The 72089-nt window shown below is 37.8% G+C and overlaps 5 long non-coding RNA genes across 7 annotated transcripts; all 5 read left to right on the top strand.

The window, feature by feature from the left end:
- Positions 1-20597: 20597 nt before the first annotated feature.
- On the top strand, positions 20598-21407 carry LOC124172215. Its single transcript, XR_006868084.1, has 5 exons — positions 20598-20664; positions 20769-20804; positions 20945-20989; positions 21130-21223; positions 21316-21407. It is a non-coding gene; the product is annotated as an uncharacterized LOC124172215 (long non-coding RNA).
- Positions 21408-22870: 1463 nt separating this feature from the next.
- On the top strand, positions 22871-24233 carry LOC124172438. Of its 3 annotated transcripts, none has more exons than XR_006868168.1 (5): positions 22871-23141; positions 23234-23660; positions 23799-23849; positions 23977-24051; positions 24189-24233. It is a non-coding gene; the product is annotated as an uncharacterized LOC124172438 (long non-coding RNA). The 3 variants fall into 3 exon arrangements; XR_006868169.1 differs by lacking the exon at positions 24189-24233 and having other exon boundaries at positions 23234-23458; positions 23584-23660; positions 23977-24157; XR_006868167.1 differs by lacking the exon at positions 24189-24233 and having other exon boundaries at positions 23977-24157.
- A 1085-nt stretch (positions 24234-25318) lies between these two features.
- On the top strand, positions 25319-34313 carry LOC124172426. The gene is made up of 3 exons (XR_006868164.1): positions 25319-25735; positions 34009-34108; positions 34191-34313. It is a non-coding gene; the product is annotated as an uncharacterized LOC124172426 (long non-coding RNA).
- A 113-nt stretch (positions 34314-34426) lies between these two features.
- Positions 34427-44242, top strand: LOC124172424. The gene is made up of 4 exons (XR_006868163.1): positions 34427-34590; positions 34670-34745; positions 34823-35000; positions 44140-44242. It is a non-coding gene; the product is annotated as an uncharacterized LOC124172424 (long non-coding RNA).
- A 2347-nt stretch (positions 44243-46589) lies between these two features.
- On the top strand, positions 46590-50234 carry LOC124172352. The gene is made up of 3 exons (XR_006868134.1): positions 46590-46628; positions 47300-47371; positions 50194-50234. It is a non-coding gene; the product is annotated as an uncharacterized LOC124172352 (long non-coding RNA).
- Positions 50235-72089: the final 21855 nt, after the last annotated feature.

Genomic DNA, 72089 nt, shown 5'->3' with positions numbered 1-72089 from the left:
CTGCGCCTCATGCATGCAATGGTAACCTCAGAAGACGTATAACTCCTATCTTCTCGTATAGAAACTAGGTCCCTGTGACGTCACGTGGAGTGGCATCGCATGGGCGCCAATCTGGCCCTTTTCAAATGAGGATAAAAATGGACCATTGCCATTCGTCTAACCCGGTATTTCTAAAACAAAATAATTTGTATACTATGAATACACTAATGGTGGGTAACGAATCGCAATCAATGCCTTTCGTTTTCTTTGATGAAGGAAACCACCCTATTGTTGCTTGCACGTAAATTACAGACTTTGAATTGAATTCCTCATTTTTTGTTTATACATAACTTGAGATATAAGTTAATATCGTTAATATAGTTAAGTCGTAGAATTTCATTTAAAAATTGTAACCGCTGCTCAAAAGACAAATAATTCAATTCTTAGTGTATATTTCTTGAGAAATGAACGAATATTTATTTTGAAAATTGACTGTATAAACAATTGAATGACCACTGTCCCATACGGCTGAGAGGGGTTCTATAAGACGAAGAGTCCGGGTACCTGAAGACGTTGTAAACCCGCGACCGTCCTAAGAGGGGGAGAACTAGAAAACGTATATATATGGCTTTCGATCTCCTGGCCGGGTAAATCTCACATGTATATATACGCCCGTCGTCTCCCGGGTCAGGAAACGTCCACACGTATTTATACGTGTACAGTAGGGAAAAGGTTAAATAAGCGTATACACTAGGGTGGGCCGAAGAAATGTTTTTTTTTCCTGAACAAATTTGCCCTATGCGGGAAAGTTACGAAATAATATAAGGATCTCGCATACAAAATTTTTTCAAATCGGATAATATTAACCACTGCCGCCCGAGCTCTAAAGTTTAAAATTTTGCAAAAAATCAGGCTGATTTTAGGATCAAACAGCTATGAAGACGAATTTTATGAAAACATGGGATAATTGATAATGTCTAAGAGATGTTTATAGTTTGAAAATGTAATTTTAAGTTTTTTGACAAAATGTATGGTTAAAAAAAAGTCTATGAATTAACAACAAAATAATAGTATAGACCACCCACTCAACACAACTCATTTATGCCTACATTTATAAAACTCAATTTTGGGGGCTAAATTACAGGTAAAATAATATTTATTTCGATTGAATTTCATTTCTTATATATATTCAATTCTTGAGGCTACCATCGAGCTCCACCCGTTACCCCCCAACCAACCTTCCAAAGGACACGATTGTGAAAGCACATCAATTACTCTGACGAAATTATTTTTTGATTTTTTTCGAATTTTGGCTGAATTTCTCCATCTCATTTGCATGATATTGCCCATCCATGCCTGCGTTCTATACTGCACATGGATTTTGATGCTACAATTATCGTTTGTACCATCCTTTTATCTGCTTGTGTGTGGCAGGGAATAGGTACTTCTAATACAGATCTATCCGTAACAAGTTCTTCCAAGTTTTTGTTTGTCATCCCAGCTACTATTGGTGTTTGATTTGCCTCAATTGGTTCCCAGTCAACCAAGTCAATATAATTTTGAGCATCGAAGTTTAGAAAGATTTTGTGCTTCCCGGCGAATGGACTGAGTGAAGAGTTCTCGGGATCGCCACCGGGTCAGGAACTCCATACCTGCCGATGTTTTGATGTCCGACTTGGTTATCGTCCGCAGGGCTGTGAAGTGTTCATTCACAGCCCTGAGGAGGATGACCGAGTCGGACATCAAAACGTCGGCAGATATGGAGTTCCTGACCCGGTGGCGATCATGAGAACTCTTCACTCCATCGAAGGTTAGCTTTGGAAAATTCGAATTTCCTCAATTCCTCCTGCTGAGTTTCTCTCGATTTCAATGTATTTGTGATGGCCATTGCATGAATTTGTCTGCATTCATCAGCTATTGTTGCAAGCAGAATATTCTCTAGGAGAGCAAAATTACATTTCCCTGAATCATAGAGTAGCGGTGTATTAGATGTCTCTATCTATATATTTCATAAGAAGAATCATCTTAAAAATATACTTCGGGCCTTCTGTTCAATATTGTCTCAACTTTACTGAAAACCGCATTGGGACGTAAACTTCGATAACAAATTTGCCAGGATCATCAGATCTTTAGACGATGCTGAATGATAGTTCAGTGCAATGAAGCAGGCAAACAAACCAATGCAAAGGTCTTCTTCGGGCCATTTCCATTCTATTGATTACTCCAGCATGGCTTCCGGTGTTAACCTCAGTTCCATTGCACACAATTGCTTGGGGTCCATCGATAATGATCATCTCCTCCCCTAGAAAATTTGTTATGAAATCTTAGAGGCCAATAGCTTTGCTGACACATGGGCTGACATGCCATAAGTAGCGTAAACCGGGCTCTTGAACGAGAGTTACATGCTCCTCACCTATTGTTTTTCACTTTGATTGACTATAAACGAAAGCAGAGTCTTTCCTCTTGTCGAAGTAAAGTGCTTGCAGTTAAACAGTTCCCACATTCCTCCGAAGAGACGTGCGCAATCTTTCTCTTTTCCTTCTAACTTTGTTCTTGTCAACAAAAAGTACATTGACTCCGTGAGTAACCTTCCCGATATCTATTAGCTGCGCAGATGCAATTGCTGCAGAGGTATGGTTTGATATGCAGAATTATTCACAGGATGATGCAAATCTTGGCAATTTCAAATTACTTACACTAACGTTTTTCCATGAAATCCTCTCCTTCACTTGCATTACATAACTCTCCATTCAATGTCATTTCATCACCTGAGTCTTCCGAACAGAAGTGTTACGACAAAATAGGGTGGAACATTCGGGTGTTCCTTTTCTCCCTCCAACCTGCAAAGCCTCGTCTTCCTATTTTTGGTCTCCTGCCCATCAATTGCGCCTATCTTCATTTTCCTGCCACTTCTCTGACCTTAGGGAATTCCCATTCTAAACAAGGCATTTTCGAAAGAATATCAAAAACGAAATCAGTCTCACTAAAGCAATTTACATGCTGCAACTTCAAAAAGCTAACTTGCTTGACGAAGAAAGTCTTGCTTCAGATCAATGAAAGCATTCTTGTTGACAGATCGAAGAGCATTGCAATTATTTCCATGATATTGAATAATTTGTCAAACAATTTGCCTTAATCCAACGACCGGGTTGAAGGATCTATGCCAAATGCCTTCAATGGCATTAGCTGTCTCCGCGATTCCCGGCAGAGAAATAATGGTATTTTAACTTTCTTCTTCAATGTACCAAGAGTGCAAAAACATGTTCGTCATCTCATCAGATCATTACCCATGAAATTTTCGGGTACAAAAAATATCACGCACTCCACTCCACACCCGGTACGCTTTCCCTCTATTCTAACGATTGCTTCAATCCTCCCGTAATCCTTTGGAAGGTTGGTTGGGGGGATACCGGTGGAACTCGATGGTAGCCTCTTCCTCGTTGTGAGTTCTGGGTAGTTTCTTCACAAAACTAGCAGAGAGCTACTCAGTGAAATGCTTGGTGTTCAGGTTGTTTTTTCTCAGCCTTGGCTGAATTTCTTGTTGAAAATAGCCACACAAGTACGTTATTCGTCATTATGATTGATGTTAATTTCAAATAATTTACCTTATTATTACTATTGCGGGATTATTTACTACCACATGATGACTTATTTGATAAGAAATGAAATTCAATCGAAATAAATATTATTTTACCTGCAATTTAGCCCCCAAAATGGAGTTTTGGAAATGTAGGCAAAAATGAGTTGTGTTGTGCGGGAGGTCTATACTCTAATTTTGCATTTTTTTTTTTTAACCATTGATTTTGTCAAAAAATCTTCAATTTTCACTTTCATAAACTATAAACATGTATCCACTATCATTTCGCAACTTTCCCGCACAGGGCAAATTTGTTCAGGAAAAAAAAACTTTTTTTGGCCTACCCTAGTATAAACGCCTTAAAAACACCTTTTTTTCCCAGAAATTGCATTGATTGATTTTCAAGATGCACAGTCAGAGCGGTCACTTTTGGGAGGGAGGCCCCCCGCTCGGAGGGTCTGAGAGAGGGTGAGCTCAGAGACCAGTGGGGGTGGGCTCATTGAGGAAAGGGTTTTGGATGAGCGTCCTTTTGCAGTGCTTTGGTGAAAGTGCTGAGCGTGTGGCAGGGAGGAAGAAAAGGTATGCTCACAGCAGCCTGCCGTGTGTACGTACCAGGTACGTTCACGGTAGTGAAAGTGTTAAGCTATGAGGGATACTTGTTGTCAATGGCAATCACCCATATTTTACCCATAGCTTCCTTGAACTTCTGTCTGCAAACATATGATTTTGCGGTTTTTTTATACTTTCTTAGGTTTTGTTTGATGGCCTCATGGCATTACTTGTAATTGGGGCTACTGTTGCGAATGTAAATTTGGTATTCTTTGGAAGGAGTGAAACGGAAGTGTGCGGAGAGCAAGCGACAACATTTGGGGAAACGTGCTTGAGGAGAATTTGAATGCAGTCAAATATCTTGAAAGCTTATACCATTGATTTTTAATCAGGTAAAATATTAGAATGTGTCGAAATCTTAACCCTTTCCTACCAGCACCTGCAATTTGAACAAGTATTCAGTGCTATGAGTAGCATGAGAATATTTTAAACCTCTCAGTAGGCAGCTTTTTTTGTGTAGATCCCCTGGTATTTTTGTCCCTCAGATTTGATACCCAACGCAAGGGGGCTGAGGCTGCAAATTGCCCATCCCATACCCCACTTTCTTGTCTCGACCCTCTCACTCCATCTTAGCTCGAATACATGGTCAACTTATCGCATTACCAGTGTTTTCTTTCAACCATATGTTGTATTTGATTTTCAACAATATACATCAGAGGAATTACGTACATTTTTTTAAGCTTGTGGGGTTTTAAATAGGTTTCTACCATTAATAATGACAAAAGTTAGTGAACATTACATTCTTAGTCTGTTAGTCCAATAGTCAGCTGTTTTTAATGCTAACATTTTGTTTAAAAATTGCTGATGCCCAGATCAAAAGGAGCAATTCATTTGAAAGTATAAAAAAATTGTTATTTGCCACAAGATTTATCCTTGAAAAAACTATTGATAATATGCAGTGCAACCTTGATGAAAGAGACTCTACGGTGCTCAAAGTAACACTCGCGTGTACACGTACATGTTATTTGGATGTCAACAAGGCCGGCCTCGGTGGCGGTGGGGTAAATTCCTCGCCTGACAAACCGTAGGTTGCGGGTTCGAATCCTGCCTGGGTAGGTGTTCCCTTTCCAGGGCATGGATGTTTGTGTTGTACTTTGTTAATATTGGAAACCCTCGTTGTAAAAGGCCGTTATGTCCTGTTGTGCTGTTTTAAGTGTTTTCTCTCCCCCCTTCCAAGTACATGGAAACAAAATTTATTTACAAAAAAATACCATCTAATCCAATATGGTTTTTAAAATATGTTTTCTCTCCCCCCTTACAAGTACATGGAAACAAAATTTATTTACAATATTATTTATAATATTAGTACCTGAGTAAGGGCATAAAATATGAAACTGGAGCAGTTAAACCAAAAATTTTATAATACCTAAATAACATCGTTGTAGGAGTCTGAGCCACGGCCATTGGAAGGGGGATACGTTAATTGTAAGTTGATGTTATCGACGACATATCATTCATTTAAGTATGTAATTAGAACGATTTTGATGTTTACTAATGTCCGCTTAGCTTTTATACGTATACAATAACTTCATCCGTTTATTCGTAGCTACCGGAGAATTTGTCGTTTAGGACTGTCTGTGCTTGTATTATGGGGTGAATTCCAGTCAATGCAACTTTTGCTCCCTGAACTCGGAACATTTTTGTGCCAATATAGTGTTATTTTCAACGTGACGTCTCCCGTTAAGCTACTGCTAATAATCACAGTGCCAGTGGTTGTAATGCACAAGGTTTGACATGGTTGAAAAATATCGGCCAAGAGTTATCAGTGTTCCATCGTGATTGAATTGTAAAAAGTGCTATTACGCTATCGATAAATGTCTAACAGTGGTGTAAAAATTGTCAGTGGCATGCTAATCTCCGTTGTTCACCGTAGATATAACATTTCACGATCACGCTATTGGAACAAAAACTTGTGTGTGAAGTTTGTTATTCCATTATTTCAACGAATAGTAGTGAGAAAAGTCACCTGTGTCACTTGTGTGGGCTAATTTAAGGGTTTAAATCAGTGAATAAATAGTTGTATTCATCATAACGAGTTCTGTTATTGTAAGTTGTACGTAATGAATATAAGAATGTGACAGTGACATCCAGTTTTTGATAAGAGTATTTACCTATTTCCCACTATATTTTTATGGTATATGCTAGTATATTGTTTATGGATTTACCTATATTATTGAAATAGGTTGTAGCTTGTGTGTGTGTTGGCAGCGGAACCGATTCGCGATCTCGCATGTGGATTGTATGCAGACTGTTTTGCTGTGAATTCGTACCGTAGGACGGATAGGACTACCTCCACTAATCCGGCGTTACCAAATTCAACAGCACAGCTTACTCTAATGTCAACAGCACAGCTTACGATCGTTATCCTCCAGTATTACATGTTTCTTTTTCAACTCTATTTGCCGCCGACGTATAGCAATAATTTGTCTTAACAAATTCCATGAGGGTCGTGGCATCAATTTTTGGTGTCCTAAAAAAAGGCTGGTGTCCTAACACCCCATGCCACACGCCTTTTAGGCGGCTTGCGGGGTATTATGTACACGTAGATGAATTTCAGGTGTACTATTCGAACGATCATCCATTTTTCTGATAACTAAAACACACGAAGTGAAACGCTTGTACTTCATCATCCCGATGCCGCATTATTAATATCCCAAGTAATAATCTAGGCACAATAGCAATAGGAAAACTTGCCCAAGAATAACAGAACAAAATAAAGTGACGATGAGCGGCTAAATACTCCCTCAAAACAAATTTTACACCATGCGCTCAGCGTATTTCCCTACTCCCTACGGTTGTTTAGGCACCTATGACGTCACGCCTGGCCTCGGCAACGCTCGGGTGTCTTCGCGCAGTGGTCGGCTCTGAGATATTTTTTTTGATTTTAAATGCAATTTTTTTTATTTCTTTTGATGTTGAATGGAGAAACTGAAGGTATTTTTGCGAGCTAATGTATCCGTTTGACTTATTCAAAATAGTTTTTAGAGCAATCTACGACCCATGCAAGTTCCTCATTGCGTTGTTTTTTTCTTGGTTTTTTTGATTATGTGCTGGGTTTGAACTTAATTTCTCATATCATGCAAACAGCCGTTGCAAATTTGTTACTTCATGCTTCCTTCATATCTTAGGACACAGTGAAGGTTACAGAGGTGAAAGCCCATGGAAAAGAATGTGTGAGTTAATACAATATTGATACTTATTACTTAGACTAGAAAAATGCCTATTGCATATCATGGAAGTCGTCCGAATTCAACCTTTGACTTTCCCGAACCAATATTAACAAATATGTGACTTTGGGTCTCTTTATCCTCTGTTGGGGAAAAATGGGTGATATGATCTTGTTAAACACAGGTGGAACCACATCGGAGGATTGTACATGGAGTCTCCCTGAGATTACGGATATTTATCAATGGCCTCCCAAGCCATGAAGCGTGTTGAAAAATAGTAAGTAAAGGAATAACTGTTTCAAATTGGGACATTAAATGTTCAAGTGCTGATGAAAGTTTCTTACATCGATTTTTCGTAATTTCAGGGAGGGATAGATCTTAGGGAGTTCATAATATTTCCTCATAAAAATTATGTAAGTAAATGCTGTATTTAATTTTAAATGTATCAAAGTATTTTTTTAAATATTTATTGCATTTATACTATATATTATTCAAATATTTGTATGGTATAAATTTTTTCATACAAAATCAGACTATTAAATTCATTCAATTGGCAACTGCGTTTTCAAAATTTCAACTCTGACCCCAGGTCAGGGGTTCCCAAACTGGGAGGCGCCTGTTTGGTAACCCCTGCCCTAGTAGACCAAAAAATCGGATATATCTCAAAGTAGATTACAGAGGCCTATTTGGTTGATTAAAAATGAGTTATGAGTTGCATAAAAATGGGGAACTTGCATGAATTTTTTTTATTTCACAGGCGGACAGAAAATTATTTTCTGAATATGACAAAGAAAACCGCATGTAAATCTGAGTGTTCCTTCGCGAGATATTTATTGATAAATATTACGAATTTTTAAGTGCGGGAAAAACACCCTCACCCCCCAAGCCACTGCCGACGAAGCCTCGATGACGTCAAAGGTGCCTAAACATCACGCGAAGCTATTGTTGTGATTGTTTGTAATAGTTGCCAGCAGTTGTGAGAGCTTCGTTTGTTAGAGGTGTTGACTATTTTATAATTAAAGATAAATATCCGACGATAGAGGCTTGGAAGCCCTCATATTTTGCATTATTTATAATATTAATATCTGAGTAAGGGCATAAAATATAAAACTGGAGCAGTTAAAAATTTTTTATTTGTTTTGATGTTGAATGGAGAAACTGAAGGTATTTTTGCGAGCTAATGTATCCATTTGACTTATTCAAAATAGTTTTTAGAGTAATCTACGACCCATGCAAGTTCCTCATTAAGAAATGTGTGAAAATAATTTTCTGATTTTTTTGTTGTCTTAGATTTTGGCTCTCTATATTATACAAAGGAAGGCTATTTTCAAATACAGGCATCCCCCAAGTTACGTATGTATCGACTTACGTTAATCCGTACTTATGTAAGTGATAACTGTGTTTCAAGTGGTTAAGTTAATTTTCGAATGCGAGCGCAATTAAGTAAGTATTCGTTCGTATACTCAATGCCAGAAAAAATATCGAATAATTATCAAGTTTTTTACATAATAAAACAATGTGACCCATGGCCATTTTACCCTAGATAGTGTTTAGCCTTGCCAACTGTCTGCCTCCAACTCTTTCTAACTTCTATATCCGCCCCACTGACTCACGTTCTCCCCGTATCAATCAGCAAGTGTCCTTCCATCTTTTTCTCAGTCTTCCTGGGGGTCGTCTTCCATCAGGGTTTTCTGTCCAGACTTGTTTCAATATTGCCTCTTGCTCTCTTCATATTATGTACTCTGCCCATTGCAATCTGCGGCTCTTAGCTTCAGCTACGACGTCTGGCGAGTCGAAAAGGTCCCTGTTTTTCCTGTTGTGTTTTTTTCTCCTGGTTCAAGTCACTCTTGTTGGTCCATAAACTTTCCTTAACACTTTATTCTCATAGGAAATTACTTCCTTTTCTCTTCTGTTGTCGATAACCCATGATTCAGTCCTATATAGAAGGATTGGTTTTATTTCTAGTTCAATAAGTTCTAAGTTTGGTTCTGATGGATAAAATTTTTGATGTTAGCAGTTTGTTCTAGGCATTCATACTGGGCATTTTATTTGCTGAATTCATTCTCTTTTGAGTCTCATATGATTTATGATTCTTTGAGCTGATTATGGCACCATGGTATTTAAATTCATTTATTCTTTCAAAATTGTGATCCTCAATTGTAATGTTCCTGAAGTTATCAGGGTTTTGACCCAAGGACATAAACTCTGTGTTATCATCATTGATTTTCAGTCCAACTTCTTCGTTTTTTTAAATCAGAATTTCTGTCATTCTTCTTAAGTCTTCCTTATTTTCCACTAGCAAAATCAAATCACCTGCAAAGGCAAGCAACGATATGTTTTCCTCATTCTTATTCTCAAGTCTGTTTTCCTGATTCCTTTCAGTGACTCCTCCAATGCCAAGTTAAAAAGTATAGTTGATAGGCCATCTCCTTGTATCATGCCAGTCTTTACCTCAAAGCTCATGGGGTATTCATTGTCAACTTTCACCTTTCATTTGGAATTTTTAAACGGAGCTTTGCGAACTCAATTAATTTTCTAGGAATTCGAAAGTTTTCCATTTTTTCCCACACTTTTCTCCAATTTAAACTATCATATGATTTTCTAAGATGGACTGATACCCAAGGAAGTGTTTATTAAATTACCAGTATTTTGAAGCAGCAATAAGTATCTGATCATTAGTAGCCTTTCATGAATCCTGTGTGGTGTTCTTCCACAGTCTCACTTGTACACACTTCCAATCTGTTTAGCACTATTTAAGAAAAACTTTAGGGTCTTCTTTGTCACCATTTTGTGCAGTAGTATATATGCCGCACTAATACACTCTTATTTTTTCATATTATAGATTAAGAGGGTGCTGTCACAAAAATATGAAGCTGTCCACAGCATTGTCCACCAGGCTGTGCAATATGTGAAGAGGGTTTCTTTCACTATGGATGCAGCAACTGTTATGAACTTCATCGTATTGACTGGACTTTGCATTGGTAAGCCATAGTCTACCAACAATTTTGCGGTGAATTGTTGTGATAAACAAATGTTGAGTCGCTGAGATAAATGAATGTTTACAAATTGAGGCTATTATAATAATAACTAGAACTATAGTCATTGGATCCATATTAGCAAGATGTAATCATCTCTTCTAATCAAAATGTCTGTACTATGAAATTATACATTTCTATTGAAACTGTGGCACAATTTCCTTTTCATCACTGATGAACAGAGCTTCACTATGGTATCTATGATTTTCGGGATAAAGCAATTTACTCCACACCACACCGCATTCAATGTGTGCTGTGATCTGAACGATATGATGTGCGGATGGAGCATTGACGAAAAAAAATTGTTAGTTTAACCACTGACAATGCTTATAATATTGTTGGGGCTACAAGCCTACTAATTCCCAATCGGGAGGTACATGTGTCCCGCATGGCACACAACATAAACCTGGTCGTGACTAAAGCTCTGGGAGCTAAGGAAGAAGAGGTGGAAGTGATTGAGAAAATTAAAAGAATTGTTGCTTACTTTAATCAGAGTAATGTGGCCCAAGACCACTGGAGAGAGGAGCAGAAGGAGGCTAGGAGAATTAACTTATATTTAACCTTTTCCCTACTATACACGTATATATACGTGTGGACGTTTCCTGACCAGGGAGACGACGGGCGTATATATACGTGTGAGATTTACCCGGCCAGGAGATTGAAAGCCATATATATACGTTTTCTAGCTCCCCCACCCCTTTTAGGACGGTCGTGGGTTTATGATGCCCCCCCCCCTCCTGGATCACTGTAGTCCTGCTAGAAAATCTGGGGAGGCTCCCCCCTTAGCTCTGATGAAGTTCCTTCAAAAGGGGTGTTTCCTATTATTTTTTTATTGCCTTAATCGCAACATTATTACTCCTGGAGTACGTATTTCATGCTTTCAGATTTTTTAATGACGATATCTATTTTTCGTGGTTAAATGAAAAGTGAAAAATTTCAAGCACGCGAAAATGCGACGCAATAGTAGGAATGATGGGAAAAAGTCCGTGCGACGCATTTCTGGTTCCCCCTCCTGCCTTGTGAGGTGACCTTGATCGAGGCTCTGAGTGCTGATGGGACACAGGATGCTAGTGGGTAGCTGAGTAACTTGCTGGCTGGTAGCGCTTGGCTTGTAAATGGTTTATTAACACCTTATCAAACTAAGAAAACTTTCCGACCTTAGCCAGTTTTAATAGGTGGATATTAAGACATGTTTCCCTGAGCTCTGCACCTCATGCATGCATTGGTAACCACAGACGATGTATAACTCCTATCCTCTCGTGTAAAAACTAGGTCCATGTGACGTCACGTGGAGTGGCATCGCATGGGCGCCAATCTAGCCTTTTTCAAATGAGGATAAAATTTGAACCTTTCCATTTGTCTAAACCGATATTTCTAAAATCAAATAATTTGTGTATTATGAATACACTAATGGTGGGTAACGAAATGCAATCAATGCCTTTCGTTTTCTTTGATGAAGGAAACTACCCTATTTATGTCTGAAACATCAGAGTGGCTACTGGGTCTCTGTGTACCATGCCCCTATCAAAATCCGAGGGGACTGTTTGTATTTTTTTCCCGCCTCCAGATATTTTGGAGGTACTATGAAACCTTTGGAGGGGACAGGATCCCTCCAGATACGGCCATGCTTGAAAATAACAAAATCTAAACAAACAGTGGGGCCTGACATCCCCCAGCCCCAATTTTTTTCTGGGTGGCCAAGTACATAAATATTAATAATAATGTCGCCTTTATTTTAATAAGCGAATTTAGGACTATAAAGCCCTCTCTTATAATTAACTTCAAATGAACGAATTCAAATATATTACGTGTAGAATGGTCGGTAGGTCTATGAATGTTTTCCTTCGATTGTATACAAAGTGTCATCCAGAGGGATAGCCTCGACTGAAGGAGAAAGATTAGTGTTTTAAAGAGGCTAGTGATGTCTGCTTAGAATTAAATATTATAATTATTATGAATCAACTACTTGTGCATAAGAGAAGAAATGAAATTGTTGGTCCATAACGTATGACTCGTAATAAATACTGGCCGAGTTGGTCAAACCTCTGGTACGGTTTAATTAAGTAACCTCAGATTTAAAGCTTGGTGATGTGAGTTAGGTGAAGGAATATTGTGTTTATGAGGAATAATTACTTCATAGACATTAATGTAATGTAATTTTTTTACTAACAATTCAGAGTATGAAATTGATGCCAGCGTATTACAAATGCTTTGGACGGTAACGCTATAAATATTTCCTTTCCGAACATAAACAATCCGTTTTCAAGAGTTTATGCCTTATTGTGAAAATTATTGTTTTGATCAATCAAGTGATGCTTCCTTATGAAAATATTGTTACTCGTACGGTATTTCTATTTGTGTTCAAATTTAAGAATTGGAATCTGTCGGTCCAATTCGAGTTCAAAATGTTCGAATTGTAAGAAATATTGGCTGTGTTGGTCCAATCTCTGTTATCCATTCATTTTTATCACTCTCCCTCATGGCTAAAACTTGTTTATTAGCATACTTAATGGACTATATGTAGCCGCCGACAGGGCTTGTTACACATTGCATCTGTTTGTACAGTCGGATTCAAAAGTATTGCAACAAATGGAGTGGTGCCGCTTTCGCCGCAGTTAGGGAATCGAGTTTCGGCATTTTCTATTGTACCAGTGGGAGGGAAATTTGAACTACATTCCCACCTCCCGTAATATTTTTATAACAACATCGTTAAAGGGAAATGTAAGCGGGATATGTGCAATGTTTAATACCACATAATTTATGCAGCACCTGCTAGATAATACATCTACGTTCAGAAAGTCGATTTACCTTCTCTCGTAAGTTGGTCGACCCGTCAAAGTATGTCGTCTACAATTAACGTTGAAGCTTTTAGATCAGCGATAGTAAACATAGCATACATATAAGATATCCTCCGCAATATCACAGCAAATAATGCCACTGAGTGTTTAAAATCAGTTTGATTTAGTGACACTAGAAGACTGCTTCTTTCCCCTGCCTGACAAACCTTGTCATGAATCCAAAAGGAATTTAACCAGTGAGATGGACTAGTGGTTAAGGTGAAGACTTACCACGGCAGCAATCCGAAGTCGGTAATTCGAACCTCTAGGTATCAATTTTTTTTCAGTTACATAGTACGGCAGTAACATTTTTTTAATCCACTTTAACGCATAATGACTTAATTAAACCCTGCTGTCATTTTAAAATTTTGAATGGAGAAAATTCTCTTTTCGCTTTCCGCGGATATCATTATACGTTTATACTGAAATATCAGTGCACCAATAATATGTAAAATATTTCAGTCAAGTAAACTACAGTAAAACTTTGATTTTACGCAGTTGGAGGGACCGAAATATGGGCACTGTGTAAAATCAAAGTGTGTAAAATCAAGTGTTGGTATTGAGGAGGAGTATAGTTTTCAGGATAACTCTTGCTCGTTATTTTTAGAAGGCTTAGTCATACACTTTTGTATAGCTCTGATTTAAGCCAGATCCGGAACCAGAAAAAATCTCATATGGGAGGTTGTAGGTAAAAGAGCATGAAATATTTTTCAATCACGTCAGATATGTTTCTTGGATTCAATTAGTCATTTGAGGGCAAGAAAATGAAGCCTAATAATCTGATTTACTCACAAGCAATACCACAGACGACGTGTTACCTTAAGAGAAACAGCGTTGCATTCCTGAACAATTTTTCCCATGGTTGAACAACATGGTTGAATTGCTAGCATTTCTGACACTAAGATTACTTCTGTTACCCAGGAGAAATTTTGGAATGGTGATACTAAATGCTCGCAGAGAAGCTAATTTTCGAAAATATTCTCATTAAAAGCAGTTTTCAAGAAATCTGTTTGACAACCTGCAGACAAACAAAGATTGGAGATTGAAGAAATGAGATATATGAGGATAGTCATCCAAATTAACCCCATTAACAGGGAGCAAAATTTTGCTAATACATCACAAAAGCTTTACACCCTGTGGGCCTGGGTTCAAGTCCTGGCAGTAGCAGAAACTTATCAGAGATGGTCCTATCCCTATTTGAGGGTAATGTGGAGGGCACTTCCAGTGCACCACTCTGTCCATCAGATGGGACGTTAAGTCCTGGTCCATTTGAAGCCTATCATTACAACCTGGCTAATGCCAACATAAGGTTCCTATCCCCCAGCCCTTACTTTATGGCGCTAATGACCCCAGCTGTCGGTTACCTCCTTTTAAATATCATACCATAGATAATATGGAGCACTCAGGACCCGGGATATTCTGAAATTTAGATTTTTCCGGTGTTTGGATCACATTTTTTAAGTGAGCCATTTAAATAACCGCGCAACTACCGTCATGCCGCCAGTGACGAATAAAAAAATGATTAATAGTCCGGAACAATTTTCCCTCTATAATTTTTACGCATTAAAAAAGCATTTTCCAATGAAATTTTAGCATTAGTAGATTGAATCTACCGGGTATAGCTTCTCTGTCGGCATTCTTCCGCGAATTTAGCGCCGGGACCTTCGACTTACAAGCCGTGCGACTCATCTTCACGTAATATTTTGCTTCCCCATATCTGATAACAACACCGGACACTTTTTGTATTTCGATTTAATGGTGCTAAGCCATTCCCGAGTTTAAAGGGACTGCCATATCACTCCCGTCTTGAATTTGACTTTAATGATTACAAGACGATTGACGACGTGAGTTATTCTCCGAGGGCATTAACTCCCGTTCAGTTAAAAATAAACGCTTGCCACCTAGCGGAGTTAAGATAATAGCTATAAAGTTCCGATCATGTTTCACTAAAACCCACTGACAATGAGATACAAGTTGAGTCAGTTCTGATAAGTGCGCCGCGCAAGCAACTTTCCCTCGCCTCCATTCGTCCCGCAGATGTGGGGTTAGCCCGCGGAATGAAACAACGCATGCTGCCTTTACCATCATGTTGAATCACCATCGACTTACCTACATACTAGAAGTTCGACTATCTTTTTTGGATTACCTTGGAAGCCAAAATTTTGGTACGGGAGGATTTTTAACGACTCATTTCGCCGTTATATTTCGCTGGGGCGACGGAAAACATTGCGCCGGCAAAATTCTACAAAACCTTCCGTGAGGGATAGATATTCCGTAGCTCATAATTCCGGATTAACGGCCATCTACTGTAATTACAATAAATATGTTATAAACAGCGTCGATCAATAAGCCGAATAATAAACGAAAGGTGAAAATGCTAATATCTCCGGCGATCATCTGTCTTAATCAAAAGTAGTTACGCATACACGTCGATTGCCGTATGTTTTAGGCTTCGATATCCTTCTACGGCAAATTTGAACTAAGAGCGATATTCGAGTTCGTAAATATTCGTTCGGAGCCTGAACTATTGCTGAGAGGGCGCACGAGGAAGCAATTATTAGATTCGCGATGTTTTTAGTTTCACGCACACAGCGCGACGCCATTTCAACCGTTTATGTATTCATTTTTGCAACTCATTGAGACGAATAAATAACCTAACTTCATATTGCTCCAGTCGGAATTTTCAAAACAAGTCGAAAGACAACTGCGTAAAATCAAGATTAGCGGCCTCTTTGGGGATGGGGTTATGCTGCGCAAAATCGAAAAACTGCGTAAAATCAAGAAAAGATGTAAAATCGAAGTTTCACCATTGCAATTCCCTATGCTTTCCGGCCGGACTTGAGTGTCGCTGCGTAAAAACGAGACTTGATGTAAAATCGAAGTGCGTAAAATCGAAGTTTTACTGTACTCCATCAAGTCCTTTTTTGTATTACCCGAATATTCTATCGTTTTCAATATTATGAAGACACTCACGAGACCCGCTTAATTGTTGGGGCCGGGTCTGTGTAATCTTGGAAGGTTGGCACATGAAGCTACCTGCATCCGTTGCCTTCGCGGTGAGCCGACAAGGATGGACACGGACGCGACTGAGCAACCGAACCTGGAGTCAAACTCCAGGAGCAAATGCCCAATCGGAATTAAGATTAGCGGGTGGAATGTATTGCGAGGTTTTTCTTATCTTTGGATTCATTTCTCCTTTCCATCCATTGGATCCTTTGGGATCCATTATCCATTAAGTCCTTTATCCCGCGGCCGAAAAACGAATTCGCACACCTATCGGTTCGGCAAAATACCTCTCTTAATTTGTTGTTGCCCCGGAAATGTAGTAGCGTACTTATATCATATTTCACTGTTAAAGATATCCATTCTCAATTGCTCAGGCAATATAAGCTTCGCTTGTGGGTATCTAGCGGCTCCTAACCTAATGCGCTTAACATATATGTAAAGCTTCCTGAATACCTGTGGCAGTTTTTGACTAATCTCACAGGTTTCCTTTGTGTTTTATTAAGTTCAGCAATTAAGTCTTTCTACAACGCATCCCATATCTTCATTGCATAATTAACATATGGTCGTACGAGTGCGAATTAGCACCTCTCTTTTAAATTATCGTCCAAAAATCTTCTCTCAATACGCTTGACGAATGCTTACATCTACAGGGCTCTTAAAAATATTTTTAATCTCTTGTGTGTTCTCAACAATAGGTTCAAGGCCATCGTAACTCCCGGATACTTTACTTCATTTGTTGCCTTTATGTTTACTCCAAAATATGCTGGAAATAAAATATTCCCATTTTGGTTTTACAGATGACTCTATTCCAATTTTTAAGGCTGCAAAAGTTAGTCTGTGATCACATGTACCATCTATGACATCGATTTGTTTTATCAACATAGGATGGCTTACTGATTTTGGTTTAGTGGTCTAATTTTTATTTACTCTAGCGAGTTTGCTAGTACTTGTGCAAGTGAGTGATTTGCTGGTGCGTTTACTAAGATTGTGGGGATTTATGTATTGCTTGATTTAGGTTTTAGAGTGTAAGAATCTAAAATTACAGATGTGGGATTGAAAAAGTAAATGCAGATACTTGATTTTCTAATTGGGAAAAATAATATTATTTCGTGGATTTATTGTGCACCAAAAACTATCTATTTCAATATAAGTTAAGGCGTATAGTTAATAGGATAAGGTTAATGTTTTAACTGTTAAAAACTACACCACCTATTCCATTGTGTCGATCGCAATTGTTGATCTTATATACTGGAGGGAAAACTTCGATGTCGCTTATATCCTTCGTTAGTCAACTCTCTGTTCCCATGATCATGTCTGCGTCATGAAATTTTTACTCCATTTTAGCACTCTTGTTTATAACGCTATGACAATTAATTGCGACAAAGTTAATGTCATATTTTTTAGATTGCCTTTCGGAGGGCTCTTTTCCTCTCTAATGTGTATTAGATGAGTGTATCACTCAGAAACTGCTAACTAATTTAGATACAATGGCTTTCCCTGGAGTAGGTGCTTTGGAGTTATCATTAGTTCCCTGCATTACTGCTCCTAAATTTACTTCATGTGATGCAAGGATTTTTGCAATGTGGACTTCCTCGGAGGCTACATTTAGTTAGATAACTATACTCGTTTAAAAAATTTAGTACTGAATTTTTCTTGAGTAACCTGCATAGATTATGTTGATGTTAAGAATACATCTTTTAAAAAATGAAAAAAGTATAATTACTTTGGACTCGATCCCTCGCAGGACTCTCACGAAATTACATCATAAGGTATAGACCCACTAGGCCACGGAGCCAAGTAGTGATATGAGGTAAACGGTGAGTCCAAATATGAATCCAAAGATAGGAAAAACCTCGCCACGGAGACCGAAAGAAAACACTCCAACGGCATTTGTGGGGACGCGAATTACCTCAATATATCTTATGTGTATGTTATGTTCGCTATCGCTGATCAAAAAGCTTCAGCGTTAATTGTAGACAGCATACTTTGATGGGTCGACCAACTTACGAGAGAAGATACACTGACGTTCTGGACGTAGATGTACAGTGGAACTTGGTTAGTACGTTTCTGAAGGGACCACGAAAAATGAACGTACTAACCAGGAAAACGTACTAACGAGGAAAGAAAATAATAGCAGTCGGGGTTATTGCAATCAGTGAAAAAGTCGTCATAATTACAGTTACTATCGGTAGTTCTCATAGGATCGCCTTCCTGAACTCTTTTCACATTTAAAATCAAGAAAATGAGCGCTACCATGAAAAACAATACCATGTGAATAAAAATTGCAATTTTTCATGGACATCCCGGAGACGATTTCATGATTACGGCGTCTATCTCCCGTGATTTATCCTATATATATTTACAGAACGAGGACGAGTGAAGCTCAGACAAGCGAAGACAAGTCATTTTTCTTTTTCACAGCGTACTCGGAGAATATAACAACAACCCGGAGTAAGTCAACTGGTTTTTTAAACATCATAAAAATTGGGCAAAATTATATTGACTTTCAAATTACGGCAACAGCCGTAGACATTCGCTTCTGGAATGATACCATTTCGATTGTAAAATCGATCGATATATCGACTGATGACACGCAAGATTATTAGATTACGACGTAATTACAAGAAAATTTTATATTAAACAGTTGAAATTTACTTTCAAAATTTTTCTAATGTCGTCTGCTTTCGTTCCGAGATCAAGTATTTTTAAGCTAAGCTTCGCGTGGAGATCCAGAGAATCGTCTGCTCCCGCAACAGTAGTCAAGTTAATACGCACGACGTCGAGTTTATGGAGCAGTACTACTTTAGATAATGTCGGAATTGTCTAATACCGTTAAGACTCATTTCTTCATCATGATAACTCTTGCAATAGCAACAATTGCCCACTCACGAACTTTGTGCGCAGCAGTGGGCACTCCCAAGCGCTCCAAAGGCAACAGAAGGTGAGAAGCTCGGGGTGGGGAAAATTGGGGCTTCTTATTGGCTGTAGTTTTTCATAGTCAGACATTCCCGAAAAATGGCCGCATTTTATTATTCAGCACGTCACAAGAATTCAGAGATGCATTTGGATAAATTACGGTAGAAAAAAGATATGTGGAATGAATGGAAGAATGTTAATGGCTAATAATAATAAATTAAATCATGAATTCAGACGTTTGCGACCCTTAAGAAGACACTTAAGAACGAATTGCGGGTTGCGTCACGGCAAGCAATTGAGCGTACTAACCAGGAAAGCGCAATTTTTTCAAACGTACTAACCAAATTCTTTTACCTGTATTTTGTTCGGATGGTACCGGGACCGAGGGAAATCGCCGTACTAAAGAGGAAAACGTACTAAGGAGGAACGTACTAACCAAGTTCCACTGTATTATCTAGCAGGAGCCGCGTAATTTATGTGGTATTAAACATTGCACATATCTCGCTTACATTTCCCTTTAACAATGTTGTTATAAAAATATTATGGGAGGTGGGAACTTTGTTCAAATTTCCCTCCCACTGGTACGATAGAAAATGCCGAAACTCGATTCCCTAACTGCGGCGACAGTGGCGCCAATCCATTTGTTGCAATACTTTTGAATCCGACTGTACATTCTCATTAGAAGGAAGGGCCTTTCATCTTATTAGGTATTAACCTAGTTCATGAGTATCTCTGTGACACCTTTTCCCTCCTCCCATGGCTTTAAAGTAAATTTTGAAAAATTCACCTTTGGATATTTCCTGTTTAACTTCAATTTGTACAAACATACCTTTCCTTTCCTGTAAACTTGGTTAATTATAGACTGTTATTTTCGAGGAGGCAGGCGTAGTTTTTTGCTTCTCCTTGCAAACGTTCGTGCCTATTTCAATAAGTATTCTTCTATTTTTAGATATATGGACGTGAATACCAAAATCAAATGGAAGATGGTTTCCAATAATAAGGGTAGGGGCACACCAAAACCCTGCCCTATATGTGGTAAAAGATATAAAACCCAATTAGTCTGCCACATAGAGAAGATGCACCCTTCAGTGTATAAAAAACATGGAAGGGATGTTATTGAAAAATGTTCCAGGGGAGTAACTTGTCTGGTATCTAAAGGAATCAGCAGGTACTCGGAGCATTTTATTTTGAATGCATTTGGTGCAATATGGAGAGACTCCCCAGAAGAAATTAGGGAGAGCCTCGCATGCCTCGGGGTTGAGGTTATCCCTTCGGGGTTATCCGTCGAGGAGGCATGCTGGGTGGAGGAGGAGAAGGTTTTTGACGGGGTAAGTGACGGGGTCGTCTTCCATGGAGACATGATATTTTCCATTTTTTCATAAATATTCTTCTTCGTTTTCGGTAGTGGAAAATTGTTTACGATATCCCCATTGACATTATGTTTTCTTTTTTAGAACGCTGACATCGGAAGAATGGAGGAAGTGGGAATTTTGCCTCCGTCAGCTCTCCTCGAGACGGAAGCTGAAAATATTCCAGATGTGAGTCAATGAGTTATTTACACTTTTTATTGTATACAGGACACTTCTCATATCCCATGAAGCTTTTTACTGTTCGCCCAGTAACGTCACGTTTTCCTTTTCAGAACTCTGAAGCTACGGAGGAGACAGCGTTGCCTGTGGTGAGTAGAGTACTTGGATGAAAGTTGAAAAATATGAGAGGTTTTTTTATATATATACAGTTTGCACTCCACTTCACCATTTTCAAATCATACAAACATCCGTTGCAAATGTCTAAGTTCATTCTTCATCTATATCTTAGGACAGAGTCGAGGTTCCCGGACAGGAGGCAGATGGTGGAGAATCTGTGAGTTAATGTTAAATTTATATTTGATAGACTAGAAAAATACCTATTGCATATCATGGAAATCATCCAAATTCCACTTTTCACATTCCCGAACCAGTATAAGCAAAAATTTGACTTTGGGTTTCTTTATCCTCTGTTAGGGATACATTAATGACCTCATAATTTTCTTTGAGTCGGAGGAGTTGGGTCTTCCCGCGACTCCGGATATTTTTCAGCCACCTCCGACGCCGCGAGGTAAGTAAAGGAAAAACTGTTTCAAATTCTGATATTGAAAGTTTAAGTGCTAATTTAAGCAAAATTCTTACCTAGGTTTGTCTTAATTTCAGGAAAGGACATTTCCCAGATTAATTTTCTATGAATTTTATAAAGGAATTCACATAATTTTTAGAATTGTACTTTTTTAATATTTATCTTATTTAATATCTGTTTTTTTTAAATATTTATTGCATTTTATCTGTGTATTTTTTAAAAATATTAAGTGTGGTTTATCTCTGAATTTTTAAAATATTTATTATATTTATAAATTGTATTTAAAATATTTATAGTGTGTCTCTATTTTTTAAATAAAAAAAATATATATGCATATATATTCGATACATTTTTATTACCAATGAGAGTATACAATTCATTCGATTTATAAGTACGCATTTTCAAAATTTTAATTCGGATCTCCAGTGGCTCAAGAAATAAAGGTGTCCCAAATTAGAATATAAAGGCCCCATTGGTCTTAAAATGCATGGAAAAAAAACCACTGGAAAGAAATTTACGAATCTTTATATGCCATAGAATACAAATTCTTATACGATACACTGAAGGTCATTGTTGAATCTATAACAAATTTTGAGAAATTTAAGCTCAAAATAGGACAGATCATCGCTTTTAATCTCACAGGTTTGACCTACCATCACTCATATGTAAAATTCCGGATTCCTTGATGATACACAGGCAAAAATTGTAGTCTCTGACATATAATTACGATAATCGTACGCTAATAAAATTTATTATGAATTCAGTAAATCTAAACTTTGAACTTGATGAGATAAGATTATGAGGTCTTTCCACTCCCATCCGTCCAAAGGGTTGGACGTGGCTAATGCGTGTTCCGTAGTTTCTCAACGCGAAGATGCACCTTCAGTGATTAAAAAACACGGAAGGGATGTTATAGAAAAATGTTCCAGGGGAGTAACCTGTCTGGTATCTAAAGGTATCAGCAGGTACCCGGAACATTTTATTTTGAATGCATTCGGTGCAGTATGGAGAGACACCCTTCAAGAAACAAGGGAGAGCCTCGCATGCTTTGGGGTTGAGGTTATCCCTCGAGGACTCATGCGGGGTGGATGAGGAGATGGATGTTGACGGGGTAAGTGACGGGTCGTCCTCCGTGGACACATGATATTTTTCATATTCTCATAAATATACTTCGTCGTTTTTGGTAGTGGAAAATTGTTTACGCTATCCCCATTGACACTATGTTTTCCTTTTCAGAACACTGAGACATCGGAGGAGGTAGGGGAGTCGACTGCATCGCCTCCATCATGTAATACCTCAGCTCTCCTCGAGGTGGAGACTGAAAATCTCCCGGATGTAAGTGAATGAATTATTTACACTTTTTATAAGTATATGGGACACTTCTCGTATCCCATGTATCCTCTTACTTTACGCCCTGTAATGTTACGTTTTCCTTTACAGAACTCTGAAGGTACTGCTGCGGAGTAGGCAGTGTGGCCTGCGGTGAGTGGAGTACTTGGGTGAAAAATAGAAATAGATGAGAGGTTGTATATGTATACAGTTTGCACTCCACTTCACCATTTTCAAATCATACAAACATCTGTTGCAAATGTCTTACTTCATTCTTCATTCATAACTTAGGACAGAGTCGAGGTTCACCAGCAGGAGGCAGATGTCGGAGATTCAGTGAGTGAACGCTGTATTTATATTTGATTCTTAGACTAGAAAAATACCTATTGCATATCATGGAAAACATCCAAATTCAACTTTTCACTTTCCCGAACCAACATAAGCAAAAATGTGACTTTGGGTCTCTTTATCCTCTGTTAGGGATACATAAATGACTTGACCATTTTTCTTGCATCTGAGAATTTGAGTCTTCCCGCGACGCCAGATATTTTTCAGGCACCTCCGACGCCTCGAGGTAGGTAAAGGAAGAACTGTTTCAAAATATGATATTGAAAGTTGGAGTGCTAATTTTAGCGAAATTCTTACCTAGATTTTTCTTAATTTCAGGGGAGGACATTTCTCAGATTATTCTCTACTCTGGATGTAGCCTGTGGCACATTCGAAAGGGCAAGTGGCAAGCCATGGGCTACTTAAGAATACCTTATCATGAATTTGTATTGTAATTTTCATCTGATATTATTTGGTTATCTCAGGAAATGTTATGCTTTGCTTTTTTAGGGCGCCGAGATATCGAGGAAGAAGATTACCACACCATCGCCATTACCTGTGAGGGTGAGTTAAAGAGAGGTGTACAGCAGAAAGAGAAGAGGAGAGTTGTGAGAAAGTGCTTGGATTTTATTGAACTTCTTCATTTTTCATTTGAACGAACACAAGTTAAAAATGTCTTTTTTCTTCAGGGGTAAGGATACGGATTCAGTTGGAATGGAGGAAACACCAGTAGCTTTGAACGGTGGACGCGCAATGCCCTATTTATGTGAGTCAACCATTTGCTCTCACTTGATAATAAGACTAGAGGGATACTTATTTTAGTGCATGCTTATCACCCAAATTCTACCTTTACCTTATGCGGAAACATAGTTCATCCCCGTTAATTTAATTTTCAAAATTTTAGGACGCTGAGACATCTGTGGTGGATAGGTCTCCGCAATCAAAACTGTCACAGGTGAGTACAGAACTTTGGTAAATAGCAGATTTAGATAAGAAAATTTTCACTTTGTTACTTATCCCACTTCTTCAATTGTAAAAACATTAGTGTAAAATGTCTCCCTTTTGTTTCTTTCATGTCTAAGGATACGGATTCCGTTCATTTGGAGGAAACACCGGTTGTTTTGAACGGGGAGGTGGACGGGCTATGCCCTATTTATGTGAGTCGACCATTTGTTCTCACTCGATATTAGACAAGACCGATACTTAATTTAGTCAATGCTAATCACCCGAAGTCTAGTGTTTCTTTACTCGGAAACATAGTTTATTCTCAGCAATTTAATGTTTACAATTTTAGGACGCTGAGACATCTGCGGAGGACGGGGTCCCACGATCACAACTGCCATGGGTGAGCTCATAACTTCAGTGAATAGCAGATTAGGAAAGAAATTTTTTATTATGTTCCCAGGTTTTACCCCACTTCTTTGTTTTATCTTCGTGCATACATATGTTGATCATGTCTCTCATTATGCTTGTTTCATATTTATGCACATGGATATTGTGAAATTGGGGGAGACACCAGAGGTGATTATCCTGGATTTAGAGGCTCAGTTGAATACCTCTGTGAATCCATCAAACTTGTCGCCTATGGTGACACTTTTTTAACTTTCTTGTTTAAATGTAAAATAACTAACCGTTATTTATCATTTATTTTATCATTCACCATTATTTATCATTCATTTAGCACGTATATAAGCAAAAAATAAAACCACTTTTACGGACCTCTTAAGTATTGGTATATGATCCAATTTATCTTACATTTCTCATCTTAGGTGGTAACTAAATGCTCGAAAAAAATATCCAATAAAGATGGATATTGAATATTTACAACACAATAATTTTGCATGTGTAAATATTTGTATGTAACACTTCTGAAGTGAAAACTTCTTATGCCACACCGAGAGCTTTTGTAGGTGGGTAAAAGGCGTGTACTTGTGACTCGATTTTTTTGCGTTCAATTTGAGTAGCTTATTCGAATGTTGTGCCATATAATTCGATGAGTGTTTATGACTATATATTGAAGAAATATAAAAAAGGAAACACTTGCATAACAGTTTTGAAGTGAAAACTTCTTACTTTGAACTGGCGCACTTTTTTTCAGATTGGTAAAATAAACTGAACTTGCGTGACCGTCACCTCAAAATCGTCACTGCCTCGCTGTTAACAAAGGGAGGGGAATAAAGAGTTTTGTATTTGCTCATTCGTCATGTATGAAAATATATTCTGAAGCAGAAAGAATTGCTACGTTTAGTGTTGACAATACTCGTCCATTTTGTTCTAAGCAGTAGTTATAAAAATTATTTTCTTGAATTTCTGTTAGTATCTTGGCTTTTCCGAGTTTAAATTTGTAATCCAGTTTGTTGCATAGGCTTCTTGTACATTTTTTCATGTCAATCCATGTCAAAAAGTTTTCAAATAAAAAGTTTTCACATCCAACGGCAGTCCCACGACTGCCATGTTTTTTCTAGAATTGCAGCTACTTGACTCTTGCAACTGGAGTTTACATTTGTGTTGCTCGTTTACTTTTGTTTGTAAAGAAATGCAAAGTTAGTTTGTTGGCATAATTTGAATAACATGTTGAGTTTTCTTCCATGGCTTGGTGCATACTCAAGCTCTTAGTTCAAGGCAGTAGGGCCTTCTACTCTTTATAAGTTCAGTTGGTTCTAATATTATTTATTTCTTATCTAGTGCTCCGAGATGTGTGGTCACAAGGAAAAGCAGAGGTGTTGCGTCAGATAGAAGATGGTGGAATGTAGTCAGCTTTGAAGGATCCTGGTCAGCCTGATAGGATGGAGACCGTCAGAGGTGTAGCTTCCTGTGTCTGCAACCAGACCTGAAATATGGGTAAGTTTGTCTGCCATTTCACATCGAGTAATAAAATATATTGTGTAGCCACTACCAGCCATGGGATGAACTTGGGAGTTTTGAATCCTTACATTCAAAGGTGACTTATTGCTTTGTAAAAATTATCAGACCACCATGAGGTGTCTTTCTTCATAATAAGGTGTTGCAAAAGTGGTATTTTTCCGGAATAAAGCCAGCGGATCGATGGTTTTCAGTGATTATATCATAAAAACATGCCCAAAAATTGTGTCTGACTCTACACCTTCATGTTATGGTCTACAGTACTTAAAATTTTGTTGATGTTTCATCCTAAAAGTGTTGTTGATGTATGCATATGGAAGTGGCACTTTTTAACGAAATGTATATGAAGTCAGTGGGACTAGAAAATTGGCACTTCTTTAAAATCGAGTTTTGTAATTTCAAACCTTTTTCGCAAAGAATTGTGGCAGACTTTCAGGACAAGAATGGGTCTTTTAATAGACATTCCAAAAGCGGGTAGCGGTACCACAAATGGTGGAAATACGAGCAAGACGTTTCTTCTGAAATCCAAAGCTATCGGCGGAAATTTGTGGTGCGTAAAAGAATCAATTACTTGTGTGTTTGTGTTTCATTATCTTTAACCCTTTCACTGCTATGAACGTATCTAGTATGTTGGCACGGCAGACTGCTGTGAACGTACTCTTCCTATCATGCACTTTCGATCAAGTACACCCATGTCTTGTATAGCACAATTTCGATTAGCGCAATTTCGATATAGCGCAAATTTGTTCCTTGGGGAAAAATTGCAACGCAGTGTAGCCTAATCACAAATCTTAAACGCTCTCGTGATAAAACGTGAACTTGCGCTAAGTGCACACGAATTTTCTATCATTTTACTCATATTAATATTATTGCTTGCCTCAAATCTTCTTTTTTGTTTATATATTAATCGAAATCCATCGCTGTGCAATGGCCAAAAGTATTACTCGTCATTGGGTCCAGAAAGCCGGCCTACCGAAGTAATTTATCTCGTCTCCTTAACAGAATGAGTTAATTTAGATCATTAATCAAGCGTGGGGCTAGTGGAAATGAGTTTTTTTTTTCAGCAATATGGTTTGTGACATTTTTTGCCGTCATAGGTTATTGGGCGATTGACTTCCAGGTAGAGGGTCTACGCTAAAGCCTTCAAGGTCATCGGTATTCACGGGGGAGAAGTAGAGCGGTGGCCGAGTTGCGCATGAATAGCATCGACATATAATAGGGTCCCCTATAGAGTCTCAAACACAATAGCTTCATTCCCTCCCCGCAGTCGTAGGCCCTCTGCGTCTCAAGAATACAGTTCAGCAGTAGAAGGTGATTTCGATAGAGCCATGCAGAGTAAATACCAAGAGAAAATGGCAAAAAATAGGAATCTTATCTACCTGGGAAGGAAAACCTGGGTTAGGTTTCAAGGCATTTAAAGACTGTTTCACGTAGCTGCTAATGACTCGAAGGACTTCAAATTAAAATGATTTATCATTCATAAACTCCGCTAGCTATGAAATGGCATTCAAAGTAGCATTTGCCTGTCCCTTCGATGAGCGACAAAAGGGCCTGGGTGACACAATAGTTGTTTTTAGACTGGTTTGAAAAATCGTCAACTGCCGGCAATGCATTACGAACCCCTGAGATGGCAGATGTTAGCCCACCCGCACGACAGGAGGGAATTTCAAAAGCACGTAAGAAATTTTTTTAACGTGAATAAATGTCTTCAAATGCGTGCATACTATCTTTAAAGATGTTTTAAACTATAAACGTTTATATAAATAATGTTTTCTAAGCCTATTTATGGGAATATATATGTTTTAGAGGAAATTCAATACCCAAGACCTATGCTACCAGGACCGCATCCCTATCTTCCCAATGTTAAAACGCTCTCGTATAATGCAAATTCGTATAGCGCAATGACCCCAAGGAAGGCATCCCTTGCGCTACACGAGACATGGGTGTAATCCGAAAGGTTGCTCATCCGGGACCCTTTCTTCGACGAGCTCACCCTTGCTGGGCCTTATCTTCATCCCTCTAAGCCGGTGGCCTCCTCCCCTAAAGTTGACCGCTCTGACAGCAATTTGAAAATCAATCAATCCATCCCATCATCAAGAAATGATCGTTTTCATTGCATTCCTGCTTTTAAAGCAATCTTGTTTGTCTTTGAACCATGTTTCTGCGATAAGGATAACGATTTTGTTAACTTTGCTAAAGTTGCCATTTTCTGGGTTATGGCTCAAAGTAGTTTCTAAGTCATTGATTGTACTTGTATGAATATAATAAGCAGCTAACATGCAGCACTTTTAATATTAAAATTAGGGAATTTTTTGTCTCCACCATTTATTTTTAGAGAAGCCCCTGATTGTTCTAAAAAAGAGCATATTCCATTTTTATTGAAATACACATCAATACAAATATATTTTTGATGCTAATGTTTTGAAAAAAATTTCAAATTTAGTAGAAATGGCTAGATTTTTCAGTGGGGTTTTATAACTTGTGGCCGGTACTCAACGTGTTAAAAGCAATGAGTAAATGAGAGTAGTTAAATGACTTACAAAATGAGCTCTAGATTACTGTCGTACCGGTTAGTTCATTGAAAATATCTTACGTTTCAATTTCCCGGCTCCTCAACTGCGCACAGCTAAATCATCATTTCTGGAGAAGAAATAAGCAACCATTAAATTATTTATGCAGTCAATTTTCGAAATATGTATATTTGTTCATTTCTCAGGAAATATACACTAAGAATTGAATTATTTGTCTTTTGAGTAGCGTTTACAACTTTTAAACGAAACATGAGAAATATTAACTTATATTTCGAGTTATGTATGAACATTAACATGGAAATTGTTGCTGCGTTAAATGTGTTAATAATGGCCTTAAAACTTCGTTTAAAATTTGACAATGCTCAGCTAAAAATGAGGACTACAATTCAAAGTCTGCAATTTACGTCCAAGCAACTATTATCCATTTGCTAAATACATATAAGCACAATACATAAGTTGACTGCGAACCAATGCCGCAAGTATGGTCGTAAACCCGGAAAGGAGGGAGCACAACTACTCTTGGAGTCCGAGATAATGAGATAATGCAAAGTCCCTGTGTCCCTCGAAAAAGGTTCTGCGAGAGCCTTCTTAACGAATGTCCTCCAAAAATGCTCCGTACCACGAGAAAGAAGTCTCTTGGGGCTCAGTACAGAAGTCATGCTAAGACGAAAACTCCGCCGTATCCAAAGGGTTAAACCATTTCCCACTGCCGAAAACAGTACATTTATGAAATTATGAAGAAATATCATGTCCCCAAGGAGGACGACTCGTCACTAGTGTTTCATTACCTCTTTCCTCACCAACTCTGCATGCCTCCTCGAGGGTCGACCCTGAAGGGATAACTTCTATCCCGAGGCATGAGAGGCTACGGGACATGTCCCCAGGGGAGTCCTTCCATGAGGATCCAAATATTTTCAGAATAAAGTGCTCTAGGTAGGGATGCACTCCCTTCCCACACAAGAAGGTCACAGCCTTGCAGTCACAAGAAGGTCACACCTCTCCACGGCCTCCCTTCCACGTTTAGCAAACGCATCAGGATGAACGCGCTGCACGTGGCGGGCCATTTGTGTCTTGTACCTCTTCCACAGATAGGGCAGGGCTTCGGTGAGCCTCTGTTATGGTCGTTACTGTTTGTTATTGCCTTGGAGCGAATCTGCTTACTTGCACTCTGACGTCACAGGATGTTTTTGTAGCACAAAAGAATTAAGTATTTTTTGCAGACTTTGAAGCTCTGTAGTAACAAGAATATTGATAATTATATAGTCATATTTTGCAAACCTTAATGACTTCAACTTACATATCCATTCATGCAAAAAAATAGCCACTTTTTCAACAGCCAATTAGGATGAAAGACACCTCTTATGGATGATATCTTTGGAAGACTTTTAATATCTAAGCCACACATTGTAATTATTGCAGCAGCTCTTAGAATATGAACTTATGGTCAGTTGAAATAATAAATATTTACTTCAGAACTACATCAACGCCTGGGAGAATATATTTGCCTTTATCAGGACTTGTTTTCTTCATTTTTTTTTCATTTTTACATTCTGGTTTTTGAAACAATTTGAAGCGGCAGATAAATAGCCTATGAGTTGAGGTGAAAATCTGCTTATTTTAAGTGATTTACAGGGTGACATTGAGTAAGATAGGGTGATATCGGATGACAATTGTTTTAAAATTCGTTTTTGTAGTACATGTAAGTGACTTTTATTGAAATTGAAACATTTCTCTCTTCAATGCCCTTTGTATCGGTCAATTTATTTCATCTAGTGTGATTAATCAAATAATTGGATTGGATAAATGAATAAGTGTGAGTATTTTTTCTGATTTCGGCATCTCGCTGGCTATGATGATGGTCGTGGATTCGAATCTTGTCAATTTCATGTCGTTAGTTCCTAAAGTGAAACTGTTTTCAGTTCTTCATTAACAACAACTTACTGCCTATTGCAATGACAGCCATACTATAGGTTTTTCTTAAAATTGTTTGAATAATAGCTCAAATATTTTTGAAATAATGGGATAGCATAAAAAAATTGTCGAAATGGGATTCAAGTGATTGAAATCTGCTACCAAATTTCATTTTTGAAATTACGACATTATAATTTTTTTCCAGCTTCCTTCGATTTGGGACCACTGTGCGTCATTGACATCCCAATAACCAAGTACTAAGCCTTCTCTAACCAGTGGCAATTCCTCCTTTACTCCAATCCCAAATGCCGGCTATGGTAGGGTCCCTCTTCACTTGGTTTATTTAACAGTAGCCAATCACTTCCCGTGTTGGAACCCCAACCCAATAGGATTTCCCCTCTCATTATTCGCTAACGCCCCAAACTGAACCACTTCACATTATCACCTTACCGCTGCACAATTTTTTCCATTTCTTTAAATAAAAGATGTAAATTGTTCACTACAATTGGCAACAACAATGGAAGTATTGGATGGATACACAAGTAGCCATCAATCATATATTCTATCTTGTAGATTTTCTTAAAATTGTTTAAATAGTAGATGGTGGAAAAATTCTAAAATGAAGGGATTGCATCAAAATATCACCATTTCCAACAGTGTGTGGCAGTATAACTCATTAGCATGCATAACGTTTTTTCAATCTTGTGGTGAGCTATAGTGCTCGCAGAGTTTCTGTGCACTAGAGAGTTTCCCCAAGCCCATTTGGCCATGGTAGAGGAACCCCGATTGGCTGCCGGCGTCCAATCCCGTTAACCGGTTCTTGACTCAATGCGCGCCCGGTACGAACCTTCTAAAGAGGCGACCTGAAAGAATCGCCGAAGGCGAACGTAATGCCTCGCCGACGCGCCGGTCTTTAACATAGAAATTCTGTTTATGATGCACTACAATAGATATCGGGTCTAAACTTAAAGTGATTCCACTATTCATCGTTGGGGGTTGAGAATATTATTCTCATCGGCTATCTCCATGACTACGCAAAAAATGATGCAGAACATAAAATTCTTCACCAACCAATTAAAAAAATCGATTGTAATCAGGTATGGGGTAATCGTCTCTGCGGTTATAAATGAGAACTTTCTCATTTCCAAACCCTATGAATCTCTAAAACGGATGAAGAAATTCATAATACCAAAATGAACTTATTCCAATGAATTCCAAATTATACGGAATATTTTCATTTCTTTACATTTTCCTTTCATTATTCGTTTTTACCTGAAGTCCATTGGTTATAAAATTTCAACACTGATTCGAACCTATGAATTCCACTACTTGATCGTCTGATGTTTGGGTTTTGGGGGAAAACCCTTGGAAAAGAAAATTCTTCCGTGGTGATTTTTCGCAGCCATGGTACCACCAACCAAAAGGAGCAACCTTGTTCGATGGTCGCATGAAGCTCCGGCACTTCAAATTCTGGGAAAAACTCATTAGCAAGTATTTCCAAGTGCCGTTGGCATGAACCCTTGAGATATTCACGTACGACCATGAAAGAAAGGATACGGGGCGCTCCGCGGGGGCGCTACAACATGAAGATAATCTGCGCTGACCCTAGTTTTCAGAAATCTGTCCGCTTCGGTGATCCTTTCTTTATTCAATAGATTTACTGGATTCTAAGAAATTTTTAATGATCTTACTGGGCCTTCGAACGTCAAACTGTGGCTAAACCACTGCAGGTGTCAGTCCATCGAAACCCTCCCAGCAAATCTCAACTTCAGTGGCCTGTGTAATTCTCTTGTGTTACCATGCCTAAGGAATTTTCCGCAGAGCTAAGGGAACGCGTTATGTGCGTTTACAAATTCTTTTGCAAGGAAATTGTGGCAACTCCTCCTGATACTCTCTGTGATAATTCTGTCGTGGATTGGGCAAGACTGTGTTTGGATGAAGTGTCGGGTAGCGAGCATGATGAATCCCTTGGAATTCATTTATATCCACTCGCAACATCTCCAACAGCATCAACTCATAGTGAAAATGACCAGAACGTCCCCAACCGTGGAAAGGTGCATCGGAGTAAATTCGCTGCTTTCAACGTTGGATGTTCTCGCAATGAGAACGGCGAAGCTGTGAAAAAGACAGCCACGGCATGTAGCTTGTCCACCCGCTACGTTTATTCGCTCCTCAAGAACATCGGGAAAGAAACAGAGGAAGAAGAGAGGGCCATATCCGAATCGGAGTAAAATTGACGGATTCGATGAGGATTTAGTACGTCAAATATTTCTCAATATGTACCATAAAGGTATATATCCAACAGTGGAAAGGGTGAGAATTGCTTTCCAAGAAGCTGCAGGATATCGTGGTTCATATTCTTATTTTAGAAAAATATTCAACAACCTGGGGTTTAGATATGTGCTGGGAAATGATGGCAGAAGAATATTGATGGAGCGCAGTGACATCAGGGAGTGCAGGATGAAATTTCTGAAAATCATGCACTCTCACCGAGTGAACTCACTTTACGAACAGATTGTGTACTTGGACGAAACTTGGGTCAACCAAAATTACTGCCAGCGTCATATTTGGGTGAATTTCCAGGGAGAAGGAGGTATGCCTGTGCCTACAGGGAAGGGTGGGCGATTAATCGTAGCACATGCAGGATCTAGTGTGGTGGGCTTTATCGAAGGTATGGGATTAGTTTTTAGATCAGGTAGTAGAGATCCGCTTTCCGACTACCACAAAGACATGAATGCGGATTGTTTTACTTGGTGGTTTGAAGAACTGTTGAGGAGGTTGGACCGGCCGTCAATTATAGTGATGGATAATGCGAGTTATCATTCCAAAATCTCCAATAAAATTCCCAACACAGCGTACCGGAAAACACAAATTCAATCCTGGCTGGGACAGCAAATCATACTGTTTAGTGATAGTAACACAGTGAAGGAACTACTCGATAAGGTAAAAGACTACGTGGTGAAAAATAAAATCACATCATCCTATCAGTTGGACAATTTAGCCCTTTCAATGGGCCATTTAGTGGTGTGCCTTCCTCCCTACCACTGTAAATACAATCCGATAGAGTTAATTTGGGCGCAAGTGAAGAGGATTGGAAGTGAGAGGGCGCGTGTGGTGGTATAATTTGTCAGCATGAGTGACGGCATCGCGAGAATGCAACGCAAACTTTGCAATTTCTCTTCTCCGTATGTGTTCCTTTTTTTGCTTCTCCAAGAGATACGTAAAATGCTTTTTGGATCACCTTTCAACTTTTTTATTTTTTATTTTTAGAAGTGGGGGAAGCGGTGGAGGATAATGGGGGGGGCTAGGTTGCATGCAAACGTCATTCGTGTCTTGACAACACAAACAATGCAAAGGAAAGCATTTAGTGAACTTTCGCAAACCCTGCTGCTCTCCGAGGCATAATGACATTGTATGGTCAATGTATTTTAAATGTCTTATAAATGTAAAAATGAACCTGGACAGCCATAAAACTGGTCGTGACGTTCACCATCATAACACTATGCTAAAAAATAATCTCATTCAGCCTCAATGTAGGCTGTCAACAACAAGCAAGTCTTTTGACCATATATAACTGTGCCTTTTCAACCACCTACCTCGAGAGGCCAGAGGCTGTTCATTACCCAAGTTTAAGCGTTGTCTCCACCTGTGGATATTTAGCCAAGCTTTCTACTCTATGAATGCATTTCATGATTTGCATTTGCATTCATTCATTTCATCTAGTATATCATTGACTTTAACGAAGACTATTGCATTGTATTGTGTTTAACGTCGAATATATCATTATTATTATTATTATTATAATTTCAGTAGCGGACCATGGAAGGGCCAGTGATGTTCGGACATCAGCTCTTGGGCGACTCCCATATGGTGCGCTTGGGTGCGCATTTGGGGTGGCGGTTGGAGGGAGGTAAGTACATACTCATACTATGATGAAATACCTTCTCCAATAATTTCTCCTCATATTCATCCCCTGTGATTTCTTACAACAGTTCGCCCTGCCCGCATCGGCTTGTGTGTATCGGGGCAGAAAGTCATCCAATTGAGGAGACTCGTGGATTACCACGTATATTTTGCGAGGCCTGTGATCGTCCTCATCGGGTCGAACGACCTCCGTAATGTAACTGTTCCTATTTCCACTTTTCCGTGAAAGAGAGAGTCAGCGGACTCCAACTCTCTCATGCAGAATAATGTATTATTTTTCCCCCTTCATCCAGGACTGCTTATATCGCACCTTGAGAGCCGACATACATCGCTTGATCATGAAGCTGCGGGTGTTGGCCCCTGGAGTAACCTTTCTTACTATACCTCCAGCGCCAGCTATGTGGAGTAATGTAATATACAGGAGGCACGTACTGGCGCTGGGACGGTGGCTACACCGGTACAACAGATGTAAGATATTACACAGTATTCGAATTCACGCATGCTGCCTGACGTTAACCGATTCTCTCATAACTGACTTCCTTTACAGGGGGATTCCGGGTCGTAGATATTACGACTCCTTTTCTTCTTTAGCACGGTGGGGTAGACGTAAGATTTTTTGAGAGGTTAGTATTTCATTCTCATATGCTTTTTCCAATGCCCACTTAAGGTTGTTTTCATTTCCTTTCCTTCTTCGGTACAGGTATATGGGTAAAGGTAATCGTCGCCGTCCCGACGGTGTCCACCTTAATCAGAGGGGGATGGAGGTGGTGATGGAATGCTTGCTTGCTTCTCTCATTACTGACTTCCCTTCCAGGGGGGGATTTAGACACGCCTTTCCTTCTCCAGCACGGTGTGATGGATGGCAGCTTTTTCGAGAGGTGAGTGTTCAATCCCATACATGCCGAAGGTTTGAAAAATGCAAATTTTAACCTGATTTTAACCTATTGTAGATAAAAGTACGTATGAGAACAATATGTGAAAGAAAAAAGACAATGTATCTTTTGCCAATTTTTAATTACGAGGTGTTCTAAAAATGGAATACTAGGTAAATCCACTACTATAAGGAACTCAATGGTAACTGGCAAAACATTAGATTCAGACAGTTATTAACTAACCTAATACCTTGGTTTGACAAGGTTCTAACTAACATTTTTGCAAAATTTGGTGTTTTCACTCAAGATAGCTAAGTTTATGTTTCTCTATGTGTTGCACCGGTTTTTATTCCTCTATGTAAAATAATAACAGATTTAGAACAGTGACAAAGTTCCAACAGCAAGGAGGAAAAAATAATATTTGGTATGAAAAGGTTCTAACTGCATTTTACTTATTTTATTACTCATATAAACTTGCATAAAAATAAAATGAATAACATATTATCTTAAAGTAATAATTACTAGTGTATCTAGTGGATCACTAGTGTATGTGCCAACAATCAAAAATAAATTCCTAGTAATAATAGAAATAGAGCAGTTTAAAAATTTGACAAGGTTTTTCTCAAAACCAGCTGATGGTCAGTTAGAACCTTGTCAAACCAAGGTAGCGTACTATTAAGAGAGATATCCAGGTGAACACTTGACATGCAATTATAAATTGCATATTTTTACATTAAAAAGTGTTATTTTTGTGACATGGGACACAGCAAATTTGCTTTCCTTGCTTTCCTATCCTATGATTCAAGCTGTCATGATTTGAGTCAAGTTTAGGATTCATAGATGGTCTCCCTATCCCACCAGGCTCAGCAGTATTACCATATGTCTCTATATAGTGACAGACCACACGGCGACGGTATTCAAGAAGATCCATTGGCTTCACATCTTTTATTTTATGCAATTGCCAAGCATTTTGTAAAGCCAGCAGTAAAATAACGGAAGGCTAATGGAAGGAAGAGTATCATTTCTTTCCATGGATTAATTCTTGTTACTTGTCAATATTTTCATCAGCTCAGTCCACTCCTCCCATGTACACCCATGTCTCGTATAGCGTAAGGGATGCGTTCCTTGGGGTCTTTGCCCTATACAAATTTGCGTTATACAAGAGCATTTCAACATTGGGAAGATAGGGATGCGTTCCTGGTAGCATAGGTCTTGGGTATTGAATTTCCTCTAAAACATCTGTATTCCCATAATATTATTTATAAATAATTTTTATAGTTTAAAACATCTTTAAAGATAGTATGCACACATTCAAAGACTTTCATTCGCGTTTAAAGAAATTCTTACGTGCTTTTGAAATTCCCTCCTGTCCTGCAGGTGGACTAACATCTGCTGTCTCAGGGGATCGTAATGCGTTGCCAGCTGTTGACGATTTTTTAAAACAACTATTTTTTAACTCAGGCCCTTTTGTCGCTCATCGAAATGACAGGAAAATGCTACTTTGAATGCCATTTCATAGCTAGCGGAGTTTATGAATGATAAATCATTTTAATTTGAAGTCCTCCGAGTCCTTTGCAGCTACGTGAAACAGTCTTTAAATGCCTTGAAACCTGACCCAGGTTTTCCTTCCCTGAAAATGAATTAACGAGATTGCATTCTTTTCCATAATAAACCGTCTCGTTAACACAAAACACTAGTCGAGGGGGAAAGGAGTCACTCTCAATCACAGCTTGGAGTTCATCAGAAAATGTTGCGGTGACTGCGCTATCAACACTTGCAGATTCAACTGATATCGCAGCACTGAAAATACCTGCTTGCCGTTGAAATTCTGGAACCAACCGGAGCTTTCACTAAATTTCTCGGAACGATTACCACTCTTGTCTTTTTGTACTGATTCACTATGAACTTTCCATATGTGTAGACCGCTTGGTTGAAGTTGGCGGCTGAGGTCACTGATGTTTTAACTTCGTCTTTATTCAGAATAAGGCATCGTGCATTTAAACTTCCGCGCAATATCGCTTTGACGCTCTCCATTTTCAAAGCAATTGACCTCTTTCTATTCCTCTTCTAGGTTTATAGTTTTTCATGATAAATTCTTGATTTTTCTACACGCATTCTTATTTTTTGCCATATTCTCTTGGTTTTTACTCTGTATGGCTCCATCTATATCACCTTCCACTGCTGAACTGTATTTCTGAGTCGCAGAAGGCCTACTTGCGGGGAGGGAACGAAGCCATTGTGTTTGAGACTCCATAGCGGACCCTTTTATGTGTTGATGCTATTCATGCGCCACTCGGACACCGCTCCATTTCTCCCCCGTGAATACCGATGACCTTTAGGCTTTAGCATAGACCCTCTACCTGGAAGTCAATCGCCCAATAACCTATGAGGGCAAACATACGTCTCAAACCATATTGCTGAAAAAAAAATCCATTTCCACTAGCCCCATGCTTAATTAACGATCTAAATTACTTATTATCATTCTGTTAAGTAGACCAGATAAATTACTATGGACCCAATGACGAGTAATACTTTTGGCCAAGGCACAGCAATGGATTTTGATTAATATATATGAAATGCGTAAAATGATAGAAATTTCGTGTGTACTTAAATGCAAGGTCACGTTTTATCACGAGAGCATTTAAGATTTTTGATTAGGCTACACTGCATTGCAATGTTTCCCCGAGGAATGAATTTGCGCTATACGAGACATGGGTGTACTGATTATAGACCTTGATTTAATTATGTTGATTCACCCAGGCCAGGATTTTGGCTGATTTCCAAAGCTGCATATTAAAGCCAGGAGAGATGAATTCAATGTATTTCTCGAAGCTTGGAGAAGAACTTAAAACTTGGAGAAAAGCTTAGCAGTATGGTTATAACCAGTAATTATGAGTAATCTAAATGTGATGGGAATTGTTTATGCTAATTTGTAGCCTTGATCAATAATATTATACCATTTTCCCGAACTGAAGGCGGCTGGGTGGAAAATAGAAAGTAGCCAATGGGAAGCGCTGCCCCTTCCACCTCTCCCTTCCCCTCCATCCCCTTCCCTTTTCCCCTCCGCTCCCGTCCATCCGGTCGACCGGTGTTGCCAGCCTTGGGAGTAACGGTACTTTTGGGGGCAGCAGAACGAGCGCTCGGCGATCTCCAAAGATTCGGCTTGGCAACACTGCCAGCTGGAGAGCGATGTGCACTCAACGGAGTTCGGAGAGAGACTGCGGGCTCTTGCACACTTTCTCCTGTCGCTCTTCTGTGATTGGCTAGAAGAGTGGGTGGGTTGCGAGCACGCTCAAGGTCAGCCGCCTTCAGTTCAGGAAAATGGTATACAAACTGATCAGCAATCGTTGCTCTCAACAATCAATTCAAATTTCCTCCTGGAATACGTTGATGCAAATGGCGCAAAGCAGTTTTTCGTGTTTTTCACTGTGTTTCACCAATTATAAAAATCTGCACAACATTAGGAATATACTTTGATGTAGGGGTAACAATATAAATTTTTTTCGGCGTGTCAACTCTTTCATAAATTTTTAAATTTAATTTTGAATATTTCAAACTATTTAAAAGTTTAGTTTTCAAACTCAGAATTTTGAAAAATAAAATCATGGTGGTAGAAAGTTTTTGTTTTTACTTTTTAAAATCAAGATAACAACATTAAAAAAATAAAAACTGGAGATATGGTCAAAAAAATGAAAACTGTTTTTCAATTTTTTTGGGGTTATAATCCATAGTTGTCCAAACTGAAATATAGGGGAAACACATAATTTGTGATGCACTTTAAGTGTATATTTATTTTTTTCCAAACATCGGGGGGCACTTTTCGCCATTTTAACCGGCTAGACCCTTTGCTATTCGACCCATCTGTAGTTTTTTCATTATAATTCTCGAAAGTTATCCCAAAACCATGAGTAAATCGTATTTGTAATTATTTTACAACAAAATATTATTTCATCCAAAATAAATAAAATTTTGTCATTTTTCAATGCTCATAATTTTATATAGATATGTTTATACAAAACAAGTTGAATAATATGGAGGTTAGATGATAATCAAAGTTTAAAATGTTTGTATAGCCGGTTGCGTGTCACACTGAGAGAATCATATTTTATTACATTGCGAGGGCTTTTCTTCATAGGAGTTATTAATCGGATATTTATCAAACTTCACTACAAATCTACACTTGGAGTGTGGCTAACAGAGTAATGTATATCTTTGCATGTAAATCATTACAATGTCGCTCCTATAAAAATACTGGTAATGTTTAAAAATAAAAATTAAACATCTAACCTTAGCGACTCCAACATTTGTTCATGTGATGGTGCACTCTGATAATATGAAAGCTAGAGTTCTGTTTAACCCTTTCGCGCCGGACCTTAGTTCAGGGAAATTCTTCCTCAATACGAGCCTCTTGAAAGTTTTCTTTACTCCCTTGTACAAAAGGTTTTCGTGTCAACTGAAGGCAGTGGTTCCCTCCCTAACCATTTTTGGACCCGACTCAGAGGGCGCCGATCCCTTTCCTCGGCCTCTGTCCCAGACCCTAGAAGGATTAAAAGCCCCTTCCTGGCACGAGTTCGCTGTCAACTGGCTAAAATATTAATGCAAAATATATTCAAATATTTGTTGCTCGCACTGATTTTTTTACATTCAAAATGTATTTTGTGTTTTTTCTGAGCGTGCAGAAATTTTAAACGAAGTTCTAACGTTGATTTAGACGGATTTAATGTATTTACAAGTGCTTTTATAACTCCGTTGAGATTAACATAAGAATTTTGTTTGAAGTTTCCATGTGGTCAGCAAAAAAAAGATGAATTCATTTCTAGCATTGAATTTCAAAAGTAAGCTACAAATATTTTTTTTGAAAACACTGAAAATAACAGTAGTTGACCGCGTGGAGAGGATAAGAAAGGGTCAACCTGAGCGGCCGAAGATGGGACTGGGCGAGTGCTAAGGCGGATCGTGAGGGGCGACGGCGTCCGTGGGTCTATTGTGTCTGTCACGGTCACTTTTTTTGACCTGTGCCGCACAGGTGTGGCATTCGTTGGTTAGGATAAGAAAATTCAGGACGCACTGGTGTGGCATCTGTTGCTTATGGAAGAAAATCCTCGCCGCACAGGTGAGGCATTCGGTGCGAAAGGGTTAAAATTTGTGACCGATCAGTAGAACATCCAGAATGTCATTCTTGGCATTGATTTTCAGTAAATGCAGAATGTACGTTTTTAGTTATTCTAAATTATATACAATTAAGTGACCATGAGCACCTGAAGTGGAACTTGTGCCGGAAGGGAAGACTTGTGGGAAGTGCCGGAATGGGCCGAGATAAACAAGGACAATAGGAAACGGTTGGACTTTTCGCGCCTAGTGACCCAAATGGTGCTTGGGACTCACTTGGCATGCTTGACTGCAACGCCATGTAAACACAGCCTTTGGTCTTAAGCTTAGAAAAATTTAAGCTGTGAAAACATGGACTTTGACCTTTAGTGTTGGAAAATTCAAGCTGTGAAAAGACGGGCTTTGCAGTGAAAGGGTTGACACTAAAAATCGTATTATACAATATTTATTGATGTGTCAAAGGACCAGTGATGATCAGGTAGATGGAATTGCAGCCGTTGTTGTCCAGGCATGTCACCTCAACAAAAAGCATTGAAGTAGATCATGCAAGTTGATGGGCGGGAGAGAGAGAAATATTCTTGGTTGACGCCAAAAAAGAAAGTGCAGTGGCTCGACCAGTCACTGCGTCATTTTGTGGCATGAGGGTATTGAGGATTGAGAGTTTCATGTGAAGTTCTAGTATTGACATCAAAGCAAGTCCGTTTAGTCCCAAATCGATGTGCAATTCGAGACTCAAATGACCGATGGCGGCGCTGCTGTCAGTGACGTCAATTTCCAATATGGCCACCAGAGTGATGGTAAAATCAAAACAATCATAAAGCATTGGCGTAAGGAGAGAACATAAACCATAATATCAAGAGCTAATAAGATAGAAATATTCTTTTAAAACCTTCGTACGGTGTATTTCTCGGCTTCTTTCGTCCGTAAGAAGATCTAGAACTGAAGAAAACTGCTTGACGACGTAACTAAAGGTGTTTATAATGTACCTAAACATTACGAGTCAAGTTTGATTCTTGACTTGCATTCATCCAAATCGTATTGCGTTACTTCGTAGCCATTTCTATGTAATACACTTCAAAAGAACTTAATAGTATTTCATATACAACCTGCCGCTTCAATACATGGAACCATAATCCATTTCAGGCAGTTTTCGTGTTATATTTGGGTGCCACAGCCGTCTGCTTCACTGATGTGGATTGCTGTGTTCACCTATTTATTATCATATTTCCGGATAAGAAATGAACTAAATGGTTATGTGATATGCTTTAACATTGGGAAATGAAATTGTTTGGTATGATTTAGAAATTTGAGGACGACTTAAAGATCTTTACTGTTGATTCACATCTTCGTTTATTTGCTGTTCTTAGTAAAATCATGGAGACTATAAAGTTCTACTACTGCTGCTGAATTGACTACCGAATTGACACCAGGAATCCATCAAAATAAGCAAATAATGTTTACCATAATGCATATTTTACTAATTTACATCGTGATACGCTGTTAAAAATCGTTCTTTCAATGTACAGTAGGTTCATCCTCCTTGCTATTGATACTTAACGTGAATCTTGAGTTACTATACTCAGAAACTTTAGGTAAATCGTTCAATAGCACATCACGCACAGAAGAAAAAAAACATTTATCAGAATAACACGGGCAAATACCATCCCGCTCATAATAATGGCAATGTAAATATTGAGTATGTTATACTTAAAATCTCGAAAACCGCGATCACGGATATCGGATACTTTGATGCATTGGATATTTTTCTACTTTTGTTCAGCGTAACCTGACACATGAACGATTTTCAATTGAAATAAAACTATATTAATAGCTATAGCATGTAAAACCAACATATCTCCATTAAAATCGTCCTAAACAAGAGCTTTCTGCTCCTACCTACGTGCGGGAACAACAGCCGTCGCCTCGCTTTTAAACAATTCAACTTGTGCTGCAGTTATTACAGGGTCGTAGAATTAAAGAATATTTAACCTCAAGTAACGGTAGTAATTGCTTTGAAACCAAAAAGTAGGTATCACCCCATAACTACTTAATAAAACAGTGTAAAGGTCTCATATACACTATTCCTCATAGCACTGCTGCATCATGACCATCGTTCCTCTGTTTCGAGCGTTCTCCGCCAGGTGGTGTCTCCCTTGGCTGGAATCGCGAATAGAAAAATATACTAAATCCATTAGCATGAACGTTTGGACTAAGTTTGAAATTTCTAATTACCGATTTCGGATTGCTGCCGTGGTAAGTCTTCACCTTAACCACTTGTTGAATTCTTGTCTATCTCACTTGTTGAATTCGTAGTGGATTCATTACGAGCTTTGTCAGGCAAGGGAATGAAGTAGTCTTGTAGTGTCACTAAATCAAACTAATTTTAAACACTCAGCGGCATTATTTGCTGTGATATTGCATCGGATATTTTATATGTATGTTATGCTCGCTATCGCTGATCGAAAAGCTTCAGCATTAATTGTAAGACAATAATTGTTAATTGTAATATACTTCGACGGATCGGCCAACTTACGAGAGAAGGTAAATTGATGTTCTGGACATAGATGTATTATCTAGCAGGTGCTGCATAATTAATGTTGTATTAAACATTGCACATATCCCGCATACATTTCCCTTTAACGATGTTGTTTTAAAACTATTACAGGAGTTGGGAATGTAGTTCAAATTTCCCTCCCACTGGTACGATAGAAAATGCCGAAACTCGATTTCCAAACTGCGGCGAAAGTGGCACTGCTGCATTTGTTGCAATACTTATGAATCCGACTGTACATGCTAATGTGAAACACGAACACTTCATTCACTTGACTGTGGAAGAAGGGGATCTTTGTCCTGAGTAAGGTCCCAGCCTTAGGATGGGTGTGAACCTCTGCCTTCTGTCGGTGCAAGAAAGCTTCTTAAAAGGGAGTGCATAAAATTTTGAAGAGATTCTTAGAGTGGTAAATTTTCCCTACATTAGGTTCCAGCACTAACTGGTTGAATTAGCCAGTTCTTCCTTAAACGTATGCTTTCCAGCTCCGCATACGAAACTAGGGGTGTTGCATATCGTCAGGATATCAAGGATGAGCTGGATATTAGGTTTGTGGAAAAGTGGTTTTATTTAAAGTGGCTCATTACCTGTATGTACAGACATCAGAATTTCAAGTGCATTATTTTTAAATTGGAAATGATATCCTCTGTTGCTGTAGCTGTGAAGATTATATATCTGCAAAATATCAGGCTGAATTCAGAAACAAACAGTTATGAAGAATAATTTCTTGCAATTGGAGGGTAGTGAATAATTGTTTGTATGTACTATGTAAGGGAAAGGGTCATATAAGTGTGATCATGCCCATACAAGCACAGTAAGTTGCCATTAATTAAGATAAATTAAGATAATATGCCCCATAACATATTTTAATAACAAAAAGTTTTTTACGTTTCTTTGCATTTTAATATCGTAGGTTGCATAAAAAACAGTTGGTATTGGATCTATGTCACCTACCTCAACAATGTCAGGCATGACTGGTGCAGAATTGGCTGAAAAAAAAACATTTAAATCAGAACATTTATCACTAAAGCAGCATAGAAAGAGGTTATGTGTTGTGGGGGTCCTACGCTAGGCACAAATGGCCCTGGCATCACTGCAGGATGTCAACTTATAGGAACAAAATTTTTTCTGTTCATATGGTTCCTTGAGTTACATTTTTCCATATGTCAAATTTTGAATTACCAAAAAAGTGGTTTGATGACCGGCCCCTACTGCACAAATCAGTGCCATCTCTAGGCAGTGGCTAGAAGTGGTCAGTGGTTGTGTAGTGAAATCAGTGTCAGCTGTGAAATAACCTCTGGGATCTTAACTTGTTCGAACTGTGGTATACCTACATTAGAAAAATATTAAATATCCTTATATGCTTAATGGGTATCATCATTTTTTTGCCATCCTCTTTTGGCCATGCCATATTTAAGGAAATAGTTTTTAGTTGATCCAGCTTGTTTGTCTAATTATTGTCTTGCATTATTTACTTCGATGTTTCAGCTGGATTTCCTGAGATTCGTGAAAGGCAGAGCAGGGGCTAACTAGGATAACAGGAAGTCTCTTCCATCTGTCTATCCAAACAGTGTTCGAATACACGGCAGAGAGGTGTGCCTCATGGGCAGCAGAGGCTGGCTGTAATGATAATGAAGCATTCCTGCCCTGCCTGCATACAACTTATCATCAAGAGAGGAATCCCATGGTGTGCATCTCTCGATTTCACTGCTGTCCTACCTCATTGTTTGGTACAATAGGAGAGCAATGGCTGTGAAAGAAAATAAAGTGGTCTTCATTTGAACTCTTTTACACAATACACCCTAAAAGAAAACAACCATTGGCTTATTTTGCTAATAAAGTGTTTATTGATTGTAATAAACAAAGAAATCTCGCCTTCATGTGTGCTTCTCTAAATACCCCTTATTAAAACTGTGCTACATTACTTCCATCTATGTGGGCATCTTTCTTTTACAGGATGACTTCTACCAAGGGAGTGGTGATACAACTGAAGGCAAGTAAAGGTGAAGATATAAGTAACTATTTTATGTGTCATGCCATGTTTCCTGGTAACGTGGTTATTCCTTAACAATCTGCACATAATCCTGACTAAAATGCATTCAAAGTGCATCACCTTACATTGGAAAAGAATTCATGCAAGTCCTGTGATCGATATTGCTATCAGTTGTAACTGCCATGTGTATTGTGAATTAGTCATTTAAAAGTATTTCTATGCTATGAGGTTTCACAAATAACTACCTTGGTTGCTTTTAAATGACCTTGAGAAAAAAATGGTATCACTTTTCATTGGGTGAGCATTTATGAAGCAGTAATTGTTTAAGAAAAAATTCCCTGCGGAATGGGGATTTGAGAATACCTCCGCAGTATCCCTGCTTGTCGTAAGAGGCGACTAAAAGGGTTTGCAATAACTAAAACTCTTTTGTTGACTGTTTCTTTGTTATTAAAATTTGAAATTGTCACAAAAACTTCAGGAAGTACAAAGTTACTCAATGCAGACCTTCGCGGATGCAGAACATCACTTATCATCGGCCTAGTCTATCTGCTTTTTAAAGCTGTTGCAAGCCTTATTTAGCAATATTTGAACTGATAGCATTTTTTTAATTTGTCAGAGTAAGGTGGTTGTAACTTGGGCCAGTTCATCATACGCATAAGTTGCAGAATGGTTGGGTTCATTAATGGGTAGTAATAATTTACGATAGTGATGTTGGTGAATGTTGACCTTGACAATGCCTTTTAATTGTATTTTCGCAGTTGAAGACCTGAGTAGAATTATTGTTAATAGAAATCAAGGTAATCACTTAACATTGTTGTTTGGTAGCATGCAAGGTTTTAGCTGTTTAGGGAAGCGTTCCCTGCTGGTGGGGTATTTGAGAATACCTCCGCAGTATCCCTGCTTGTCGTAAGAGGCGACTTAAAGGCAGAGTCCTCTGGATTGTTGATAATACACTACAAAGTTGAGTCGTCGCATCCTACCATCTTTGTTCTCTGCACTTGTTGTTTACACATAGAAAGTGAATGTGGCTGGCAGTTGCTCGGCAAGATTTTCCGTTATTTGTAGTAGAAATACGGCACAATAGGTTGTAGTTCGGCTCCTAATTGCTCCATTAGCACCAAGGACGTGTTTAAAAATTTTAGTTTCCCTCAAAATACTGAGAGAAGAGCGAAATGGCTTCAAATACGCCGAAGGGACAAGTGACACCAAACAACGTCTTCCCGCCTACGTGAGGTAAGTTTTTCTGCACTTAATGGTTCCTTTAATACTATTACCTTAAATTTTTAATAGTGTTGATCCACGCATTTCAATTATTAGGTTTGAACTGTGCATAAGTAGTAATTTAAAAAAATATGTATTCCGGTTCAGATAATCCGGCGAGGTTCTTGACGAGTGTTTCTGTGCTTCTGTGTTTTCTATTCATCAATGGAATATGTGAAATTTTGTGACTAAAATATAATATTTAGTCTGGGTTGCAGAGATGATTGATGTAGTTCTTTACTACGTACCAGAATGTGTAACAATAACTGTTAGTGCTGCTAGTTTTGTATTCAATAAAAATATTTGTTTTTGTCAATGCCGGTATGAAGTAATCTTACGGTCATTTACAACGATAAAGGCAATTACGTTTTTGACTAGAATCTGCGCATCTGGATACATATTAGTGGACGAAACTCCACTTTTCATTGCTTTATTTGTGTGTAGTTTATGAGAAGAATGACTATTATATTTCGAAGTAGTGTGAATGCTTAATTTTAGGATGCAATTAAAATCTCGACGAGTCGCTTTTGCGACTAATCTTTTCCTTGACTCATTCCGAATTTTTAATTCCAGTTTAAGTCCAGTGAAGAGGATTACATTCCTAGGGCTGGTTAAAACGGAAAAATACATTAACACCGAACTTTTGTCGTGGCCCAGTGCTTATGCTGCTGTCTGCTCCTGTGTACTTGAAGTTTCAACATCTTTGGCCGAATATTTACTTGTGGTACGTATTCGGGCTTAGTAACTATTTGTAAAATATGGAAATATATAATTAATTAGGTTTTTCTGAAATGGCTTCAGTGATTATCAAAGAGGACGGTACTATTCATGCCTAATTATTGCGAGTTATTTAAAAAATATGGCTATGGAAAACTAGGAGTTTTTGATTATTTCTTCGTACATCATTTCAATTTCAATGCGTTGTTGTCAGTGTGTATATTATTCATATAAATTTTTCTAGAACTTATTGAGTTACTTATACATTTACTTTTATTAAGCCTGTGTGTTTAATTGTGCTTTTATAAATGTTTTATAAATAGTGATTGTCAAGAGTGGATTGGGAGCTTATTGTTAATGTGTAGATATAACTTATTCAAGACCTGATGTGGTATTGTGTGAAAATAATATGGCTTTAATGATATTTTTGAGATATCATGATTTCTGTTGCATTAAAAACTTCTTTAAAATGCATTTCTTAGTGATACGTTGTGATAAACCTAGGATATTGTACTCCTAAATCCATTTATGGTGTTTATCCTAAGCCGTAGGGGGATTTTCTGCCATTTCCTTTTGCGTTGATTCTATATTCTAGTGATTAGTAATGTTTACCATTGGAATAAATTAATAAAATTGATTTGCATTATCACTTGCATGTTGCTGCTGCTGTTCATGCAGGTTCCAAGAGTGTCATTTGGCAAGGGAGCAACATAGGAAGAACTAGCACACAATGCTAAAATTACTGATTGGGTAAGTTCTACATTTTACAAGAAATACCCTGGCATTGAGCGTTCAACTACCCTTTCTCACCAGCATGCATGTATGAATAGGATACCACATTGCCATTTATTTGTTTCTTAAGGGTTGAGGTTAGTGTCTGTAGCTTTGAATATATTTGTTGAAGGTAATTCATTAGAGTTCCTAGAGGAAAATGGTGCACTGCAAAGTAAAAGTCTAAAACCTCATAATGAAAGTGGCATATAAATATTAGACGCATTGGTTCTCTTTGAGTTTGAACTTAACTTAATTGTAGTATAAGCTTTTATTTTTTTATACATCACTGATTGGCTGAATTTGTATCATTTTAAGCTTGGCATCATTCTTTTCCAAAGATATTATGGCTTCATCGATTAACATGCAGAAGATAATTCATGTTTAAATGTAATTTTTGGGTTTATTGTTTAGTTCATGTATTTGTTGTATAGAACACCAAAGAATCATTTTGTCTTCAGTAGAATACATTATAAAGGCCTACTATACTGTATGGTTTAAGTACAACAGAGTGTTTTAAGCATGCTGTAGAGTTGTAATTCTTACTTTCAGTTTTCTACTTCAGCATATGGTTAAAAAAATTTTGCAATAGGTCATTGCAACATGGTTGAATTTTTTAATCAATGATATTGTAAACCACATACTATGAAGCCACTGCTTTTAATCCTTCAGTCAAGTTTTAAAGTTCCAATTACGAAGTACCCCCTTATTTTTGAAGAGGAAATTAGTATGTATGAAATGTTATTATGTTCATGAGATTAATGCTGAAATCAAATTACAAATAAGTGCAACAGTCGTTCTAAGAGAGGGGGAATTCAAGCACAAAACATGTTTAATCAAAGTAAATATTGCAAGTAATATGATTCCATACTCAAATCCAAGTTGATATTTGGCCTTACCAACAAGTTGTCTCTTCAGACTCCTCTGTCCTCCATAATGTCAACCTTTTCCCCAACTCATCCCATGTCCTCAACCACTGGGCCATTGCATCTTAGTCTTCCTGGTGGGTGCCTTCCCTCTGGTTGACCTCTCCATACTCCTCACTTCTTCTTACATGACCAAGCCATGCAATTCTCCTACTTCTGATCACAGTGACAATATCTTGTTTTATGAAGTTTCCTGCTCTATGTTTTTCAGTATTCTCCAAACCCCTTCGTCAAATGTTGGACCATATATCCTTCTCAATATTTAATTTCCAACAGTTATTTACTTCTTCTAGGGCTGCTTTGTTAGGGTCCTTACCTCAGCCTCATATACGAGCACTTGCTGTATTATGATAGTATACATTTTAATTTTTATCTTTCTTGAGTTGATATATATCTGGAGTTGGTATATTGAGAAGTTGAATCTACGATAATTTTGATAGGCTCCAGTTGCATCTATTAGCTTAATTTATCCCCGTTTGTATCTCTTCATCTATGTATTTAATTTTGGCAGTTAATGGTGACTACCAAACACCAGCAGAGAAATTTTAGGCTCTGCCACTCTTCCAATTTTCATATATTTAGTCTTATATAAATATTCAATCATTATATTATATGTTGTACTTAACGGAATATATATTCCATGACGGTGTTAATGGAGAATGTAAATGTTGTTCATCTCATTGATTGGAGGGTACCATGAGCATTTACTTGAACTCTTCACTGAACAGTTTTCTGGGGTTGAAATCTGTTCTTCATAATTACTAGTGGTTCTTTTGATAGGCAAGTTTGGTCTTGCTGTGCATAAATTCACTACTATTCTGAGATTCCTCTTATACAGTCAATTTTTTTCCATAACTATTGACTGCTTAATCCTGGTCTGAATGCTATTATAATGGATGTAATACTAGAGGAAACTGTATGACACATTCCATGGTGGTGTTGATGGAAATAGGTAAATGGTGTTCATCGTTATAATGAGGGTCATTAATTGGGGGGTACCTTCACCATTGACATGAATTCTTTGCTGAACAGTATTCTGGGGTTAAAATATGGGATATGTTTGAGAATGCCTGTTAAATGTGAAATCTATCAACCTATTCCGCTGTTTGGAATGTTTTAAAATGTAAATATTTTTTAAAGGGGGAGAGCATAGGATGGTCGAGATTAGGCAATGGAGTAGTTTAATATGACTGTATGTATTCAATTTGATAATAATTTTAGATGATCTGATAAATGTTGAAATATTTGTGTGAAGGAGTAATGGCAATGAGGTAACTAAGAATATGCTTTGGGAAGGATAGGATGGCCTGGGGTAGCAACCACCCCCCTCCCCCTCAGACAACGAATCAGTCCAAGACAATTTTTGAAGAATAACATTCCTGGAAATACATTTGAAATCATTTTGGCGCTAAAGATTTAACTTTTAGTCGATGCAGTTCAATATATAAAATAATTATAAATAATTTTTTTATTTCTCTGAGGCTTTGGGGAGGGATCTTTCACTTCCTCCCCCCATAGTTATGCCACTGAGTAACAGTGTTGTGGAATGTTAATGTCATATTATTCCTTTTTATAATTTTGTATGCTGACAGGAAGATTGCCATCTTGGTAATAATATTAATTTCTAGAAAGTTGTCTGCCAATTGAAATTGCACGTTTATTAATTTCCTATTGCTCAAACCATGAAAGATGATATAGAAACTTAATTGATTGCATGTTTAATAAACATCTACACATTATAGAACTTTATTAGGACTGTTGATTGTGAGAATTTGATGTATCACTAATTGTAAGATGATGTTCATTAAAATTACTTATGAATTAATGCTTTTGGTGTAATAAAGCTTGAAATTTTATTTATATTTTTAATTACAGGTTCAGATATTCGAGTAGTCAATGTCATTGGTGGTAAAGGAACATTGAGAAGAATGCAAGATGTGTGGCAGCTGTTATCACCTATTCATCATTCTCTCCTACTAATTTGAATCCATTTTAATAGAAATGTTACATCTTGTGCACTTAAGATTTATTTTTTATTTTGCAATATGTAAATAATCTTAGTTTCAATGAAATTGTTAAATCATTCTGGAAATCTTAAAATGTAACATTTGTGGTGTGTGTACATTATATACTTTGGAAAAATGTGATTTTTTTCTCTTATATACCTCCTTTGATGACATATTTTATTATCTGCAACTCTCGTGAAAAGTACATAAACTGCATGACAGCTTGTGACTTCTGTAGTTTTTCTTGTCTAATTTTGGGGTAGGATAATATTTCCGATTTTTCGGCACTAAAAATTGACCAGACTTGTCCTCAAAATCCTTGTATAATATCCATTGCGCTGTTTTCATGGAAGTTTACTCGGATATTACATGCGAAATCTCTTCCGATCTGAAGATAACAATTCTCTCTCAGCTGATATTGGACTTTTCAAAATCTGAAATTATTCCTTTGACGAGAACAAAACGCTATATAGTAGCCCTGGGAGCAGTAATATTAGTTTTGGAAATAATTTACCCTGTTTCAGACAAATATGAGTTTTTCATATCTAGAAAAACGTCCAGTGAAAATAATCAAAACTTGGCTGAAGCGCGATTATTTGTTATTTTTCACGATTTAAAATTTACAAATTGATAGTAAAGTGTTCCCAGTACATCAAGATTGAATATATTATAATTTATAATTACCGAAAATGCGACAGGAATCGCGTATTTATGAAAAAACTGGCATTATATCACTTTCCCCCATAAGACTCTATAGAGACGCAAGAACTAAAATGGCGGACGTCTCAATTCCCATAGTGGAAGTGTATGGAACGACTCAACCCTATGAGGTAGTAGTGTAGAGAACTGCCATCCAGAGGACTCTGCTTAAAGGGTTAGCAATAAGAAAAACTATTACGTTGACTGTTTCTTTGTCATTAAAATTTGAAATTGGTAATAGCCACGAAAACTTCGGGAAGTACAAAGTTACTCAATGCAGCCATATGCGATTCAGAACTCTCACTTGCAATCGGTCAAGTCTGCTTTTTGAAGCTGTTGCAGCCTTATTTAGCTATATTTTCACTAATTTATTTGTCTGAGTACGGTAGTCAAATTACTTGGGGCAGGTCATTATACGCGTGAGATGGAGAACGGTTAGGTTCATTAGTGGGCAGTAATCCTTTATGATAGTGATCATAGGCGGATCCAGGGGGGGGGGGCACGGAGGCACGTGCCCCCCCCCCCCCAGACCCTCAAAAATATGCATGATATTTACCTAATACGGTCCCATTATCATTGCCTTGGTTTTGTATTACGAGGTATCCTTGTGCCCCACCCAGAACAAAATCCTGGATACGGCCTTGCTTGTGCCCCTCCCAGAAAAAAATCCTGGATCCGCCCCTGATAGTGATGTTGGCGAATGTTGACCTTGACATTGTCTTTTTAATGCATTTTCGCAGATGAAGACCTGGGTAGAATTATTGTTAATAGAAATCAAGGTAATCACTTTTCATTGTTGTTGGTAGCATGCAAGGTTTTTAGCTGGTTAGGGAAGCGTTCCCTGAGGATGGGGGATTAGAGAATACTTCCGCAGTATCCCTGCTTGTCGTAAGAGGCGACTAAAAGGGTTGCAATTGCATTAATTCTGGATTATATTCTGATTCCTAGCAGTAATTCCTTGGAACAAATGAATTTGGAACACGAAAGCATATGGAAATGCAAAATACATTCCCCATCTCGGTGCAGGCTCATGCCATGTTTATTTCATCACAATCGTTTGAGTATTTTTCAAAGCTGTTGCGAACCCTTGCTTAGCTATATTGTGTGATTGAATTTTGGATTTTCTAAGTGATAGGGATAACATGTAATCGCTTATAGTAGCTTGTTCTATACGTGGGATACAGAGTGGTTCAGTTCACGTTGTACAGTGGTCAGATGTTATGGGGGTTGTTGGTGAATGTTCTTGGCGAGTGTGGAGTGCTGATGAAACTTCTCCGGATAGAAATCTAAGGGAACGAGTTTTACCACAGTACAAGATAGCACAAGAGACTAATAAGGTAAAGAGAGTGGATTCAGTGCTTTAAAGATGGACACCTCGGCTACGGCTTTACTGCTGCTGTGGGACACTGTTGATATATGGGAAGCCTTATTCACTTGACTAGGTACTGGGGTACATAGTTTAGTCAAGCACATAATACAGAGTATTACAGGACATAGTTGAGAGTTACAGCATTGATAGATGTCTTGTTGTCAGTGACTCATTGCAATATCTTTATCTGAATCGATCCAAGCATTTAGATGTTTTCAGAAGTAATCCTTTTCCTATGATCCTTCCAAATTTCAACATATTACCATGGAAGGCTAACTAAAAAATGTAGATAAAGAGACTCCGCTCAAAATGAATTATGCTAGACATCTTGTTGATTTTATAACATCCACGACATTGAAGATACTCTAGGCATCTAGGTGGTGTTAAAATGTTTCAAGACATTGCAGATATTTTCCAAATATCTAGAAGATATTTTGTGCTACCTGAGTAGTTGAACAATGGTGGATAGTAACTGCTTAGGGAAGCATTCCCTGTGGACAGGAAATATGAGAATGATTCCATAGTATCCCTGCTTGCCGTACAATACGACTAAAAGGGTAACAGCACAATACATCTACATCTACAAATTACCCTGCGAGCCACCTCTAGGGTGTTTGGCAGGGGGTGATCAATCACCAGCATGCAGCATGCATTTGGACTCCCACATGCACACCACACCGTCCAAGAAACGTCCCGTATAATAACAAATTATACTACTATATGCTGTTAGAAATAGAATATAGAATAGAAATTCAGAAACATGCAGTAAGTTTTACATAGGTTAGTAGGCTACACTACAAGTCATGCAATCTATTTACGCGCTCCATTGCTGCCGTTATAATCTCTTATTGATCGTGGAAAAAATGACATTCGGAATCTGTCTGTTCTGCAATCTATCTCTCTTATTTTATTTATATGATCTGATCTTCCGTAGTACGTTGGCGTCCGCAAGATATGGTTAACTTCGTCAGAAAAGACACTGCTCTTGAATTTATCTAAAAGGTTTAGTCTATTTTTCAATCTACGGTCCGACAGAGATTCCCATCCGAGTTTATGTAAGAGGTCAGTTACACTAACAAGACTATCGTAACGACCTTTCACATACCTGGCAGCTCTTCTTTGCACGCGTTCTAACTCTGTTATTAAGCCTTTTTCATGAGGGTCCCAAACACTGGCAGCGTATTCCAAATGTGGTCTAACGAGGGAAAAGTAGCTAATTTCTCTCACTTTGTCGTCGCACTTTCCTAATATTCTTTTAACAAAACCCATTTTACGATTAGCTTGACCGGTTATTTCTCGAATATGTTTATTCCACGATAGATCATTATTGAGTCTAACCCCTAGATATTTCACAGATTCAACTGCCTTTAACTGCGCGCCCCGAATGACATAGTTACGCTGTAGGGAGTTATTCTTCTTCCAGAAATTCATTACGACGCATTTTTCCAAATTTAATTCTAACTGCCAAGCATCGCACCAAGCTTGGATAGCAGCAAGGTCATTCGTTAGTTCATCTATATCTTTGCTGGAACGAATTTCTCTGTAAACTACAGCGTCGTCTGCAAATAATCGTAACTTACTCTGCACTACTTCGCCAATGTCGTTTATATAAAGAAGGAATAGGAGTGGGCCAATGACACTACCCTGAGGAACGCCAGAAGTCACTCTAACCTCATTGGAGACTGCACCGTCTAATACTACTCTTTGGACGCGGTCGCTCAAAAATTCTCTAATCCAGGAAATGACATCTTCGTCTAGACCATAAGATTTCAGTTTTAATATTAACTTTCCGTGGGGTACTTTATCAAATGCCTTTTTGAAATCAAGAAAAATCGCGTCTACTGGAATGTTGTCTTCCCCGGAGACTAAAATATCGTGGGCGAAAAGCGCTAACTGAGTTTCGCAAGATCTGCTTTTCCTGAATCCATGTTGATTTCCCATTAATAAGTTTTGCGCGTCTAGATGTTTCATTACCGAGCTGACTACGATGTGTTCAAGGACTTTGCAAGAGATGGACGTTAAAGATATCGGTCTGTAATTAGATGGCTGTTCCTTGTCTCCACTTTTAAATATAGGCGTTACATTAGCGATTTTCCAGTCATTAGGTACTTCGTGTTGCTTGATGGATTTACTGAATATTAACTGCAAGTAGGGGGCAAGTTCTGAGGCTAGTTCTTTATATACGCGAGAAGGGATTTCGTCTGGACCAGGTGATTTATTTGGACTAAGCGATTTCAATATATTTTCTATTCCGAGCGTACTAATGTCAATAGCTGGCATCTTATGAATACAGGGATTGTCATCGGTCTCGGGTGAGTTTTCGGAAGGCTCCGTGAACACGCTCTTAAAGTAGGAATTTAATAAATTGGCTTTATCGTAACTGCTTGTCAACACATCTCCATTGTCGTTTCTCAGCGAACATACGGTAGATCGTTTACCTTGAACTTCCCTAACATATGACCAAAATGCTTTTGGGTTATCCTGTAACTGCTCTACTAGTGTTTTTCTTTTAAAGTTCGTGAACGCATTCCTGAACGCTTCCTTCGTGGCGGCTTTAGTCATCCTATATTTTTTAATTATTAGCTCGCGTTCATTAGCGGATAAATCCGTGCTGACTTTTTTCATTTTAGCATGACACGCTCTCTGTCGCCTCAATGATTTTCTCACTTCCGCGTCGTACCATCTCGGTTCGCTGCCTTCTTTTACTATTTTACTAGGGATGTAGCTATTTATTCCCGAAGTTACGAGCGAAAGAAAAGCTTTCCAAGTATTCTCTACATTTAACTTTAAAACTGATTCTTGAAACTCGGGGAAAGCATTTTTCATATGACTCTTAAACCCATCAAAATTAGCTCTTTTAAAAATGAAAACTTTACGCTCTTTTTTAAAGTTTACAGCGGTATTTAGAGAAAAAGATAGTGAGGGTGGCCATTGAAGCGGTTCAATTAAAAGTTGGTCCCACGTAAGACTCTGCCTCCAAATTGTGCCAGCCACCCAAAGGTGGCACAGCCTTAAAGGTGCCTTTATAAAGGCAAGGCACTGCCTTCATAAGGCACACACAAGGCGCCTATAAAGTGCCTATCATCTTCAAGCTAAATTGCGTCTTTTAGGCGCCTTGTGAAGGCACCTCAAAAAGGCTACTTGAAGGCTTTACTTTTACAGTGCCTTTAAAGTTGTACAATGGAATTGAAATGATAAACCAATTTCCAGTACAAATATCGGCTACACCAGTGACATTTTTTCCAATTTATATAAATACAGGGTCCTCAAGCATAACATTAACATTACTGGATAGGAAAGGAAAGTCACCCTGCGGATAGGAAAGTCACCCTGCGGATAGGAAATATAAGAATGCTTCAATAGTATCCATGCTTGCCGTACAAAGCGGCTTAGGGTGCCTTCATAGCTCGGCGTTGCGTACTTGGGGGCGGAGCTAACTCGTATCGGTAACTTCCCTTCACAAATGAAAGGCAAAAAGCGTTTGCTCCTAAAACGGCCTGGGAGCGTATCGTATCATGATTTCGAGCCAGACGCAGAATACATATGCTGTTTTGTGTATTTTTACGCAATTTGATTTCTCAAAATATTCTACTTAACTATAAATAGCATTTGAAGTTAATAAAGCGACCGTAATGTCGACAATAATGCATGAAGTGATGGCCCTTGCCTATGCATTATTATGATCTGTAAATTTTATTCCCTAACTCGGAATATTCGAAAAATTACTAATTACATACACTCGGTGAACATGATTAACGTGGAATGTTATGCGGAATATTTATTAATGATAACAGTTGGTCAAACAGATTGTCCTAGCCGTGTTATCTAATTTGCTCACGTTGATTGAAATGATCTTGAGTAGATCACGAGGCAAAATTATTATGTATAAATTGGAATTTAAACGACCGAAATCACCAACTAGGGGCTCTCACACTGTATTTAGCTTGTGATACCATTGTTGGATGTGGCGGGCCATTTGGGTTTGGAACCTCTTGCCGCAAATTGGGCAGAAATATAAAATTCATATTTTGTGGGAAATAACCGTGGAGTAATTAATTATAAAGAATGAAAATTACTTGATTTTTCTCAATAAATGTTTTTAATCAATAAGAGAAAAGTTATGTAATCGGAGGGAATCGTATCGTGATATTTACATATATTATTAATTCAAGTATGAGCTCAAAGATTGTAAAAGAAATCATCTGCCACCGAGTAGCAAAAGAGGTGTTACGATGATAGAATTATTATTCATAACAGGCGAAAAGGTGATTCATCCGGCCGCTGTGGCCGCATGGAAACGGCTAAACTATTGCGTAAGGACTAGAAGGGTTGATATTTATGGCACTACGATGCGTTTGCTCGCAATCTCTAACTTGAGTTAAGTATCCTTAGGATAAGATACAGGCATCCCCCGAGTTACGTAAGAGATGCGTTCCGGCAGACTATGCGTAAGTCGAACCTTTGCGTTGGCGCTTCAGAGATTGCTGTACAACAAGTTGAATCGAACAGGAATGAGCGCAACCACAAACGCTACCACATCCATCGCTAGAACTGCAAATTTTCACGTTGATTGCTGACTTGGGATTTATAAGCGATTTTTCTACAGAAATTTATGAAATTTCCTTCGAGAAATGACAAAAATAGGTCACTTTATTATTTTTAGCACGTAAAAAACTCTATAACTATTCGATATTTTTTCTACCATAGGTTGTACGAGCGAATATCTACTTCTTCGCGCTCGTATTTGAAATACGGTAATCGCTTACGTAAGTACGGATTTACGTAATTCGAGTCTTACGTAACTCGGGGGATGCCTGTATATCGGAATCAAGAACAACATACATTCCCTGTATAATTTTCTTCCTATTGTTATGCATTAAAGCGTTGCATTTTACATTTTTCGAGTGCGCAAAATTATCTAGAAAACTTAAATAAATGCAGTACCTCCGTTAAAATTTGATCAGTGAATTCAAAATGAACGCGTTATTTCTCATTAAATCTGCGAATCGATTAATCGTTGCATTCTTCGGTAAACCTCCTTCTCATTTTAACACATAAGAAGTCGACGTTTGCATCCTTCGGGCTATTTTGCATAATGACTTTTTAATTTCTTGGATATTATTTCTGCTTTTTTAGTGATTGTTGTTTTTTAATTTTTACGGTTTATAATGCACTTCGACGTTAGTTAAAGCTGGCGCACATCCAAAATCGCCTTTAATGGTTTTCTCTTTCCTTTACATATGCTGAGATTTCATCAATGATACTCGATTCCTTTCATGGAAACATAACAAAAAAATGCATTTCTAAACTAAAAAAAAATCGTTTTTCCGGCTATTAATCATTATTCCTAACATTTGTAGAACGTAACAAGCAATACCACAAAATTTTATGTATATTTCATTTATTCTGAACTTTCCGAGTGACTTACACAGTGGAACTTGGTTATAACGCAATCAAAGGGACCAGAAGATTTTTAACGTTATATCCGAATGACGGTATAAAAAATCACCCTTAAACCTGGGGGAAAGGACGAAGTAAAAACGCAAATGTTCTGCTATATTCAACACTGTTTACTGTGATGTGATTTATAATCTACCGTAACTAACGAAACAAACAATACAATACAGTGTGCCTGCGTCAGTGGCCTTGTAGAATGTAGGGGTGGGAAGGGATATGCGGGATGCGGGACAGCCCCCTGGTATGCGGGACAGCCCCCGCTCCCTCCAGACACCAATTAAACATCCCATCACCAGCTCAACGTCCAGCTTGTCACCTGTTTTCGCTTTTAATGTTTCTACACATGGTTTCTATGAACTTTGGGACATAATACAATCACAGTACCACTTTTGCAACCTAAGAACCGTAAAATATTTGACGCTATACCCGAGCGTCGCAATATTTGTAAATATAAACGGGTTTTCGTACAACATGAAATGTTCAACTTTGGCTGGTGTGTATAAAATGTGCCGTTAAACCCGAGTTGACGTTACAGCAGATGCCCTTATAACCAAGTTCCACTGTATACGCAACATTTAAAAGAGTTGCACCCCGTCACCAGCTCAACGTCCAGCTTGTCACCTGTTTTTGCTTTTAATGTTTCTACACGTGGTTTCTATGAACTTTGGGACATAATACAACCACACTACCACTTTTGTTGCCTAAGAATCGCAAAGTATTTGACGCGTCGCAATATTTGTTGACGATATAAAGGGTTTTCGCACAACGTAAAATGGTCAATTTTGGCTGGTCTGCATAAAATTTGACGTTAAACCCGAGTTGATGCGACAGCCGATGCCGTTATGACCAAGTTCCACTGTGTATGAATGTAAGGTGAAGTCCGTACGTTCAACGCGTTGGACGATTTCACGCAGAAAATGTTACGGGTTGCATAGGTAATGACGTCACATCTTTCTTATGGTACATTCATTAAAGCCAAACGGTTTGCCTCGAAGTATTGACATTAGTTGATGGTTTCCTCCATTCTAATCTAGGCTCTCAATGGCAGAAACTTTTTTTTGTACTTTTTTTCCGCTGCCATGAATCCACCTGAAGAAGCGATGACGACGATTCTCCTACCTCTTCCGATGTCTCAGCGTTCTGAAAAGGAAAAGATAGTGTCAATGGGATTAGCGTAAACAATTTTCCACTGGCGAAAACGACGAAGTATATTTGAGAGAATATGAAATATATCATGTGTCCACGGAGGACGACCCGTCACTTACCCCGTCAACATCCGTCTCCTCATCCACCCCGCATAACTCCTCGCGGGATAACCCCGAAGGAATTACCTCTATCCCGAGGCATGCGAGGCTCTCCCGAACTTCCTCTGGGGACTCCCTTCATACTGCACCGAATGCACTCAAGATGAAGTGCTCCGGGTACCTGCTTATACCTTTTGCAACCAGGCCGGTTACTCCCCGGGAGCATATTGCTACAACTTCCCTTCCATATTTTTGGTACACTGAAGGGTGAACTATCTTGATGTGGCGGGCCAATTGGGTAGAATACCTTTTGCCACATATAGGGCAGGGTTTAGGTGTTTCCCCGCCCTTAGTTTTCGACACCATCTTCCAATTTATTTTTTTATTCATTTCCATATATCTAAAAATAGAAGAATATTAATTTATATACACAAGAACGTTTGCAAAGGAGAAGCAAAAACTACAGCCTGCCTCCCCGAAAATAACATTATATAATTTACTAAGTCTATTTGAAAGAAAACGTGTGTTCGTAGAAATGGAATTAATAAAAAGTAAATAACCAAATATAAATTTTTACATATGAGTGATGGTAGGTCAAACGTGTGAGATTAAAAGCGTTGATATGTTCTATTTTAAGCTTAAATTTCTCAAAATTTGTTAAAGATTCGACAATTACCTTCAGTATATCATATAAGAATTTGTATTCTTTGGCATATAAAGATTCGTATTTTTCTTTCCAATTGCTCTTTGTTTAAATGCATTTTAAGACCAATAGGGCCTTTATATTCTAATTTGGGACACCTTTATTTCTTGAGCCACTGGAGATCCGAATTAAAATTTTGAAAATGCGTACTCATAAATCGAATGAATTGTATATTCTCATTGGTAACAAAAATGTATCGAATATATATGCATATATATTTTTTTATTTAAAAAAAAGACACTATAAATATTTTAAATACAATTCATAAATACAATAAATATTTAAAAATCCAGAGATAAACTACACTTAATATTTTAAAAAAGTACACAGATGAAATACAATAAATATTTAAAAAAACACAGATATTAAATGTAATAAATATTTTTTAAAATACAGATATTATATGCAATAAATATTTAAAAAACACAGATATTAAATAAGATAAATATTTAAAAAAATACAATTCTAAAAATTATGTGAATTCCTTTATAAAATTTATAGGAAATTAATCTGGGAAATGTCCTTTCCTAAATATAGAAAAACCTAGGTAATAATTTCGCATAAATTAGCACTTTAACTTTCAATATCAGTATTTGAAACAGTTTTTCCTTTACTAACCTCGCGGCGTCGAAGGCGGTTGTAAAATATCTGGAGTCGCGGGAAGACTCAACTCCTCCGACTCTAAGAAAATAATGAGGTCATTTTTGCATCCCTAACAGACGATAAAGAAACCCAAAGTCAAATTTTTGCTTATACTGGTTCGGGAATGTGAAAAGTGGAATTTGGATGATTTCCATGATATGCAATAGGTATTTTTCTAGTCTATCAAATATAAATTTAACATTAACTCACAGATTCTCCACCATCTGCCTCCTGTCCGGGAACCTCGACTCTGTCCTAAGATATAGATGAAGAATGAACTTAGACATTTCAACGGATGTTTGTATGATTTGAAAATGGTGAAGTGGAGTGCAAACTGTATAAAAAAAACCTCTCATATATATCTATTTTCATCCAAGTCCTCTACTCACCACAAGCAACGCTCTCTCCTCCGTAGTTTCAGAGTTCTGAAAAGGAAAACGTAACGTTACAGGGCGTACAGTAAAAAGCTTCATGGGATATGAGAAGGGTCATATATACTATAAAAAGTGTAATTAACTCATTGACTCACATCTGGAATATTTTGAGCTTCCAACTCTGACGCTTCAAGCTGACGGAGGCGAAACTTCCACTTCCTCCGTTCTTCCGATGTCAGCGTTCTAAAAAAGAAAACATAATGTCAATGGGGATATCGTAAACAATTTTCCACTACCGAAAACCGCGAAGAATATTTATGAAAAAATGGAAAATATCATGTCTCGATGGAGGACGACCCGTCACACACCCCGTCAAAAACCTTCTCCTCCTCCACCCCGCATGCCTCCGGGAGGGATATCCCCGAAAGGATTACTTCAACCCCGAGGCATGCTAGGCTCTCCCGCATTTCCTCTGGGGAATCCCTCCAGGGTGCACCAAATGCACTAAGTGTATAGTGCTCCGGGAACCTATGAATTCCGCTCGCCACCAGGCTTGTGACTCCCCGGGAGCACTTGTCCACGACTTCCCTCCCATATCTCTTGAATATGGTAGGGTGCACCTTTGATATGTGGCGGACGAATTGATTGGCAAACCTTTTCCCACGTATAGGGCAGGGCTTAGGTGTTCCCCTGCCTTTTCTATTTGACACCATCTTCCAGTTGATGTTTTTATTTATTTCCATATTTCTAAAAATAGAACAATATTTATATAGACACGAACGTTTGCAAAGGAGAAGCAAAAACTACAGCCTGCCTCCCCGAAAATAACATTATATAATTTACTAAGTCTATTTGAAAGAAAACGTGTTTTCGTAGAAATGGAATTAAGAAAAAGTAAATAACCAAATATAAATTTTTACATTTGAGTGATGGTAGGTCGAGATTAAAAGCGTTGATATGTTCTATTTGAGCTTAAATTTCTCAAAATTTGTTAAAGATTCGACAATGACCTTCGGTATATCATATAAGAATTTGTATTCTTTGGCATATAAAGATTCGTATTTTTCTTTCCAATTGCTCTTTGTTTCAATGCATTTTAAGACCAATAGGGCCTTTATATTCTAATTTGGAACACCTTTATTTCTTGAGCCACTGGAGATCCGAATTAAAATTTTGAAAATACGTACTTATAAATCGAATGAATTGTATATTCTCATTGGTAACAAAAATGTATTGAATATATATGCATATATATTTTTTTATTTAAAAAATAGAGACACTATAAATATTTTAAATACAATTCATAAATACAATAAATATTTAAAAAATGCAGAGATAAACTACACTTAATATTTTAAAAAAGAACACATTTGAAAAACAATAAATATTAAAAAAAACACAGATATTAAATGTAATAAATATTTTTTAAAATACAGATATTATATGCAATAAATATTTAAAAAACACAGATATTAAATAAGATAAATATTTAAAAAAATACAATTCTAAAAATTATGTGAATTCCTTTATAAAATTTATAGGAAATTAATCTGGGAAATGTCCTTTCCTAAATATAGAAAAACCTAGGTAATAATTTCACATAAATTAGCACTTTAACTTTCAATATCAGAATTTGAAACAGTTTTTCCTTTTCTTACCTCGCGGCGTCGTAGGCGGTTGTAAAATATCTGGAGTCGCGGGAAGTCTCAACTCCTCCGACTCTAAGAAAATAATGAGGTCATTTATGCATCCCTAACAGAGGATAAAGAAACCCAAAGTCAAATTTTTGCTTATACTGGTTCGGGAATGTGAAAAGTGGAATTTGGATAATTTCCATGATATGCAATAGGTATTTTTCTAGTCTATCAAATATAAATTTAACATTAACTCACAGATTCTCCACCCTCTGCCTCCTGTCCGGGAACCTCGACTCCGTCCTAAGATAAAGATGAGGAATGAATTAAGACTTTTGCAACGGATGTTTGTATGATTAGAAAATGGTGAAGTGGAGTGTATATTTATAAAAAACCTCTCATATATTTATATTTTCATCCAAGTACTCTACTCACCACAGGCAACGCTGTCTCCTCCGTAGTTTCAGAGTTCTGAAAAGGAAAACGTAACATTACAGGGCGCACAGTAAAAAGCTTCATGGGATATGAGAAGTGTCATGTATACTATAAAAAGTGTAAATAACTCATTGACTCACATCCGGAATATTTTCAGCTTCCGTCTGGAGGAGAACTGACGGAGGCGAAATTCCCACTTCCTCCGTTCTTCCGATGTCAGCATTCTAAAAAAGAAAACATAATGTCAATGGGGATATCGTTAACAATTTTCCACTACCGAAAACGAAGAAGAATATTTATGAAAAAATGGAAAATATCATGTCTCCATGGAGAACGACCCGTCACTTACCCCGTCAAAAACCTTCTCCTCCTCCACCCCGCATGCCTCCGGGAGGGATATCCCCGATGGGATTACTTCCACCCCGATGCATGCGAGGCTCTCCCTCATTTCTTGTGGGGAGTCCCTCCACAGGGCCCCAAAAGATCTCAACACATAGTGCCCCGGGTACCTATAGGTTCCATTCGCCACCAGGCTGGTGATACCCCGGGAGAACTTATGGATAACATCCCTGCCATATCTCTGAAATATGGCAGGGTGAACATTTTTGATATGGAGGATAATTGCCTGGAAAATCTTTTACCACAAATCGGGCACGGCTTGGGCGTTCCCCTGCCCTTTTTTCTCGTAACCATCTTCCATATTACGGTTTTGTTATTTTCCATGTTTCTAAAAATAGAAGAATATTTACTTAAATAGACACGAACGTTTGCAAAGGAAAAGCAAACACTACAGCCCGCCTCCCCGAAAATAACATTATTTAATAAATATATATATATAATAACATATATTATATAATTTACTAAGAGTATTTGAAAGAAAACGTGTGTTCGCAGAAATGGTATTACTAAAAAGTTAATAACCAAAAATTGTTAGGGATTACTTCAACCCCGAGGCATGCGAGGCTCTCCCGCATTTCCTCTGGGGAGTCCCTCCATGTTTCACCGAATAAATGCAATATGAAGGGCTCCGGATACCTGGTTATGCCTTTTGAAACCAGGCCCGTTACTCCACGGGAGCATTTGGCTATCACTTCCCTTCCATATTTGTGGTATATTGAAGTGTGAACCAACTTGATGTGGCGGGCCAATTGGTTTGAATACCTTTTGCCACGTATAGGGCAGGGTTTAGGTGTTCCCCTGCCCTTTTTTATGGACACCATCCTCCAATTTATTTTTTATTCATTTCCATATATCTAAAAATAGAAGAATATTTATTAATATAGACACGAACGTTTGCAAAGGAGAGGCAAAAAGTACAGCCTGCCTCCCCGAAAATAACATTATATAATTTACTAAGTCTATTTGAAAGAAAACGTGTGGTCGTAGAAATGGAATTAATAAAAAGTAAATAACCAAATATAAATTTTTACATATGAGTGATGGTAGGTCAAACGTGTGAGATTAAAAGCGTTGATCTGTCCTATTTTGAAGCTTAAATTTCTCAAAATTTGTTAAAGATTCGACAATGACCTTCAGTATATCATATAAGAATTTGTATTCTATGGCATATAAAGATTCGTATTTTTCTTTCCAATTGCTCTTTGTTTCAATGCATTTTAAGACCAATAGGGCCTTTATATTCTTATTTGGGACACCTTTATTTCTTGAGCCGCTGGAGATCCGAATTAAAATTTTGAAAATACGTACTTATAAATCGAATGAATTGTATACTCTCATTGGTAATAAAAATGTATCGAATATATATGCATATATATTTCTTATTTAAAAAATACAGAAACTCTATAAATATTTTAAATACAATTCTTAAATACAATAGATATTTTTAAAATGCAGAGATAAAGTACACTTAATATTTTAAAAAAATACACAGATAAAATGCAATAAATATTTAAAAAAAACACAGATATTGTCGTGTACTCAAATGAGCATCACGGAAATTTAGGGACGTAATTGCTCAGGGTTAGGATCGCATGTCAATAGGGATGATCTTTAGGAAAGAAAACACACATTATCTTAAGTAATTCCATTTAATAACCAACTACTACGAGTACATTACTCACAAACGGTGTGACATGACGTCGGAGTTAAAGGGACGAGAATCGCAGGCGGGGAAGACAACTGGAGGAGCGGCGACAGACAGAGGACCCAGCGGAGCGGAGGTCAGGCAGCGAACTCGGCAAAGGGTGTGGCGTCGAAGTGGCGGTCGGCAGAGGGTGTCGTGGAGCAGCGCTTCGCCGTCAGAGATTTACCAAAGAGAGAGTGTCTTCATTAGAAGACGGGGTATTTATAGTCTCGTAGGAAAAGCTTCTAGAATGTTCCATGACACGCCCTAGGTGTTACGCGTGGGGTGGGGGATGGCGTCAGAGACGCATCCTCTATACGATGACCTTTATTGAGGGGATGGAAAAATACCAAGCTCAAGAAAAAGAGGCGCATAAGCCCAACTAATGATGCACCGCCTTGGAGACGGAAGAATGCGGTCATCTGAATGCATCACTAACAAGTAAACAACCACAGTTCGAGAGATAATGACTTAGCGCTTATGCAGGACGCTTGCAACACCTTGGGAGCGGCCAGCGTCGAGGGAAAGGAATTTAATCTTAAGAAATTAATGGGATAATGGCTTTGGAAAGTTTGGAAGGCGGCCCTGGGCCGATGCAGCTGGCGACGGTCAAATAATTGGGTATCTAACCTTGAATCTCACCTCCAGCGTCTCTCGTCTTGAGGATGGAATTCGGGGGTGGTTGGAAAGGGTAGAGAAATCGGGGCGAACGGAAGAAATTACGGGCAGGACCCGACAATATTAAATATAATAAATATTTTAAAAAAAACAGATATTATATGCAATAAACATTTAAAAAACACTGATATTAAATAAGATAAATATTTAAGAAATACAATTCTTAAAATTATGTGAATTCCTTTATAAAGTTCATAGAAAATTAATCTGGGAAATGTCCAATCCTGAAATTAAGAAAAACCTAGGTAATAATTTCGCATAAATTAGCACTTTAACTTTCAATATCAGTATTTGAAACAGTTTTTCCTTTACTTACCTCGCGGCGTCGGAGGTGGCTGAAAAATAACCGGAGTCGCGGGAAGACTCAACTCCTCCGACTCTAAGAAAATAATGAGGTCATTAATGTATCCCTAACAAGATAAAGAAACCCAAAGTCAAAATTTTGTTTATACTGGTTCGGGAATATGAAAAGTGGAATTAGGATGATTTTCATGATACGCAATAGGTATTTTTCTAGTCTATCAAATATAAATTTAACATTAACTCACAGATTCTCCATCATCTGCCTCCTGTCCGGGAACCTCGATTTTGTCCTAAGATATAGATGAAGAATGAACTTAAGACATTTGCAACGGATGTTTGTATGATTTGAAAATGGTGAAGTGGAGTGCAAACTGTATACATATAAAAAAACCTCTCATATTTTTCTACTTTCATCCAAGTACTCTACTCACCACATGCAAAGCTGTCTCCTCCGTAGCTTCATAGTTCTGAAAAGGAAAACGTGACGTTACAGGGCGTACAGTAAAAAGCTTCATGGGATATGAGAAGTGTCATGTATACTATAAAAAGTGTAAATAACTCATTGACTCACATCTGGAATATTTTGAGCTTCCACCTCGAGGAGAGCTGACGGAGGCGAAACTCCCACTTCCTCCCTTCTTCCGATATCAGCGTTCTAAAAAAGAAAACATAATGTCAATGGGGATATCGTAAACAATTTTCCACTACCGAAAACGAAGAAGAATATTTATGAAAAAATGGAAAATATCATGTCTCCATGGAGGACGACCCGTCACTTACCCCGTCAAAAACCTTCTCCTCCTCCACCCCGCATGCCTCCGGCAGGGATATCCCCGATGGGATTACTTCCACCCCGAGGCATGCGAGGCTCTCCCTCATTTCCTCTGGGGAGTCCCTCCATGTTTCACCGAATAAATTCAATATGAAGGGCTCCGAATTCCTGGTTATGCCTTTTGAAACCAGGCCCGTTACTCCCCGGGAGCATTTAGGTATCCCTTCCCTTCCATATATGTGGTATATTGAAGGGTAAACCAACTTGATGTGGCGGGCCGATTGGTTTGAATTACTTTTGCCACATATAGGGCAGGGTTTAGGTGTTCCCCTGCCCTTAGTTTTCGACACCATCTTCCAATTTATTTTTTTATTCATTTCCATATATCTAAAAATAGATGAATATTTATTTATATAGACACGAACGTTTGCAAAGGAGAAGCAAAAACTACAGCCTGCCTCCCCGAAAATAACATTATATAATTTACTAAGTCTATTTGAAAGAAAACGTGTGTTCGTAGAAATGGAATTAATAAAAAGTAAATAACCAAATATAAATTTTTACATATGAGTGATGGTAGGTCAAACGTGCGAGATTAAAAGCGTTGATCTGTCCTATTTTGAGCTTAAATTTCTCAATATTTGTTAAAGATTCGACATTGACCTTCAGTATATCATATAAGAATTTGTATTCTTAGGCATATAAAGATTCGTATTTTTCTTTCCAATTGCTTTTTGTTTCAATGCATTTTAAGACCAATAGGGCCTTTATATTCTAATTTGGGACACCTTTATTTCTTGAGCCACTGGAGATCCGAATTAAAATTTTGAAAATGCGTACTTATAAATCGAATGAATTGTATACTCTCTATGGTAATAAAAATGTATCGAATATATATGCATATATATTTTTTTATTCAAAAAATAGAGACACTCTATTAATATTTTAAATACAATTTATAAATACAATTAATATTTGAAAAATGCAGAGATAAACTACACTTAGTATTTAAAAAAAATACACAGATAAAATGCAATAAATATTAAAAAAAAACACAGATATTAAATGTAATAAATATTTTTTAAAATACAGATAATATATGCAATAAATATTTTAAAAACACTGATATCAAATAAGATAAATATTTAAAAAAAATACAATTCTAAAAATTATGTGAATTCCTTCATAAAATTTATAGGAAATTAATCTGGGAAATGTCCTTTCCTAAATATAGAAAAACCTAGGTAATAATTTCGCATAAATTAGCACTTTAACTTTCAATATAAGAATTTGAAACAGTTTTTCCTTTACTTACCTCGCGGCGTCGAAGGCGGTTGTAAAATATCTGGAGTCGCGGGAAGACTCAACTCCTCCGACTCTAAGAAAATAATTTGGTCATTAATGTATCCCTAACAGAGGATAAAGAAACCCAAAGTCAAATTTTTGCTTATACTGGTTCGGGAATGTGAAAAGTGGAATTTGGATAATTTCCATGATATGCAATAGGTATTTTTCTAGTCTATCAAATATAAATTTAACATTAACTCACAGATTCTCCACCCTCTGCCTCCTGTCCGGGAACCTCGACTCCGTCCTAAGATAAAGATGAGGAATGAATTAAGACTTTTGCAACGGATGTTTGTATGATTAGAAAATGGTGAAGTGGAGTGCATACTGTATATATACCTCTCATACATTTCTATTTTCATCCAAGTACTCTACTCACCACAGGCAACGCTGTCTCCTCCGAAGCTTCAGAGTTCTGAAAAGGAAAACGTAACATTACAGGGCGTACAGTAAAAAGCTTCATGGGATATGAGAAGTGTCATGTTTACTATAAAAAGTGTAAATAACTCAATGACTCACATCCGGAATATTTTCAGCTTCCGTCTGGAGGAGAGCTGACGGAGGCGAAACTTCCACTTCCTCCTTTCCTCCGATGTCAGCGTTCTAAAAAAGAAAACATAATGTCAATGGGGATATCGTAAACAATTTTCCACTACCGAAAACGAAGAAGAATATTTATGAAAAAATGGAAAATATCATGTCTCCATGGAGGACGACCCGTCACTTACTCCGTCAAAAACCTTCCCCTCCTCCGCCCCGCATGCCTCCGGGAGGGATATCCCCGATGGGATTAATTCCACCCCGAGGCATGCGAGGCTCTTCCTCATTTCTTGTGGGGAGTCCCTCCACAGGGCCCCAAAAGATCTCAACACATAGTGCTCCGGGTACCTATAAGTGCCGCTTGCCAGCAGCCTGGTGATACCCCGGGAGCACTTGTCGACCACATCCCTGCCATTTCTCTGAAATATGGCTGGGTGAACCTTTGCCATGTGGCGGGATAATTGCGAAGTAAATCTCTTTCCACATATCGGGCACGGCTTGGGCGTGCCACTGCCCTTTTTTTCGTTACCATCTTCCACATGATGGTTTTGTTAATTTCCATATATCTAAAAATAGAAGAATATTTATTTATATAGACATGAACGTTTGCAAAGGAGAAGCAAAAACTACAGCCTGCCTCCCCGAAAATAACATTATATAATTTACTAAGTCTATTTGAAAGAAAACGTGTTTTCGTAGAAATGGAATTAATAAAAAGTAAATAACCAAATATAAATTTTTACATATGAATGATGGTAGGTCAAACGTGTGAGATTAAAAGCGTTGATCTGTCCTATTTGAGCTTAAATTTCTCAAAATTTGTTAAAGATTCGACAATGACCTTCAGTATATCATATAAGAATTTGTATTCTATGGCATATAAAGATTCGTATTTTTCTTTCCAATTGCTTTTTGTTTCAATGCATTTTAAGACCAATAGGGCCTTTATATTCTAATTTGGGACACCTTTATTTCATGAGCCACTGGAGATCCGAATTAAAATTTTGAAAATACGTACTTATAAATCGAATGAATTGTATACTCTCATTGGTAATAAAAATGTATCGAATATATATGCATATATATTTTTTTATTCAAAAAATAGAGTCACTCTATTAATATTTTAAATACAATTTATAAATAAAATAGATATTTTAAAAATGCAGGGATAAACTACACTTAATATTTTAAAAAAATACACAGATAAAATGCAATGAATATTAAAAAAAACACAGATATTAAATATAATAAATATTTTTTTAAATACAGATATTACATGCAATAAACATTTAAAAAACACTGATATTAAATAAGATAAATATTTAAAAAATACAATTCTAAAAATTATGTGAATTCCTTTATAAAGTTCATAGAAAATTAATCTGGGAAATGTCCAATCCTGAAATTAAGAAAAACCTAGGTAATAATATCGCATAAATTAGCACTTTAACTTTCAATATCAGAATTTGAAACAGTTTTTCCTTTACTTACCTCGCGGCGTCGGAGGTGGCTGAAAAATATCCGGAGTCGCGGGAAGACTCAACTCCTCCGACTCAAAGAAATTTATGAGGTCATTAATGTATCCTTAACAGAGGATTCATTAATCAATCCCTAACAGAGGATAAAGGAACCCAAAGTCAAATTTTTGCTTATACTGGTTCGGGAATGTGAAAAGTGGAATTTGGATGATTTCCATGATATGCAATAAGTATTTTTCTAGTCTATCAAATATAAATTTAACATTAACTCACAGATTCTCCACCATCTGCCTCCTGTCCGGGAACCTCGACTCTGTCCTATGGTATAGATGAAGAATGAACTTAGACATTTGCAACGGATGTTTGTATGATTTGAAAATGGTGAATTGGAGTGCAAACTGTATACATATAAAAAAACATCTCATTTTTCTACTTTCATCCAAGTACTCTACTCACCTCAAGCAACGCTGTCTCCTCCGTAGCTTCATAGTTCTGAAAAGGAAAACGTAACGTTACAGGGCGTACAGTAAAAAGCTTCATGGGATATGAGAAGTGTCATGTTTACTATAAAAAGTGTAAATAACTCATTGACTCACATCCGGAATATTTTGAGCTTCCACCTCTAGGAGAGATGACGGAGGCGAAAGTTCCACTTCCTCCGTTCTTCCGATGTCAGCGTTCTAAAAAAGAAAACATAATGTCAATGGGGATATCGTAAACAATTTTCCACTACCGAAAACGACGAAGAATATTTATGAAAAAATGGAAAATATCATGTCTCCATGGAGGACGACCCGTCACTTACCCCGTCAAAAACCTTCTCCTCCTCCACCCCGCATGCCTCCGGCAGGGATATCCCCGAAGGAATTACTTCAACCCCGAGGCATGCGAGGCTCTCCCGCATTTCCTCTGGGGCGTCCCTTCATTCTTGACCGAATGCACTAAGTATATAGTGCTCCGGGAACCTATGAATTCCTCTCGCCACCAGGCTTGTGGCTCCCCGGGAGCACTTGTCCACGACTTCCCTCCCATATCTCTTGAATATGGCAGGGTGCACCTTTGATATGTGGCGGACCAATTGATTGGCAAACCTTTTCCCACATATAGGGCAGGGCTTAGGTGTTCCCCTGCCTTTTCTATTTGACAACATCTTCCACTTGATGTTTTTATTAATTTCCATATTTCTAAAAATAGAAGAATATTTATTTAAATAGACACGAACGTTTGCAAAGGAGAAGCAAAAACTACAGCCTGACTACCCGAAAATAACATTATATAACACAGGTCAACAGTGGTTTTGGTGCCGGAGGTTTTAAAGCCGATTCCAAGTATACTTGGGGTGCTGAATCCAAATATGATATTAGTTTTTTCCTATCAGCTCTAGTTTTCACGATACAGATATGTTGTTACTTACGTAAAAAAATGTTCAATATGATGTTATTACATTAATCATAAAACCCATAAAATATAAAGACTTGATTTATTTATAGGAATGCTAAATCACCTACAATTACAATAGTTTTACAACACAATTGAATACAAATAGTAACATTTTTTACTGAAATAAAACAATTTAAAGAAAAAAAAGACGTAAAAACGTCACTCAAGACTACGGAACCACCTTTTGCGCGATTTTCTTGCGTGCACTTTGTTAAAACAGTCTTGTTTTAAGCACTAGCAGTAATCTGCCACCATATGTTTATCCCATCTTCCTTGGTAGCGATTCTACATTGTTTTGATTTCCTGGTGAAATCATTCGCCTTGTTTTTCACTTGTGTCGCCTAAATTTTCAGGAAAACAGTCTAAGTGACTCTGTATAGTGAACTTTTATGCTAATATTACATCCAAGTGGTTTAAAGTTAGTGAGCATATTGTTTATCAGCTCAATATAATTTATCTCGCTTGCGATTTCCCAGAAAAAATTTTATTACCTAAACAAATGAAAGCCAACTGTTTTTTTCAATCTCATTCAATGGCTTGACAAAAGCAGGATCCTTTGTAAGTTGT

Source organism: Ischnura elegans (genome assembly GCF_921293095.1).
Source record: "Ischnura elegans chromosome 13 unlocalized genomic scaffold, ioIscEleg1.1 SUPER_13_unloc_1, whole genome shotgun sequence".
Classification (NCBI taxonomy): domain Eukaryota; kingdom Metazoa; phylum Arthropoda; class Insecta; order Odonata; family Coenagrionidae; genus Ischnura; species Ischnura elegans.
Note: the sequence above shows the minus strand (reverse complement) of the source record. Positions and strands in the feature narration are given on the sequence as shown.